Genomic DNA, 70,863 nt, shown 5'->3' on the forward strand with positions numbered 1-70,863 from the left:
ATCCATTTAATTCTTAGGACAACTCTGTGGAATAGGAACTATTTCATCCCTGATTTGCGGATGAGGAAATTGAGGCAGAGAGACTGAGCAACTAGCCCTAGATCTGATATCTAGGAAATGGTGCAGTCACGGGTTGAACTCATGACCTGGCCCCAGAGTCCATGCTCTGTCAGAGTCAGTGACTTTTTTTTTCTTGGGGAAATGGGTAATGGGGATGGCTGTTAGAGTATCTCAGATTACACCCAAAGGATAGTTCTATCTACAGTTTCTCATGGGAATGGGGCAGCCTTCAACTTGAGAGGTATCTTAGAGCTTTTGTTTCACACTAAGTTACGTCACCTTTTTAGACCTCAGTTTTCTCTTCAATAAAGCAAGGAGGGTGGACTAGATAACACCTTTAGCATTCCTGCACTAAAATGCCCATCTCTTGGTGCCTGTGAGGAAGGAGGTCTGTTTTTGCTTCCTAGACTCTTCAAACTAGGAGCTGCAGATAGGGTGTCGTGTACATAAACCGGTAATAAGAGATGAGGGTTAGGGCTCCAGGAAGCCTGGACCTTTACCTGAGAAACAAAGAAACAGTTGTCTATTGTGCGCTGTGTGTTTTAAATAGATTATATAATTTAATTCTCACAGTAACCTTGTGAAATAGATAGTATTGTCTCCATTTAAAAAAAATGAAGCTGAAATTTAGTGATATCCAGTGACTTGCCCACGATGGCCCAGCTAGGAAGGGATGAAGGCAGGCCTGAAATCACCTCTGTCTTGGCTCCAAAGCCTGCGGCGCATTTCTCAACTCGAGCCTCCTTTAACATCGGTTATGTCATTCCAGTCTCACTGCAAGCTTACGTGATAGTTATCATCTCTCCATTTCACTGAGGAGGAAGGTGAGCCTCGGGTCACTTGCCAAGTGAGGGGCCTGGCTCCGAGTGGGCAAGAGAAGAGCCCGCAGGAGCGTGCACAAGCTTGGAGGCCGAAGGCGGCCCCTCCTCTTCAACCTGCTGGGCAGTGCTGCTCCCCACCTTTTTCAGGTCTCACCCAGCGCACCGCCCGCTTAGAACTACATTTCCCGACAGGACGCGGACGCGCGCACGCGCACCAGAGCTTCCGCCATGGCGACGGTGCTGTCCAGAGCACTCAAGCTCCCGGGTAAGGAGTCGCAGCCTCGCGACCATCCCGCCCCCGCCGGGCCTGGGGAGACGGGAAAGCCAGGCTCTAGGGGCGAAGCCGATTGGGGTCTAGCCCCAACCCGGGCAGAGCTGCAGGCGCGCGGAGGCGAGCGGTGCAGTCCCTGTGGGCTGGGGTTAGTGACGCCAGGCGGGTCGGGGATCGCGGGCGCGGGGCGAGCCTGGGAGACCCGCAGGGAGGAACTGCTGGAGGCGCGCGGGGCAGGTGGCCGGGAACAGGCCGATGCTGCTGCGCTGGTGAATGTCAGAGCGCCTGTCGCTGCCCTCTCAAGGATAGGGGTGGTGAGGGAGCATCCTTTCCGAGCGGATGATGTGCCGCACAGTCTCCAGCTTCCTCACTCTAGGGTTGCACCTGAGCTGCGGGTGGCCGGGCGGGGGCGGCAAGATGACGTGTGACCCTCTGGAGCAGCCTCTCTTCTACTTGACGGGTATTTTCCCTCCGAGTTTACCGAAGAGGAAAACGAGAGCTACTTGGCTAATTGACTTGTCCAAAGTCGCGAAGCAGTATTGGAAAAGCTTGGACTTGGATGCCGCGGGTCTTTTAATGCTAGATCCTGGGCTTTTGATTCCACTTAGCCTCTGACTGTCTAGGCTAAGCATTTAGGAGGGAAATGATTTGACACTTGCAAGTTGCAGATAAAGTGTGGAATATTCTTTAAAGACACACTAGCGCTGATAACTTCCAGAGCCAACTCAGTACTTTGGGCAGCCGTTTCAAATTTTTCGTTTGTTGTTTTGTTTTTAACCTTCAGAATGGAACTGTGCTGCTAGAAACTTGCTACTTTAGTAAATACATATTTTTTTTCTGCTTTTATTCTCTGAGGATGAGAATGCAAGAAAATCTTGCTTTGAAAATCTTGCTTTAAAAACTCAAGAAAATCTTGCTTTCAAACTTCTGAGCTCTTCTGCATGCTCACATCCCGAGGCTGCGGCATTATTACCCCCTGGAGTATTCAGTTACAGTAACTTGGTCATCTGATAGGACAGAGAAAACAGTCTAGTCTTTGGGCCTATGTTTGGACAGCAGCTTGCCCTGAGCAGTCAAGTATGTTTGATACTTAAAAAAAAAAAAAAAAAAAAAATTATTTATTTATTTTTAGAGAGAGGGGAAGGGAGGGAGAAAGAGAGGGAGAGAAACATCGATGTGTGGTTGCCTCTTGCGCGTCACCAACTGGGGACCTGGCCTGCAACCCAAGCATGTGCCCTGCCTGGGAATTTAACCCGGTTCAGTTGCCTCACTCTTGCCTTTTCTCCCTTCCATCCCAAATACAATTTTTAGCTTTTATATTAAGTAAAGTTTGCTTTCTTTTAGCTGTTTTTGGATACACTGTAATTGGGATTGTGAGACTGCTGTTCTCTTTGGTTTACTATATTATGTTACCTTAGTTAACTTCCTTGCTATTTTTTCTAAAGGGGCAGAAGTAATATATATAACATTATATTAGTTATAAGTGTACAACACAATGATTCAATATTTGCATATATATCACGAAAGGATCACAGTGGTGTTCTTCCTATTTTTATGTGTAAGGGAGCAGAATAGAATAGTGGCTAAGAGTATAAGACAGGCTTGGATTCAAATCCAGTCTTTACCAGATTAGTTACTTAATCTCTTTAACCTTTAGTTTCTTCATGTGTAAGAATAATATTATGGAACATTCACTGTATTCCACACACTCTATTACATATTGCCATCATGGGGTTATTTGGCAAAATAAAAGAGATGGATACACTTGAGAGGTTTGTTTACCTTTGACAAATTTTAGTTATTCAGTAAGTGTTAGTTATTATTATTATCATCATTAGCACCATGATCATTTTTGAATGTGATACTTGAAGGAAGGCCCGATGTGATAGTGAGTTAATGACAGATGTCCTCAATCTTGTGAAGAAAGAGCGGTTGCTGGGCATGTATTTCACAGTCTCATACCCTTCCACTAAGCTCAAGATGGAAAGACGTTTGGCTCACGTGCATAGAATGAAGTTAATTAATAACAGAAGGACAATGTGACATTTATAAAGCAGCCCGTGAGACAGCTTATCTCTTAAGCATATATTTTTTTAGTTCATTTAAAAGTTTGAAGGTCAAACACGGAAAGGAACATCAGCATAATGTTATTGCAATGATTTGCTTTATTATGTGTAACTTAGAATGATGATGTGCCCTTGATAAACTAATCCATGATGTGGATTTACCTTTAGTTACAGTACAGCGCGTATAGTATAGTCTATGTAAAGTATAGTACATGTCATAGAATAGTATGTATTATAGTATATGTTCTTGGGAACCTTTGGGGATAGGACAGTTGCATCTCTTCCCTATTTATGTTTTCCTCTATACTGTTTCTAAGGGGAAAGTGATTGGTATGGAAAGCTCATTTCTATCGATATATTGTGAAGTCAGTGTCTTCTCCTTTCTTCTTTGAAAACCTTTTGTTGGTTAAAAATGTGGGTGGTGGCTGAAGTCATCAAAGAGAGTGCTAAAGTGCCCTGAGCTTAGAAACATGGTTTTGTTGTTAGCTCCTCAGCCTAAAGAGTATATATTCATATACCCTCGTTGTCTTTCTGTGAAACATAGAAAAAACATGTACTTAGGAGCTCTCTAATCAAAACTTGCAGTCAGTAATAATTAAGCTGAGGTTTATCTTTGAACTGTCTGGAAAAATATGTACTATTAATAGTGTAAACGTAAGTATTTATCTTAAGGGTTTGAACAAGAATTGGTCCACATCTTCTATAATCTTTAAAAGAAAGATGCAAAAGTAAGATAACTTCTGAGTTCTTGCATGCTTGCCTTTTTACCTCAAAAATGTCATGTCTGGATCAGAGTTCTTATACTTCACACCTTGTGTTTTTTCTCTGAGAACTTTTTACGTTTTGTGGCATGGTCTTTTAGGAATGTATGTTACTGTGGAGAAGTCAGCCTGATTTTTGTGTCCATCATTAGTGACTTGATTCTTTTTCCCTTGGCCCAGATGCTGATAAGCTTCTTTCTTTTTCCTTGAAGTTCAGTGCCTTTGCTAGAATACATTTCAGTATTTATTATTCTGTGTCAGTTTTTCTTGGGACTCATTATATTGTTTATTCTTCAGTTTTAGGTCTTGCTTTGTTGCAGGAACTTTTAAACTATCATTTATTTTATTATTTTTTTAATTCTCACCCAAGGATATACCCATTGATTCCAGAGGGAGAGGAAGAGAGAGGCATCAATGTGAAAGAAACATCTATCGGTTGCCCCACCCCTACCCCTACCCCTTGTACATGCCCTGACTGGGAACAGAACCTACAACCTAGACATGTACCCTGACTGGGAACTGAACCTGTGACCTTTCCGTTCATGAGATGACGCTCCAATCAGCTGAGCCACACCAGCCAGGGCTGTATATTGGTTCCATTTTTCTTTTTCTTTTTTTTTCAGTTCTCTTCTTTGGTTATACATTTATTGGATCACCTTTGTCTTCTGTAGTCATTCCTCTCTTTCTAGTCCTTTAAAAACCTTGCTCATTTCCATGGGAGGCATGTAGGTAGTCAGTACAGACTTCAAAGCCAGATTGCCTGAGTTTAAATCTTTGCACCACCACTTACTTGCAGTTTAGCTACGGACCAGTTAGTTAAATTTCCAAACCTTAGTGTCCTCATCTTTACTATGGAGATAATAGTGTGCCTACCTCAAATAGCTGTTAAGAAGACTTCCTTAGATGAGACAGTAAAAGGGCTTGAAAGGGTGCATAATAAGGGCTCAGAATTGCCAGCCATTGTTATTTCCATTTCATTTTCTTAATTTTCACTGGTCTGTTCTTTATTGTCTCTATTTTCAGTGTGTCTGTTGTTTTTGCTGACCCCAACAAAGATAGCTTTTCTAAAATTATTTCATTTATTTATTTATTTATTTATTTATTAGCAGCAATTGTTATCTTTTCTTTTTAAGATTTTATTTATTTATTTATTTTAGAGAGAGGGGAAGGGAGGGAGAAAGAGAGGGAGAGAAATCTGGTTGCCTATTGCACACCCCCAACTGGAGACCTGGCCCGCAACTCAGGCATGTGCCCTGACTGGGAATCAAACCAGCAACCTTTTCTGGTTCATAGGCCAGCACTCAATCCACTGAGCCACACCAGTCAGGGCTAAAATTATTTTATTTTTGTCGTACGTTTTTCTGTGCCCTGCTTGTTTACTTGTTATCTTCTCTATTGAACTGTCATTTCTCCTTAGAAATACTATATTTTTTCTTATTTCAGAGAAGGCTATTTTCTTTAATTTCTTAGGGAAGTATCTGTTCATTATTTCTTACATTTCATATATCATTTGTCCAGCATTTGTTCTTTAGCTGGTTTTTGTTTGATGTTTTGTTGTAACTCCTTTCTTGAATATTTGTAGAACTTTGTAGTCTCTTACAGAATGACTACTAGTAATGACTTCTTTCTGATTGTTATTCATATTTATTTGGGCAGCTGCTGGCTGACATATAGGCAGAGGCTGGGGCCAGGGGAGTGAGCTAGGGCAGTTGGAAGCTAAAATTTAATGTAGGCCTGTTAACTCACATCCCTTGTTCCCAACTTCTGTTCCTTGGTGGATGTCACTATCCTGGCTAGCAGGGGGCTGCCAGTTTGTCACAAGGCCTCAGCATGCTGACTTAGCAATTACTTCTCTTTGTTTGTTGTGCCAGTTAATCAATTTATTGCCCCTGAAAGTGGATCTGGGCCCTTTTATTATTTTTTACTTTTTAAATTCTCACCCAAGGATATGTTTTTGTTGATTTTAGAAAGAGAGGAAGAGCGGGGGAGAGAGAGAGAGAGAGAGACATCAATGTGATAGAGAAACATTAATAGGTTGCCTCCCATACACACCCTGACACCTGACACCCCAAAAGGGGTTTGAACCTGCAACCTTGATGCTCCAACCAACTAAACTACCCATCCAGGGCTGGAATGTTCATTTTTTTAATCAAATATTTATTGACTTTCTAGGTACTAAACACTAAACTTTACACTGAAGATTTTACTTCCCATAGACCCTGGCCAGGTAGCTTGGTGGATGAGAACATTGTCCTGATATGCTAAGGTTGTGGGTTTGATCTGCAGTCAAGAATTAACCAGTAAACGCATAAATGAGTGCAACAACAAATTTATGTTTCTCTCTCCCTGTCTCTCTCTCTTTCTCTTCCTCCCTTTTTTTTAAGTCAATTTAAAAAAAAGGTTTTACTTCCCATATGGGTCTCCATGTAGTGTTTTATTGCTTCATTTCATGTTGTGAGCAAAACAGACATAAAATATGAAGTGACCATCACCAAGATCACAGTGACCAGGGGCACAGATTAGCAACAAGAATTCAGAAGTAGAATTTACATTAGTAATAGCTTACCAAGTAATTTTCAAAAACAAAAACTTTTCCTTGGTTTTTACTTGGTTATAATATTACTAAAGGCATAAAAGCATCTAGTCATTGGCAGTGAGGGCCAGGGGGTGGCTTGCGAGGAGGTGTGTGTAAGCCCTCCTGTGATTTCCACCTCTTTGCTACCCCAAATAAAAATAAGGTCTAAGTACAAACAGGTCCTTGTTGTGTAAACCAGCTTCAAGGCAAGCCTTCTACCTCTGTGTTCCTGCTCAATCTCAACTCAGAATACGTGCTCAGAATAGCAGTTTTAGAGATACACTGTTTATTGAAATGTGTACTGAAAGGGTATCCGAATCCTAGGAAGGTCCTCAGGAGTGAATTTCAGGTGAAACATCTCCGGGTGGCATTGAGCATTTATCTTCTAAGTTGTTTCATAGAAACAATTGGGAAGCCACAAATACTGGACTGTGAGATGCAGTGTGCAGAAATATGGTCCTAAAAGTTAAGAGAAGTTCCAGGAACATCATGTATCTAAGAAAATATGCACATTAGGCATATGGAAGGTTGATGATATAAGAGCCATTGTCTTTTTCATTAAAGAGATTCAAACGCATTAAGAGAAGTTTTAAACAACGAAAACTAAAAAGGTATTTGAAATTTGCTTTCTCTTTTCCTTTCCAATTTCTTAAACACATGCAGGCAGTAATTCTCGAACACTGTGATTTTCCTTTTTTCTCCCTGTTCTTACGTCCCTGCTGGTGTCTGTTTTACAAGAGCCACAAGGTCCAAGCTTGTAAATCTAGATTCATTTCATTTTGTTCAGCTCTGTGTGTTTTCCCAGGTGTGTAGAGTTGCCATGTGCTTGGTGAGGGTTTTTTCTTCCTTGTTCTCCTTGAAGCTTCCTTTTTGTTTTTTCAGGGAAGAAAAGCCCGGACCTAGGCGAGTATGATCCCCTCACACAGGCCGACAGTGATGAGAGTGAAGACGATCTCGTGCTTGACTTGCAGCAGAAGAATGGAGGGGTCAAAAACGGGAAGAGTCCCCTGGGAGAAGCACCAGAGCCCGACTCAGATGCTGATGTGGCGGGGGCTGCAAAGCCACATCTTTTAGAGGTCACCCCTGAGGGGTACCCCCCGGAACCCCTCGGAGGCCTGGAACAGAAGGCAACCTCTTCCATTGTGTCTTATGTGCGCACCTCTGTGTTTCTGCTAACGTTGCTCATCTCAATGATCCTGGTGCTCGTCTGTGCTTTCCTGATCCCCTGCCCCCCGCGAGATCTGCACAGCACTTGGAGCCGCCACTTGGGCCCCCAGGGAGGTGAGTGGCAGGAGTTTCAGCTGTAATCCTGAAAAGCTTCTGATTATATTGAAAGTTTCCTCCACATCTTTAAAAATTCATTGTGTCATGTAGCATTTCTCCCCCAGTGTGTAGAGGTGCCTTTAGGAGCTTAAGATTTGAAATAAAACAGAAGGATGCATTGATGCAACTCAGAAAACCTGGGAAGATCACTGCTTTGCTGTGTTTCTGTTGGTGTTTTTTTTTAATTTTAATTTTTCAATTGCACTTACTTTCAATATTATTTTGTATTGATTTTAGGTGTACAACATAGTGTTAGACAATCATACACTGTACAAAGTGTTCCCCTGATATTTCTAGTACCCACCTGGCACCATACATAATTATCTCAATATTATTGACTTAGGTCCCCTATGCTGTACTTTACATCCCTGTGACTATTTTGTGGCTACCAATTTGTACTTCTTAATACAATGGAGTATTATTCAGCCATAAAAAAAGAACGAAATCTAACCATTTGCTACAGCATGGATGGACCTAGAGGGTATTAATGCTCAGTGAAATAAACCAATCAGAGAGACAAATACCATATGATTTCACTTTGATGTGGAATCTAAAGAACAAAATAAATGAACAAACAAAATCGAAACACTCATAGACACAGAGAGCAGACTGGTGGTTTCCAGAGGGGAGGGGCACTGGGTAAAAGATGTGCTGACGTTGGTCTTAATTAGACGTAGATAGGACAGAGCATTGGTTTGCTGGGTTTCTGATGCAGCCAGCACTGTGTCAGGGGAGGAGCAAAGCTGTAGGAGGAGCCATTTGAGAGAAAAGTAAGGCTCAGGGCCTGGCCAGACCAGAGGCCAGTGCTCTTGTAGGACCCTCAGGCATTTGTTGATTATAGAAACCTGACCTAATTTGAATTCTAAAATAGTTTCCTTTCAAGTAAAAGAGAATTGCTTTTTTGCAGCAACTTTTCTTTCTTGCTCCTAATGGTTAGTTAAGATGGTGCTGCCTGAGTCGTAGCTATTTTGTCTCATTTTGGAGCAGGTTTCTTTAAAATAGCTTTCTCTGGGTCAAGAATGGCGATTACATCTAAACTGTCAGTGCTGAGCAGTCCAGTCTTTTGTAAACTGCATTAAGCTGGAAGGGTTCAGAACACACCACCCCCAAATATGTCGCTTTGGCATATTGATTATTTTGACCTAAAGACGCTTGAACAAAGCAGATGCAAGAAGGCCTCTCTGACTTCAATTCCTCCTAAAATCAGGAGATGAAACTCCCATGTGAGAGATGTTCCTCCTATACCAGGAGGAAAGAAACATTCTTAGCACCAGAGACAGGAAGTGGAGGCCAAGAGAAATGTGTACAAAGAGACCTTGTTAAAATCCCTATCTTCCTCTGGTCTCCACGGATAGTTCAGTTACTTCTCTACAGTGGCTCTTATTGAACCTGGGATATAAACACTTAGGCCTAGCCACCACTGGGTCTTCATTTCCCTGTGGAGACTTCTAGTACATGTACAATTTTATTAAATAAAATTTCAGTGCATTTCTTGTTAATCTGTCTTATGTCATTCTCAGCTAGAAACCCTAAGAGGGTAGAGGAACAGTTTTCCTTTCCCTACAGTATTCAGTATACCCCTACAATATCTTGATCTAGAAATATTTCATCTCTGATATTTCTGCAATCATAGTGGAATTAGCTTCTGATGATTTCTTTGTTCTTTCCCATAAGGCAAAACTGGGTGCCTGTGACTTAAGTTATGTTTACAACACATAGAGTATCTCCTTTCTTTTCTGATTTTTCTAAGAGAGCTCTTGCAATGTTTATATACAGTGTAAAAACAAGTAACAAACTTTTGGTATGTCCAGCACCCAGTTTAAGGAATCGGTTATCATAATGACCTCTGAAACCCCCGCATGTCCCTCCTGACTGTGCCCCTACTCTCCTGAGTTGACTGTTTTTTTTAACTTCACTTTATAGTTTTACCGCTTACGTATCTGTAAACTATATAGTTTCTAATTTGCCTGGTTTTGAATTTTATATAAATGTAATCATGTAGTGTTCTGTGAATGGCTTTTTTGTTCAACATATTAAAAAATATTTTTGTGGTTCTCTCATATTGAGGTGCTGTAGCTAGAGTTTGTTCGTTTTCACCACCGTGTAATTTTCCATGGTATGTCTATCTTATGATTTATTAATCTATTTTACTGTTGATGAACATTTATTTAGGTTGCTTCCATTTAAAAATATAATGCTGCTAAGAAGATTCTTGTACATACTTCCTGATGCAGTATATAAGAATTTCGCTAGGGCTTAAACCTAGCAGTGAAATTGCTGGGTCACACGGAATGTGCATGTTCAACCTCAGCTTTTCCATAGTGGTTGTACCAGTTTACACTTCCACTAGCCATACGTGAGTTCTCTCCGGATCCATACTGTTGGGAGGGAGGGGTTGGTTGTCACTGCCAGCTAGAGAAGGAAATCCAGGCATCCACTAGGCCTCTGCTGACACCACCCTGGTTGTCACCACCAGGCAAGGATGGAAGTCTAGGCTTCCCACCTGGCTGTGGGGGTGGGGTCACAGTTTTATCTGTGTTGTTTGGCTGGACTAGAGCCATTATTATCTAAAACTTTTTGTCTTGCTAGGCTAGGGGAGCCAGCTTTTCTGGGGGCTTTATGGTCTGTACCTGTTGGCATTTCTGGGTGGCCAGCTTCTGCAGCACCTAGTCTGGGGTAGATGAGGCCAAAAATACCCAGAAGAGTCATCACCTTGTCAGTCCTTAGGTCTCACAGTCCCCAGGCAGTCCCTGCTTTCTCACCACCTTCCAGAGTCTTATATTTGTTTTATGTATAATGTCCAGGGATTTCAGCTATATTTAGCGAGAGAAATAGGCAGAATTGTGTCTATTCTCTCTTACCTGGGAACCAAAAATCTGCCTGATTGTTATGGAAGTGCTGGCACTGTATATTCATTCTTTTTTAACTGGTTTGTGATAACTTGCTAAGGATTTTTAAAAATTGTCTTCATCAGGTGGGGACCTGTCACCACTGGAGTTGGCTGATGTGAATGGAGATGGCCTGCGTGATGTACTTCTCTCCTTTGCAACTTCAAGGAATGGCAGTGCAGTCGGTAAGAGACATGACTTTTAGAGGCTGCTACAGGAAGGGTTCGATCAGAGGGGCTGTGAGCTAAGTGAAAGCCTCTCCTGAGGGGCACTGTAGAAAAGGGTCCGCATCAGTCACCATGGATCTGCCATACAAGATAAATGTATCAGCAAGTTCCTGTGTTTCAGTAAAGCTCATTTCAAGAGGTCATAGAGCTCCATAGCTGGAAGGAAATTTTAGTGGTCACCAGTCTGGTAAAGAGGCTGAGATCCAGAGAGGAAGTGACTTGCCTACATACCTGCGGTGCTCAGCATCAGTTCTTAGGTTTCTTCCGTTTCCTCCCAGTTTTCCATAGCCTCTTGGATTATAATGAACATTGATGATCCCACCTTCCCATCCCTGACAGGAAGCTTTTGTTCATGTACTAATATATCTTTCACACCTTGGCTGGGTGCTTTCCTATTACTCCTTCTGTTTACTCCTTTGTCTCTGCTTTCCATTCTGCTCTCTGCTTTTTGAGGCTGACCTGTGTGGGTTATGTCAAGGGTCTCCCTTGCCTGCAGACTTCCAGCTGGGTTTGGCTAATGGCAAGCACAGGCAAGAAACTGGAGGGGAGGAGGAGAGCGAGAGAGAGTGTGTATTCCTCTGGCTGCTTCCCTGCCGGGGTTCCTCAGTCTAGCTTTATCCTTGATCATAGGTTGCGGCTCCTGTCAAGGTGATCCTCTTATAGGACTTTCTGGATTCAGTAATCACTTCCTCCACTGTCCCTCTGGGCCTGGGAACAGTAACAGTTCTGAGGGACCGTACTGTTCCTGGTGGTCTCCCTATGCCCTAACCACATCTTGTCTCTTTATTAAACTTTTTGTAACCTATCCTAATTGAGTGTGCTGATTCCTGGGACCTCAGCTGTTACATGTGTCAACTGAAAAAAAAAATGCTGCATTTTTTGCATAGGTATGTGGGAGCTTTGGTTTGTCTTATAGCCTCCGTTAAAATGCGTTTGAACTATAGTCTGCAAACTGATGCAGGAACTCAAGTTTGAGGCTGAGGATGCCTTAGTAGCGACTTTTTAATCATCTAGGTCCATTTTAGAGAATTTTAGGCTGTGTGCCTCTCTGATGTTATAAGAAATACCTTTCTGGGACTTGTGCACTATGTAGAAGCAATTTGGGCATAGCTCTGTTAAGAGAGAACCTCCAGGCAAGAAACTGACTTTTATATGATTGATCCTGAGTTATATTATTTTCCTGCCTGTGGCTCCTTAGGTAGCCTTTGAAGTAAAAATGTCCCCCATCCACTTTTACATTGAGATTTTTTTTTTGGTCATTTGGTATTTTGCATGTTTTCTACATATCATGACTCACAATGACAAGGTCTTGGGTTTGGCTGGACACAATACGAACCAGCCTGATTTGGCCATAGATTGTAAAAATAATAATGTAGTTAACATATGGTACTTTTTATGTGTTATGCCCCATTGTAAGTCCATAACATATATTATGGATGAATTTATCCCTCAATCCCATGAAGTAGATTAATATTATTATTCCCTGTTTGCAGATGGGAAAACTGAGACATAGTGAGGCTGAAGAACTTGCCCAGTATCCCCCAGCTGGTAACTGATTGAGCTGGGCTCCAAATCCTGGGAGTTGGGCTGTGGAGTTCATGTTTTTGACCCTTATATCAAACTGTTGTGCACATAGCCCCAGACAGTGGGTTCAAAGATCTGTGCCACTGAGCATAAGAAGGATTGTGTTTTTTTATTTGTTTGCTCTGTTGCTCATCCATTCATTCAGTATCTGTGTATTGAATGCCTGTTGTGTTTCTTACATAGAGCTGTGCTGGTTATAATAAGTTAAAAAAAATGAGTGCGGTCTTCACCTCAAGGAGTCACAGACTAGTGGGGAAGGGATAACCCATCATTGTCCAGAAAAAGATGAGTCAGTGAATTAATGTGGAGTCAGTAGGGTCCTGAAGGACGGAGGCCAGCACAGTATGTTACTCATAGCATCCCTGAAAAGTCTGGATGTTGATATTTATTACCATGATTTATCATGTGTGTCACTGCTTCTGGCAACCAAGGCTGAAACAGAGAGCTACAGCTCATCCCTTGTTTTTAGGTTGTCTGTTTTATCAGCAACACTGAGGAATAGGTACCATGAAGCTGTGTTAGTTGTGCTGGAGGTGGAAAATGTGAATGAGATGGGTCAGTATCTCATGCTGGAAGTGAATGTGAAGCTGGCACCAGAGAAGTTTTATCATTTTACTATGTTAATTGACATAAAATGTTATTCATTAAAGAGGTGAGCTACTCCAATTCTTTACTAGCTAGCCTTGGGCCTAGGTGTTAAGTTTTTCCAAGTATTCTGTCCTGATTGTGGCCAAATCAGTTGATTCCAATGAACTCTAAACCAGGAAGACCTACTGACCATTGCTAAGTGTAATCTTCAGGTTTACTTTTAAAAATATTTTATTTTCTGCTCTCAGGGAGCATTTGTTAATGATGATTAGAATTCAGGTATTTTGCTCCCTGCTCCGCAGAAATTCTAGTTTGGCCTCACTTTTCTGAGCACACCTTTCCCTCCTGTTTTCTTTTTTTCTTTCTTTTTTTTGTTCTCATTAACTACTTTTTCATATTCTTTTTAAAAAAACAATAACTTATTTGTTGTTTGTTTATTTATTTTTAGAGAGAGGGGAAAGGAGAAAGAGAGGGAGAGAAACATCACTGTGTGGTTGCCTCTCACGCCCCCAACTGGGGACCTGATGTGCAACCTAGTCGTGTGCCCTGACTGGGAATCGAACCAGCGACGCTTGGTTCGCAGGCCAACGCTCAATCTACTGAGCCACAGCAGCCAGGGCCTCTTTTTCATATTCTTGATGTTTTGTTCGTTTTTAATTTAGAAAACAATTGGCTGCCACTTACTAGGGCTTTGTAAGGCACTGAGGGTACAGAAGTTAATGCAACAGTCTTTGTCCTTAAGGATATCAGTATTTTGTGGAACTCAGGTGACACGGAGACAAATGTGTTGGGAGAGGTGCAAGAGTAGAGTTGCATAAGGCAGCCTGGAGACGGTCCACGGCTCTTGTCCCGGACGAGAGATGTGTTGAGCAGACACAACAGGCACTCAGTTTTCAGACCTTGTTGCCAGAAATATGGGAGGGAGCTAAGTACGCAGGTGTGGGTTGCTGCCTTTCCACCATTTATTTTGGTTTTCTGGCCTCTTATTTTCTCTGCCTGTTTTCCTTTCTTCTGTCTCTTGTTGCTTTTAGGTGCCTCAAGGCCAACTGCTATTCTCGTGTGCCTTTCGGGGATGAATGGCAGCACGCTCTGGTCTAGTACTCTCCTCGAGGAGGCTCGAGACATTACATGTTTGGATCTGATGCCAGGAAGTGTGGCCGGGACCATCTGCCTTGTGACAGGGACACACAAGATGTTCAGTGCATTCAATGCGACATCAGGTAAAGATCATTTGCCACAAAAGACCTCTGCTCCAGTGAGCCATAATCTCAGATTGGGTGACAAGGGACTGTTCCATTCTCACGTGGTGGAAAATCTCATTCATTATTTTGGAAGGTGTTATTTAGGGAGATAACAGAAAGAGGTAACAGATTGAGTGCTACATCCATGGTTTAACCTGAACAGAAACTACCTTGAGGCCTTTGGTTTCTAAATAGTCTCCCTACTCTGTTATTTGCACAAAAGACAGCTGAGCATTGTCTCTTCATATTTGATATATATAGGTCCAGGTGTAAACTCGGGCATTAACTACTTAAAATATGTCAGTGAAGAAAGTAAAGTTTATTGAGTCATGTTGAGTTGGCCTTTACCTTCTTATTGCATTCAGACATACATGACAAAAGGAATGAAAAAGGATCACATACAATGAAGACTCTTTACAGAGTCATAAGTATATTGCAAGTATGCTTGTTACTGCCTTGAACGCAAGTGAAGCTGAATAAATTTCATTCTTCCCAGTTTTAGAGGTTGGAGTTTGGTTGTGGGGTACTTCTGAGTACAAAAAAAAATTGGAATGTGAGTTAACTCTAAAGTCGAGGCCATTTTGAAAACCTGTAATTTCTCTACTCGTGAACACATGTTAGGAGAGAATTAGTCTTCTGGTTGGCTGCCCAGGGGGTTCCTTAATAGTTACAATAATCTCTAACAGATCAATTCCTCTGTACCAGACAAGAGGGCTCCTCTTGTTACCAAACAAAAATGGGGGTTTGACTACACACTGCCACCAAAAGGCGAACTCAAGAGAAACTGGTGAGAAAGGAAAGGTTTTTCATTTGGATGTTGAACGACCTGGAGAACAGAGGACTCCCCGTCTCAAAGCTCATCTCCTCCACAAAACCCAGACAAAACCCAGCCATCCTCAGCAGAACCAAAACAACAGGCAGTGCCTGGAGTTCCTGCTTCATTTTAAAGTACCGTCCCTTGGTCATCAGGCAGCTTAGCTTGTTCCCAGCTGCTCTCTAGCTTCAGGCTCCCCCCTGGAGGCTGTGTGTGGAGCCGGTGCAGCCATTAGCCATGCAACTTCTAGGGCCACAAGGTCTTGTGCCCCTGGGCCATAAGCACATGATTGCACTGGTGAATGCTCCACCAGCTCAGCGAGAGAGACAGAGACTGCCTCCTGGAGGCCTGGGCCATGTGACTGCTAAGGTCACTGCTAAGGTCACATGGCCCATGGAGAGGACAGGCCGGTGCACTGTCCCGGTGCAGGTTCTGAGCAGGGAGCAATGAGCAAGAGAGAGGGTCTTTCTTTCCCTGGGTTTATATTAGTTTCGGATGTGGGATGGATCAGGTGCTTTCTCAGAACAACCAATTAACTTCCTAAACTTTTGTATGCTTTGGGTGGGTCCAGTTCTCAACCAATCCCTTCTTTCCCCTGGGCAGACTGACAGGCGTCTCTGGGCCAGCACCCCCACCCCTGCTGCTATTTTAACTTCTATTGCACAGGTACCTGCCCTCCCCTGGTCCCACCCTCAGTCTGGTACTGGAAGGGGGTAGGAGTCCTTCTTTCCTCTATCCAATTATCTTGCTAGCCTTGTATATCCTGTCACCATCATGGCTGATGGGGGAGACTCCCATGGTGCTCTGTCAGCTCTGAGCCTCCCATGCCCCAGTCTCCCTGTGAAGCAAGTTGCCCACTGGCAGAGAGAGACTGAACCAAAAGCCTAAGTGAAGGGACCCTGGGAACCCAGCCTGGCCTCAGGCCACACTGAGGCCGGCAGCAGTGGGAAGGACAGGGCATCTGGTCAGGAGCAGGACCCGCGCACCAGTGGCAGCGTGTCTGCAAAGCAGGAGCTTGGGTCAGCAGGACCTCACAGTCCTGCAGAAGTGCTGTGAAACCCAGTGTCCTTGCCATGACCTGGGGTGGTTCACGAAGGTGTTGTCTGGCTGCACGCCATGCCCTCAGTGCCCCGAGCAGCGTGGCTCGGTGCAGCAGTGGCTCCCAGGTTCCATTCCCGGGGCCTAGCTCCATCTCTTCTGCACCCCTCCTGTTTCCCATCCTCAGTCTGCTCCCAGAAGTCCAGACGGGCTGTCTATTGGTATCACTTCTGGAGAGACTTTAGTACCTTAGTTTATCTAACAAAGTCTAGTTGTGACATTATTACAGGGGCTTGTTAGCTAGATACTTGAGGATTTGAGCTCACACTCCCTGCTCCCTTCCTCTCCAGTAAGATAAAAACTAAAAGAAAAAAAAAGTAGGAGTTGCTTTCTGTTGTTCAGCCATTGAGGTGTTTTGTTTTGTTTTTTTTTCTGGCTTGGGGGCATTGCTGCTGCCTCATCCGGAGTCAGAAAGCCTTAATTGTGATCCTTGTGTTTGTCCTTCCCTAGGGAAAACTGTTTGGTCTTTAAACCCAAACTACTTATCCAACAGTACCCTGGCTGCCCCAGGGGTGGTGCTGCCAGATGTGGATGAAGATGGCGTTAGAGATCTTGTGGTTCTGGCTGTTGGGCAATCACAGGTATGCTGTGTATTAACTGCTCCGTCTTTCTTATAGAGAACGCTTCAGCTTTAGTTAGTTCTTAGTATTATTATAAATGCTTCTTGAAACCTCTTCTTATAAGGGCTTAGATTTTAAAAAATTTGCTTTGTGAAATTAAATGGTTAAATTATCATTATGAACCCATTTCCCTGGCAGTCTCGCTATGGTCCCATTGACTGTGGCATGGTGGAGCTCTGCTGCCAGGGAGATCTGTGTTTGAATTGCGCCCCATCACTTTGTAGCTTTGCGGCCTTGGGTAAGCCGCCCCAGTCCTGGCCTCTTTGTGTGTAAACTAGAAATGGTGTATCTACTGGCAGGATCGTTAGAGAGTCAGAGCTAACATATTGGAAGTGCCTGGAGTACTGCCTATGTGTATGTGTTGTTAGTTTTATTATATTTAACTTTTATTACAACTATAAAACAAAAGACAGACTGTAGAAAGTTTATAAAAACAAATATAGAAAAGATTATATGTTGGATAAGACATAACAAGAATGACCAAAGAAAAGAGAGTTGTAGTTTCGGCTGTGACAACACAAACTTTAATTCCAGTACAGTGGTCCTTAAATTGTGCTCCTGAATTATGCTTCCCTGGAACTAATTATCCTCTGCCTAGGTAAAATAATTATTAGGTATTTTTTCTCCCTGAATTACAGAATTAATGAACATAATTATTTCAATGTTAAGTTTTTATTCCTGAAGTTTTTCTCGGAGTTTATGTCAAAGTCTAAGACTTCCGAGTGTGAGTCTGCCAGGAAAGGTTTGTGGACGAAAGAATTGAACAGTTTGGAAAGAATAGTTGTAGAAAAAATGTGGATACAGATCATTTGGTCTCATTTGATAATTTTAATTTTAATAGACCTTGTGTTTGCTCTTGTGAATTTTGTAATGCGTAGATGGAGTGGAGTTGTAAAATCTGCAAGTACTATTATTTAGAACAAAATTAATTCTGTCAGTATTTTATGGCTTTCTGCCAGGAGCACCATGAACTTCCTTAAAGTGCCGCACCGTCACGAGTGTTGCAGGGTGTGCTGTTCTGGTACACCGGGCGAACCTCACGTCTGTGAGACGAGGGGAGTTTCTGAAGGCCAGTCAGTTTTAATGGGACTTTCCATGAGCTTTTCTTCAACTGGCTGGTTGGTCTTGAGGTAGACTGAACCAAGAATTCTGGAATTATTCACATAATCTTTTTATTCCGGTCACTGTGACTAAAGATGGGGTCTAGGCCCAATTTCAGTGAGTACAGCCATCAAGCAGTGATTCTCTGAAGGTCCCAAAGTGAGAAGTCAGGGTGGAGGGTTCTTTTCAGTGAAATTATGGTTAGCAAGACATTGAACAAGTTTATAACCTGGACCCCAGTGGTGGTCGATGGGAGACCCTTTAGAGCCCCTTCGTGGTGAGGTAGCCTCCACTAGAGGAACTGGCATCCTGCCAGTCCTACTTTGTGCCTCTGGTCTTTTGTCTCTACCAGAAAACAAAATGTGCCCAACTTGCCTCAGAGAATGTACCCATTAGCAGAATAGCGTACAGTTATGGAATGGTCTCTATTCTGCCTAAAACGTGATAGACTATATTAGAAAAATCTTGGAGAAGAGATGGGTTTAGAGCAGTAGATTTATCTTTATACTGACTGCTTTTGACCTCTATACCAGCAACAGAGAAGCTGAGTAACCTGTTTACTCTAAGCTACAGATATGGGAGGCTCTTTCTTCACAAGGAAGGAAGCGTATTAGGTCTATGACTTAGAAAGTTTAAATACCAACATCTGGGTTTAGAGTGAGGTGGGCTTGGGGCAGCTGACCTAGTGTGGGGTTAGAGGAGCTGATCTGGCCTAGAACATTAGTGGGAAGGGGCCGTAAAAGTTCTGTGGGCAACCCCTCATACCATGCCGTCATCTCTGACTCAGTATTCCAGACCCATTGGCGCCCATTCCCTCCTTGAGCACTCAGGCTGATGGGAATACCACTGATTTGGGAAGCAGTCCATTTCATTTTTGGTCAGGTTCAGAAAATCCTGTCATTGATGAGAAAGCTTCCTTCCCATAGCTTTCATTCATCGTTTAGCTTCAGCCACGTAAAGCTATTCTTAATGGATCTAATTCTCTTTCTACGTGAAAGCCCTTTGCCCATGAACTTCGTCCCCTAAGCATACTCCTCTAAAGGCTAAATATCCGCAATTTCTCATATTGTTCCTCATACTATATGAAGTCCAGGCCTCTCTTTTTTGGTTTATTTCTCTTTTCATTCCAATATATTTGTATCTCCTTTAAAATATGGCAGCCATATTTGAAAACAGTATTCTATTTCTAATATCAGTTTTAGCAACAAAAGGAAATTGTTACTTCTTTTGATACAGACTCTGTATTTCAATTAGTGCAACCAAAGATTGTGATAGCCTTTCTAAGATTCAGTGTTTGTTTATCATTAGTTAAAACATCCACATCTTTTAGTTAATCAATTAATTAATGTCCCAATTTCTTCTTCCAGATTTTGACACATCTTACAGCCTAAGACTTTTTTTAATTTTAAATTTGTCCTACAGCATATTATCTATCCCTCCCTGCTTTGTGATAAGCTTGAATTCTGTTCATTCAAGTCTTCGATAAGAATGATAATAGGATTGGGACAAAAGCAGAGTGGTGTGACATCCCAATAAAACCTTCCTCTGGATTGTCATTGACTCCTCTGGGTACAATGAAAATTATTTGCCTTTCTCTTGTTCATAAGAACTCAGGATGATAAACTTTGTCAAAATCTTTACTGAAATCACAATATCGATACAATCCTCATATTTCCCAACCAGCGACTCTTTTCCTAAAAGAAAATCCTCTAGAGCAGGGGTTGGCAAACTATGGCCTGCAGGCCAGGCTTGGCCCATGGCTTGTTTCTGTAAATAAAGTTTTATTGGAACACAGGCCTATTCATTTATGTATTACCTATGGCCACTTTCATGCTACAGTGGTAGAGTAGATACTACAGAAACCATTTGGCTGGCAAAACCTAACCTATTTACCATCTGGCCTTTCACAGGAGAAGTTTGCATATCTTTGCTTTAGACTAAGGTTGAGAGTGGTCAGGCCAGACATGTCATGTTTTGATGCTTGTTGGGACCAAAAATGACTGGGAATTTCAGGGTGTGAGAATAGAGACCCAGGGAGTCAGCTGTCCTATATTTAGCTCTGGGCTAGAATTCTGGTCTCAGAGAAATTGCTGGAGCTGTAGTAAAGATGCCCTTTGCGGGTATCTTAATGAGGGACTTGGACATTTGCCTCTCTTTCTTACTTAGAGGGAAATAAAGTAAAGCAGGTTTGGCTTGGTGCTTTCCAACTTTCTGAACCCTTAGCTAACAATGAGGCAATGATTGAGTGCAGAAACTATTTGATTAGGAAATGATAGGGCTTCTATTGACTGGACCTTCTTCTTTCAATTCTTCAGCAAGATTTGTGCTTTCTGCTGGTGTCTGGCCGGACAGGGAGTCCAGTGGGCCGACCTGTGAAGTACAACATCGTGGGAGAGGGGAATCTGATTGGTCCTCAGGTTTACATCACCGCGAACGGGGCTGTCTACATCCTGTTTGGCTTTGGTAAGAAGCAAGACTGGTTTCTGCTACTGTTCCCCATTGATGTATGTGATTAGGTCTCTCTTGTGAGATAGGGTGGCAGCTTGGGAATGGCTGACACCAGCCCTTTCCTCACCTCCTATAGTAGGGACTGCTCGCCACCCCCACCCTTTGTAGGTTATTAGTTCTGTTTTCTCTTGCTGCCTTCTGTAAAGGGAAGACTCTTTGTTTAGCATTTGCATCATCACCTCCCAGTTCACTCCGTGTTGGACCAGTCTGGGCGGGCTGTATTAGACAGGTCCTCATCCTGGGAGAGTTCTGTTATGTTCAGCTTCTCAGTGTTGGCTCTTCCTGTGGTGCTAGGAAATATCCAAGCTGTCGCCCTGCGGGACATTTTTGTTCAGGCTCAAAATCGAGACAGCTCACCACCTTCTCTGCAGATAGAGGAGCCAGAGTGGGAGAAGCGAAGATCCGTCAACCTGTCCGAACTGATTGACATTTACAGGTAGGACCTTATCACTGAGATCTTTGAAGCACCCATGCGCCATGAGTCTGAGATTGGTTGGGCTGGTGAATGTGGAGGCAGAGTTCTGGGGGACAACAGTGATAGCTTGACTGTACCATCTTCTGATCTGGTTAACATGAGAGACAAATTTTCTTGATAACATAATGTGTTGATATCCATGTGTTAGTGACCATTATGTGTCATCCCTATGCACATAGGTTGCAAGGAAGGATATTTGTTTAGGTTCTGAGTCAGAGTGGGGCAGGGTGAGGCTGGAGAACCTCCAGGTAGGGAGATAGATTTATTTAAAATAACTGTAAAACTGTGCTGCAGTATCTGCTCTATTCTTCCTGCAGTTTTCTCTGAGTTGAAGAATCACTTTGGCAGAAGTGAGGATAGCATCTATGAAATCTTATTTTTTGTTCCTGTTTATTTCTTAATTAAAAGCGTGTAGTTTGTCTGTCATATGCAGTGGATTTTACCCATTTAACCCTCAACCTGGGTAATAATTGTTTTCTTTTTTTTTTTAATACTAGAAGTTTCAAATAATTTTCTAGCGTTTTCTGAGGCAGTAACATGTTGTTCCAGTGAATTTGACAGATGTGAAATAAAATGGTCCCAGCTGTACAGAGAAAGAAACGATGTGATAACATGTATACCAGGAGTTGCTGTCCAAGCTTATGACAGTTTCGGGACCCCTGCGCAGATCTCCACCTCCCTTCCCTGTTCTTTTTGGCTCTGTTTTCTTTCCCAGACTTATGCAGGTTCCTTATGAACTTGCATGAATTTTCTAGGAATCCTTGGTTTCTAAAGGTCAGGAAAATTATATTCAACTGGAATGACAGACCTAATGGTGGGAGATGAATACAAGAGTATAAATAAACGTGTATACTGGGAGAAAAAGGCCAAATAAGTGGGTCAGGAATCTCAGCTAAACTAGAGACTAACTGTTGGGGTCTTGGTGATTCAGTGGTGGTGTTGAGCAGCTCCAGATGGTGAAGGCATCGGATTCCAATTGCAGCAACCTCCTGATTACAACCAGACAGGCCCTTGTCCTGCTCCGGGGGCAGAATCTCATACCTTCCTGGACGTTGAGACTTCAAGGCCTACGCAGGTTTGCAGTGTGCTCCTTCTCAAGTTTGCTGTTTTGATTCACTTTCCTGTGTTTAAAAACTGCCCAAACAATTGTTTGCTATCTGGAACTGATGCAGAAGGGAGGGAAAGAGTTTATTGTTTCTCTCTTTTTCTTTCTCTTTTTCTTTTTTTTCTTATTCACTGCCAATCACTTACTTTGTTCTTATTTGTAGTCAGCCTACTCCTGGGTATTTCACTGACGATCAGACATTAGACTTCCTTCTGCAGATACAGGATGGAGCTGGGATGAAAAAGGTAAAACCTTGGGACTTAAGTCAATAAAAACTTACATAAACTATAACTTTGTGTACAGCCCTGTGTGAGGCACTGGGAGATTTAAAAGCAACCTAAAAATATGGTCCCTTCCTTCAAATGACTCAAAGTCTAGCTGAATGGATAAAATGAAAACTTACAATTCATGCTAAAATCTATAGCATTGGAAGCTTTTCTAGCTAACCTTCTTCCTGCACAGGGATTCCTTCTTTTGGATCCTAACTTACACTTAGGCCATCGGAGCCTTGTTGACATCTCTGGGTGAGGAAAGGCAGGCATAAATAAGTCTAATATTTCAGTACATACAATACTCACCTAAGATTTCAGAGGTGGCAGCATATCTCGAGTGGCTACATTGTTATAGAGGGCTTTCTAAAAGAGGGAACTATGAGCAGGGTCTTGAAAGTTGAACTGTGGTCTTGGCTGATGTGGCTCAGTGGATTGAGCACTGGCTTGCGAACCAAAAGGTTGCTGGTTTAGTTCCCAGTCAGGGTACATGCCTGGGTTGTGGGCCAGGTCCCCAGTTGGGGGCGAGAGGCAACCTATCAATGTATCTCTAGTGCATTGAAGTTTCTCTCCCTCTCTTTCTCCCTCCCTCCCCCTCTAAAAATAAACAAATAAATATGAAAAGGAGAAACTTGGGCCCCTCCCTTAAAAACGTTGAACTGTATTTCTGTGAGGGGGTGGATGGGAAAGCATGCTGGGTCTGGAACACCAAGACCAGAGGCCCGGAGACAGAACGGTGTAGCATGGCCCAAGGACACTGAATAGACAATTTTCATTTCTTTAACATTACAAGCAGAATTGGAGTTTTTAAAATTTCTTTTTGATAATTGACCTAGCTTTTTTGTTTGTCTTCACTGTAAAATATGTAAGTATTTATTGTGCACTGTTCCCTGAGAGATAATTCACACGCACTTAATCATCACCTCTAATGTGTGCCAAACTCTGTGCTGGATACGCAGATGACGTCTGTGGAGACATGGCCCGAAGACGAGGCCACTGTCTGTAACTCATAGTTATTGGGGTGCCTGTTCACACACAGCTTGGCCACATCATGGTAAGCAGTGTAATGGAGGTTCACAATGCCACGGGGATGTGGAGAGCAGATTGAGTGAAGGGAGTCACGAGACGCTGTGTGCTGGTCAGGGGTTGGATGGGCAGAATCCTGGGTGCGGAGAAGAGGTTTGCAGGATGGACAGACAAGGATAGGCTGAGGGGCGTTCCCGCCAGAGACTAGAGTGAGCTTAGCAGATGGAGGGCCGTGAAGGCAAGGTTGAGAATTTGGATGAGGTGTGGATGTAGTAGGGTTTTTTTTGGTCATGAGCAGAGAACTGATAATATAAGAGTCACTTCAGGGAGAGTCTCCCAGCCGTGCTGTGCTGGAGAGAAGCAATGTCAGATTGTCTTTCAAAGGAATTTCAGGTAGAGATTGGAATTTTCACTGGCATTCCTAGCCGGGCTGAGGGAGAAGGGCAGGTATGATAGGTTGGTAAAGGGCTGTGATGCTGAGGGTTAAGACTTGGGTTTTCATCTTGGCTCCACTACTTTTTGGTGACCTTGGGTAAATGACATAATTTCACCTACCTGCAGTTTCTGCATCTGAAAAACAAGTCACAACACTGACTCCTACCTTTGTAAGGTTATTGTGACAGGTCAGTGAAATATGTGACTGGATACAATTGTTTAGTGTGATGTCTCTAGCCTTCTTTTCTTCCCAAGACTGTCAAGGGGAATCTTAAATGGCTGGCCTGTTTTCCTCTGTGCTTGCTCAGAGGCGTTTGTCTCTCTAGGAGGTTCTGAGATCTTTGTGAGGCAGAGTCAGAGCATGGGCAGAGAACGGCCAGGCTCGGGAGACTGGGAGAATAGGAGAGTGATTGTAGGAAGAGGTGTAGTCTGCACACACTGAGGAACAGGGACGCTGAGGAGAATGAGAGAAGGACACTGGAGCTGGAGGGAGACGGGGCAGTTCCTGGGGGATTTTGTCAGATGACAGGCTGTGAGGTGTTTGTGGTGAAAGGAGATAGAAATGCTGCCAGGGCTAATGAATTCCATTTCTTTAATTATCCTTTGAGAGTTGCCACAAAGGAGCGAATTTTCTCTTAATTTATTTTTTTGCCTGTTTCGACTGTGGCCTTTTCACCTTGAGACTACCCTAGGGCTGAGCTACATATGCCGTGACAAACACAGAAAGCTCTTAGTGCATGGGCCACTGTTCCCAGAGCAAAGGGTTGCTGCAGGTAGGGGAGGGAAGGAGCAGGAAGCAGGCGCTGCTGCCGGCATCTGGTTTCAGCACCACCACTGCAGAACGGCAGCTCTGTCTGGGGCTGTCAGCATCTAGGTCACCTCCAGTCCCTGGGCCTTCACTTTCTCATGTGTGAAATGAGAGGTGGATGCTTTATACTGTCCCCTTCCCACCTGAGAATTCCTTTAAACTCTATGGGGTGGGAATAAGGCTGGAGAAAACCGGGTCCTGGGTCCTAGTTGTTATTTAATGCTCTCTGAATACCCGATTTGTTCACAATAAGCTCAGCCCGTTAATATATGTTATTTGAATGTGAGTGTGTGTGTATGTGTATGTTGTGTTTTCTTGGCCTGCTGCCCTTCTGAGGATGGGCACTACTCACTGTCTTCTCTTTTACAGATGATGGTGGTGGATGGGCACTCGGGCTCTGTTACTTGGAATTACAGTGTTCCCTGTCACATGAGAAAAACACCAACCACCTCAGCAGTTACTTCAGACCAGAAGTCCGTCTTCCTCTTTTGGGCTGAAGAGCTGTCAGCTGCATCTCCCAGTTCCGTGAGTGAGCCTGGGCGAGTCCCTCTGTCACTTTGTCAGATGGCAGCTGCCCTGCAGGGCTGACTGGCTCTGGAGGTTTTATTAGATCAGCCACACTTACAAGTGGTTATGGGTGGAACAAAGCAGCCTGCGAGTGGGCAAAGCAGGAACCTCCTTCCTCTGAGCTCTGCTTAGCACCTGTGCCTTTCCTGTCCAGCGGTGTGAAAGCTGACAACAACCCCTTGGCTACTGGCTACGACAGTGGGAGGCTGGATAAGGGAGAGAGAGTGCTCTGGAGATCCTATAGGTCCGCATTTACAGATGATTCGCAGGCGCTACCACTGTTGATGGGAGAGAGCATTATGACGGGTCTGGATTGGGCAGGGAAGGTTTCATGGGAGAAAAGGTCCAATACATAGAAGGCAGATTTTAGAAAGTCTCTAACGCTATACGGTGGTATTTTGAAAGAGTTGATGAGTTAGGCACTACAAGAGGTGCCTGTGAGTTTTTAGAGAGACCCACCTTGACTTCATTCAACACATCTTGACCAGTACCTGCTATGTGCCAGGGACCACGTTCTCTGTAGTGTTGGTCCACTAGAGCAGACAGACAGTCCCTGTTGATGGGATGCAGGGGGTGGGAGTGGAGCCTGGAGGAGGAAGAGTCCTGAATTCGCCCCCTGTGTGCTTTCAAGCCCCTTAACTTTTCTGAGCTTCATGCTCTTTATCTGTGAATGAAGGCACTAATATGTTCCCTCATATTGAGATCAGATTGACTAACATCTAGATTGTAGTCTTAACTCTGCTATTCCCTAACATGGGACCATGGTTTTCTCATTTAATAAAGTGAGGAGATTGGGCCAGATGACTCTCAAATGTATGCATCCAAAAATAACCATAAAGAGAGGCACGTTACAAATGTTGTAATAGAAAGTACAAATAAGAATTTTAGATGGACGCACAAAAGGATGAAGATACTAATTTCGCCTGGGGACGTTAGAGAGCTTTCCATGAAAGAGGTGGCTTGCAAGTCGGGGACCTAAGGACCAGAAGTGTCCTAACATGAGGAAATGAGCTAGATAGGGTAGTTAGATAGTCTAAGGGGACTAAGGTTGGCAAAGGTTGGATGGAACCAAGTGAAGCGTGTGTTAGGTAATCCTCAGATGTTCTCGAAGCATGAGGTTTGCAGGTGAACAGGTGTAGAAGAAGGCTGGAAAAGGCAGGTATGGCTTAAATGGTGAAGACCTTGGTTTTCATGCTAAGGAATTTGGGCTTATGCTGCAGGCAGTGAGGAAGGAGTTTGGCTATTTTCTTGTCATGTTTGCTAAGTCAGAGATCTGTCCCATCATGCCTGGGGTCTAAGAGTGTGTGGGAACAGCCCTCTTCTACTTTGTGAGTGTGTGTTGGCAGTGTGGTAGCTGCAAGCTTCCTGCTCACATTTCTCCTCACTTAGTGGGCTTGCTCCTATGCCGACCATAGAAAAGCAGGTGGGACAGTCATTTGTCGGGGTTCCATTTCCTCTCAAGGGGAGGAGGGGAGATTCTCTCAGGGAGCTCAGTAGAGCAGCTGTTTACTAACCCGTGCACGATATTTCAGTGCTTTTAACAACAGCATGGCTGCACACGTGTGCTCCTGCTAAATATCATCCTTGCACAGAAGTTGCGCAGTTAAAGGAAGTTCCAATGTGCATTTGTTCTGCTGTTGACAGTCTGGAGACTGACACTCAGGCCTTGCAATTTTTGTCTTATAATTAATGACTTGTTCCTGTCTGGTCAACCTTCTGTTTATTTCTGTAAATGATAAGATTTTTGTGACTTTTAGCCTGACACTTGCAATTGGCCTTAATCTCCAAAGAGAGGAAACGTCTCCAGCACACCTTGTTTTTTCCTACGTAGACGCTGTCCTCACACCTCCCGCCTGCCGCAGGGGATGAACCGGCGCTCTGCTGCTCCTGTGGCAGGAGGCTGTGGGGCCTCTACCTCAGATTTCTGTCCTGGGGCGTGCACATTTCCTGTCTTACTTTTTTTTTCTTATAAGGGAGAAAGAATTTTCTAAATGTGGTGGTTTGATGAAGTTAGTGAGTACTGAGTGTTTTGAGCGCTCTGGAATATGTCTCTTGTATCTGGGAGTTTCTCTCTCCTTGCAGTTGGGAACAGGTCTTAGCATCTGAGAGAAGTGAGTCACCAGCATTGCCTCCTCTGCCCTTGTCATCCAAGGGCCATTAGCTTTTCTCCTTTTTGCTTCTTGCTGTCAGGAGGTCGTCCTGGGAGCTGAGCCATCCAGCCTCCACCACCTCTACCTTCTGCATCCAGCATTCCCCTCGATTCTTCTGGATCTGGCCAACGCCACGGGCACAGTCACAGCTTCAGAGGGTGAGTCCCAGCGATGGTGGGAATCTGTGCACACAGACCAGGGAGGATGCGCGGGTTGTGTGTGAGAATACCACTGTCCTACCCAGGGAGGGATGTATGCTTTTAGGTGACAGCAGGCCCTGGGCTGAGCCACTTTTGTTTTCTCTGGTGTTGTGAGTGCCCTGGGGCCATTCCCGGAGGGTTCCCTTGGGAAGAGCACCAGGCTCACAGGGTGAGGACCTGTACCCTCAGAATCCCGAGGGGAAATGCAGTCCCATTCTTAAAGGGTTCCGAGGGGCAATGATTCAGGCATCGTGCACTCAGCTGATGTTTACTGAGCATCATTTGTAATCACCAGGGCTGTGATCACTAATGAGAGTAGTTTCTTGACCCTTTAGGAACTCAGGACTTAGACTGTTTTCTAAATAATATCATATAGCAAAATTGGGATTCTGTATTAGGGACCCTGTAATTCAGGAAACTTGAAGCCCTGGAAACTTGGCCACTGCTGCCTGCTAGTCTGGAAGTGTCTGATGGTGTCGGCCTCACAGGTTCCGTGCCTCAGGCTGGCCTTGGGAGTCTGCTCTTCCTGCCCAGGGAGGATGGGGAGGACCAGACTGGCCACGTTTCCTTTATGTCGTTCCATATTCTCTTGCCATTCAAAGACTTGCTCTCTCCTTACTAAGTTACTTGCCTTAAAGTTGAAGCTAATGCTTTCTCAGTTTATTGGGAACTTGCAGCTTTGTGTGTGGTGGGGGACCAGAGACGTCAGCTTGCAAAACCCTGTGATTGGATCTCAATGAACTATTTTTCAGTATTAGCATAAAACATTGTCATTTGGTGAACATTTAATAATGGTAATTAAGAATCAAGACCATTTTTATTAAACACCTATTTTAAAGACGAGGCACAATAAACACTAGGTAATAGCTTACGTGACCACATACTGACAACCTAGGAATCCTGGTTGTTGTGCTCACTAGTTGCCACAGTTGCAGAGTTGCATGGTTTTCTGAGTTGGGGCTTTCTTAGAAACAGCTTCAGAGAAAAAATGGTACAAAGGCCCAGAAGAGTGTGCTGCTTTGCCGGCATCCAGTCCTTCACCACCTTGCACCCACGGTTTAGCTCAGCGCCTTCCGTCAGTTTGGTGCTCAGTAAACTTATATGCGTTAATGAAGGAGTAAATGAACAAATGCATCTAGTTGCTGAACCAAACCACTCTACTGTTAGTGGAAGTCTTCTGTCCTTATTAACTGCTCTTGTTTTTCTCTTTCCTCAGTTGGAATTAACGACCTCTGGAAAGATGCCTTTTATGTTACCAGGACAATGGGGCCAAGTTCCAAAGGCCGCCCAGCACCCCTGGTGGTTAGCAAGCTTAGTCTGCGGTGGGCACTGATGGAGGGCCAAATGGTCCAGCTAAAGGAGACCACCCCCAAAATTGGCCGTGGGGAGCTGCGAAGGTTCCTCTCTAGGATAAAGTTTGTTGATTCTCCCTTGCAGGTGAATAGCTTCTGACACAAATATTTGGTTACTATTGAGGGTTTAGGACAGATTCTACCAACTCCAACATTGCTCTTTAGAAAAGAGTGGGAGAGCCTTCTGGAGTAGCTGGGTGTCAGGAACCAGCTGTTTCAGACTGGTGCTATTTTCTAAGGGTGCTTCACCACCACCGAGAAATGGTACTCAGTTGTTTTCATCTGGAAATGTGGTACCATCTCCCTTAGGGGACATTGGAAATGGGGGGGCCATGGTTTTTATTGTACCAGGGATGGAGGGGATGGATACTACAGACATTTTCTGAGTAGGGACTAGTGAGGCTTACATCTTTGGCTTGTGGCAGGAATTATCCTGCTCAGGATGCTAAAGCCCCTCTTTTCCCCAAATACTGTGGCCTAGGTTCAATATTCAAGAGCTTATCATGGAAAGAGAGAGTCTCTGGGTCTTCCTGGGGGGACACTTACGAGCTATTGGGGCTACACAAAAGGACAGGAAAATAGAGGTTCCCTTCGTTTCTCTACCACAAAAAAGATTAAAGTCACTGATACTTTCACCTTTTCCCCTAGATCTAGTCTTATGGAAGCTTTAGTTTAAGAAGTGAACAGAATGGATACTGTCTCTCTCCTGTGAGTATAAAGTCCGTTCTTTAGAGAGAAGAAAGACGTCTTCGGCCTCATCGCCCTCTGCTGCGGTTGTGGCGAAGCGCTGGGAAGGCAGGTTGGAGATCTTTGACAACGGCACCAGCCATTTGGTTGGGGTATTTTACCCACTTTCTCAGTCTGTTCATAAACCCCTCCACTAGGGACTCTGTGGGGATCATTTGGAAATGTGAATCTTACGTTTTATTTTTTGTATGTCTAATTTATAAACTCTTCCTGGGAAATTGGTTTTGCATTATGCCACATGTGTGTGTCTTTCAGCGTTATGATGAAATGTTTTCTAGATATGTCCTAAGCTCCAGGGGCCCAGTGTCTTGTCCTTCTGGTTTGTTTGGTCATCTTGAGGCTTTTGGATGGCCTACCTCTGACTTTTAGGGCCACTCATCATTCCTGTTCTTATTCTCTCCCCACCTGTTCCTTGGCTTCTTCCCAATTTTCACAGCAGCGAGAAAGACTGATAGTGGACGATAGCGGTAGCCCTGTCCCAGCATTTTCACCTCTTCCTTGTATTCTGTATCCTGCCTCCTCACACCTCCATGTCTCTATGTCTAGCGACCCTACAATAACCGTATTCCTATCAGAAGGGGAGCAGTGATAAGGTCCATGTGTTAGCATGTGGTTTTGATTGTTCTGCTGGTCGTGATCTTTATTGCAGTAAATGTGTATTCTGTGCTCAATTTAGAGGAAACTGGAGTCAGGAACAACAGAGGCAGATATTCTTATCTCTGCTTCATCTCTACTCTGCTTTCTTAGCATCTTCTACTAGGCATCCTCCTTCCTGCTTCTCTTGCTCTTTTATTCAGGGACATTTTTGCATGAGAGCAGAGCTGTTTTGGGGCTTTTGCTCTTGCTCGAGTCCAGTGTGCAACTGTTTTGCCTGCACATCTTCTTCCTTGTAGAGCCTTTGAGGCATTGTATTTAGAGAAAAATGCCTGTATAAATACTATAACTTTTATAATTGGTTAAGTTCTTTAGAATTTTCTCCAGTAATTCTCCCTTACTCTGTATAAATATATTACTTCTATTAAGTTCTCTCCTAAACTTCCAGGTCATTGTTTATTTAGCAGAGGATTCTGCATTAGCTGGAGAACTGCTTTCCTTCTTGAATAATGTTGATAGGTCATCTCTGAGTGCAACTCAGGTTCTCTCTTTACTTGAGACTGTACCTGTTTAGCTTGTGTTCGTAAAGGAATTCCAGAAAATTTAGAGATTACAGAAAATTAGGGATCCTAAATTCAAGGGATATATGTTAATTGCCCCCTGTTAGGCGTTATGACATCACAGAAGCTTAGTAGCAAAACTCTGCTCAGGCATGTAGCCTGCCTGCGGGTTGGCCTTGCTAGGTTTCTGGGCATCTTGCTGCCTTATGCCTGTGAAAGCAAATTGGGTTTTAACACTTTGGAAGGCACGTGTAGAAGCATGTGTAGGTCGACTTATTGTAAACTTGGGGGACCATTTACAAGATACCCAAGAGTATGGAGATGATCCCAGATATACTTCTAGGGTTTGAATCTACCTGGATAGAAGAGCCTACAATCTAGTCTGGTCTAGTAAAGAATTCTAAAGATTGATTTATAGTTGACTGAATACCTAAAACGTAGGTGGTGGTCCTGTGGCCTGGGCCAAGCCATCTAGGCCTAAACTTGGTTCTCTGCCATGTTCAGGCTTTCTGGCAAGGCAACCACTTTAGGGAGGAGTAAAATGTGAAGTTGTTTTCTGAGGACCTGGTTTGGGGAGGGATTTTTTTGGGAAGAAGACTGTATTTATGTTGGGTGAGTTCCAGAAACATGTAAGAGGAGGTTAGAAAAAAATAATGTCCTTAAATTCTTCATGATGTGTTTGCAAACTAACAACATAGATTATTTTGACTGCGATAAGTTTGAATCTCTTTGCTAAGCAAAGGACAAGCTCTAGGTTTCTTCTCCCTCTTACAGCCAGTTCAGAGGGTATAAATGGTGGCAAAGATTGAGGAAGCTCTTATCTGACCAATGTGGGTGCTGGTTCCTTGTTCATTGTGTCTCTAAACTTCTTTTTCCTCACTGGCAACTACCCACCCAGATTTCTTTCTTCCTTCCCAACATGGGTTGCCAGCAAAGCCAATATGACACCTACGTAGAAATAGTAATGAATTCTGCAAATGCAAGGGTCTTTCTCCTCCCAATATCTTCTCTTTTCTTTCCTTACAAATTGTCCCCTCTACCCTAGACCACATCCTCTTCATCCCCCAGATGGTCTCTACTTTCCCTTCTAGTGTGGTATGATGATACCAACCCCTTGAATGTGAATTTCTATCCTTATTGCCCATGTTAAAGAAGAGCCAGCTGGTATATTGTCAGGAAGCACTATTTAAAATGTGAATTGTTACAGAACAAATAAATACTGTGTATGGGAACATACGTGTGTGCCATTCTCATTCTTCTTAGCTATCAAGGATGGTATATTTTTCCCTTGTGGATGGATAAGAAGGTGGGGGATCTGGAGAGGAGTGTATGCACAGCCTTGCTCACTGGGGACATCTCTGTGTCCACTGGGAAACCATAGTCCTGTCTGAATAGTCTCAGTAGGCCATTTCTGGGAGTGGGCCTGTCTTTGCATGTGGTAGGAGCCTTCTCATCCATACTCATCTCCTAATGGCTTTTAGGATGATATTTAATTAAACTTTCATTGGGTGTCCATGGTACGTATGCAGAACATGTAATAGGCAATGTGAGGGACATCTGTTCTACATGTCAAAGCTCCTAGGAGTGCCTTTGTCTTGGGACTTCCAGGAAATTCAGATGCACCATGGAAAACTGAACCACAATCATTGACCGCTGATTGCCAACCTCCATTTCTCTAAATCCCAGGCAGACAACCAGATTGATAAGTCCCTAAAGGGCAAGAACTGCATTTTACTTCTCTTTTTATCTCCATTTCTTAGTCTAGAACCTGGCACATAACAGTCAGTAAAGGAGAGAATTGAACACGTGAGGTAAAGGGGCTGGTGAGAGGTGATAGAACTGTGAAAGGAAAGGGAGCCCTGGGACCCAGGTACACCCCCCACCCGCCTTTGAACTTATACATGAACATGCCCTCGTTCTTAACCTCTAAAAATCATGCTCAGGAAACAGACTTTGGCTCAAGCACGTGTTGGTAACAAACATGCAAGGTTGGGCTCAGCCTGCTCTCCAAACCCACTTACTCCTAACACTGTTCTTCCTCTACAGATGACCCTGCCAGCTCTTCTTTTAACCCCTGGCTGGTGCCTTGTTGGAATCCCTTATTTTGTAGCTCTGCATAGAAGTCAACTCCTTCAGAGACAGAGTGGATCGGCTGGTTGTGGTACTGGTGGTAGCCGGGGTGGGCTGCACCTGACAGCTGCTGGAGGAAGCACTGGTGGTGAAGTGGCAGGCAACGCAGGTTTCCTTTGAAGCTCTTACTGTGCTTGCGCTTGAACTCTAGCATCAGCTTGGTATGTGTGTTGAAGGTGGTGACAGCTGATGCCATGCAGCAGGTGAAGGAAACCCAGGCTGTGCTAAGGACAAACAACAGAAAATTAGATAGATTAAACAACTGTGAGATATTTACACAACAGAATACTACTTGGCTGTGAAAAAGAGCATTTTACCCTTTGCAACAGTATGGATGGGCCTGGGGAATATAATGCTAAGTGAAATAAGCCAGTCAGAGAAAGACAAGTACCATATGATTTCACTCATATGTGGAATCTAATGAAGAAACTGAACTAACAAGGAAAATGGGGCCAGACTCATAAACGGAGAAGAGATGACAGCTAGTGGGAGGGAGGAGGTTAGGGGGGTGACGGGATTGAGCAAAAAGAAAAAAGGACTCTGGACATGGACAACGGGGTGGTGACTGCCAGGGGAAGAGGGGTATAAGGGGACTAAATGGTAATGGAAAAAATACAATAAAGATTCAATGAAAATAAATAAATTATACCCAGTTATTGCTATATAAAAGAAAGACAAATAAAAGGCCACGATTCCTTCCTACTAGTCAACTAGGCTGATGCCTCTTAGGGACGTTGCTGTCTTCCACTATGTTGCAGGGAAAGAACTGTGGGCAAGAGGACTTAATTCCATCTTTCTTAGTAGGGTGCATTCTGGATGTCTCGTAGTAAGAAGACTAAAGCATGTAGTATTAAAGTCAGACTAGAAGTTAAACAGATTCATTTTCACTGAATTACTTGTTAGTGTTGTGCTCATTTATACTTGGCGTGCCTCGTATATATATATATATATATATTTATATATATTTACATATATATGTGTGTATGTACATATATAAACACACACACATAACTTTTTGATACTGTTTCTCAAGCTGTGGTTACCTTTGTCTAATCTCCCAAGATTCCATAGACCTGCAGCTTGGCTGTATACAGTGTAATATTTTCCTCTCCCGTTTCCCCCCACCCCACCTCCCACCACACCCTGCCAAAGATTTTTCTTCATTCAGATGCCAGAGTGATCATCCTTCCTCCGTCTTCCCTTGGATTTGAACTTAGCAGTTTGAATGCCCACAAAGTCAAGTCTCTGAGGGTCGTTCAGGAAGCACTTCCTACAAATCTGGAGGTATTAGAGGTTGCACTAATGAAATTTGCCTATTATGAAAACAATGTGGTTCTCAGCATAAGGGAGTTTATAATGGATGGAAGAGAAGCTGGAGATTAAGAGAAGAATAAGAGACTAAGTAGAAAAGACATTGGGAACTTTATCAAACATAGTCCTGAACACTTGGCGAGTCGAACCCCTAAATTTCCCCATGATTCTGGGTAGCCCAGGAAACAGGAAGTTGTGTGAGGTTAGTGAGGGATTTCAGGAGATGGAATGATGGGTAAAGCCAGGCCACGTGCTGGTTCATGTTCCTGTCTGCTGCTTCTGACAGACTAAGTAGACTCAATCTGGGAAGCCTTCTCATGGGAGTTTTGTAGTCTGAGCTCTATAGCTGTAACACCAAGAATGACTGGAAGACAGGCAAAATGCGCTAAACTGATACGGCAGCTGGAAGAGTAGACCAAAGACCTCTGACAAATAGCACGTATTATACCACGAGAAAAGGGATGGGATCTTGTAACAGACATGTAGAGCTTTCCATATCGCCTACTTTAGCACAGAGACTGGAGCCCGGGGCTGTGTCTTTCCAGGACTGTTAAAGTGCTTAGCACTTACCCAGATAGTTAATGTAAGTTGTACTTATGCATTGCATAGTGTTCTTCAAAGGAGAACGTGAGAAACTCTTATACAAAGGGGATGTTTACCTTGACTTATTTGTTCTCTCGCAGTTGCTGCTTCTCCTTTTTGAGGAGAAATCTAAAATCCCTGACTCTTTAGTTTCTAAAGGATTAGAGAATGACTGTAGGGAAAGTTTTATTTTTAACAGTTTGGTGAAATAAGAATGGAGGCAGGAAGAAGTTACTCTTCATTACAGGGGAGGAGTAAGCCACTCACAGGGAATAGAATTCAACCCAAATTTCAAGATGAATTCTCCATTTCTCTGTCCTCCAATACCTCGAATCATAAAATATACAAAATATAGAGCATCATTTCCATAAGCCATACAAAATCAGTGTCATTTCCCAAGAGCAACATACTTATCAGGTAAAGAAGCAATCACTACAGTTGTACCAGCAGAAAAAATGGCAACAGCCTCACAAAACAAGCGAGAGGGACCCTCTCTGTACCTCCTCAGAGGGTGAGGGAAGAATGGGTGTGGCCTGTGGTCCAGCCCTCTGACTGACAGGCTTCTGGGATGAGGAATGAAGAGACGGCAGAAGAAAAAGTAATGACTACTCCCGGGGAGCAAATCTAATGAAGGTTGGCTGGGGGAGGGGGTCAAAGGTTCAGGACATGGGAAGCACTTACTAGAAGGCCCAGCCATAATTCCAAGTGTGTGGCCTCCAGTCTTTTGGACCCACGTTGGCGGTTGCCTGGAAGACTTGTGAGTACATCATGTGGGCCACCATCCCCAGAAGGCCTACAGAGGGAACAGGAAGGCAGCACCCTCAGAGAAAGGCTGACGTGGCCATCTACAGGGGACAGGATTTCAGAGCCAGCTCCTCCGTTTGTGTGAGGTGCAGCCTACATCCAGGCATTCCATCACCCACGTGCCACCGCATTTCCAGGAAGACTAATCTGTAATGGGGACTTACTGAATGCGTTTCTTTGCAACAGGGTACCCCAGACTTCAGGTTTAGAGCGCTGGAGAAAGCGTGAGTCAGTGCTGCACTTGGGGCCGCTGTTCCCTCGTATTTCTTCCCACTCCTGCTGTTCCCTCGTACTTCTTCCCACTCCTACCCCTAATGTGAGTTTTATTCTTGATCCTGTATATTCCTCTCTTGCTTTAGCCAACAGTCTTAAAAAGCTGTGTGCAGTTGAAAAGTAAACCAAACTAATTTACATATTGAGAAACTTTGCAAATAAAAAGAAATTTCATTTCATAAAGTACAAAATGATCTAATACAACATTCCACATGTTGTTTCCATTTGAAATGGAAGGCGCCTGGAATGTATCTCAGACCTCTATCCTTTATTTATGCTGCCTTTGGGCTCCTTCCTCCGCTCAGGACAGAGACTCCAGCCTGCCAGCTAGTGCTTCAAAGACAGCAGGGGAGACCCACCTCGCCAGCTTTGGGGGCGCTTACCTGACAGGACAGAGGAAATAGCTGCAAAGGCGCTCAGCTTCAGCCCACAGACAGGGTTCCCAGCGAACAGCAGGTCCACTAGTAGCAGGAGGAAGCTGATGAGTTCAAGTCCGATGTAGGTGAACTGGGCTCCCAGTGACAACCACAGGATCTCTGTCAGAAACCAGAGGAAGAAGCTCCCTCACCCTTCGAGTTAAGTAACTGAACGGTGAAGTTAGAAGAGAAATTAGAGGATGCCTGTTAGAAGAGAAAAGCCTCGCAGCATCAGAGAAGGGGAGGCTGAGACAAAGCTGAAACCAGAGGGGAATGTTCCTTACTTTGGGGTTCTTTGCTATCACCCCACAGCTCTCACTCTGCTCAGTAGCCAATATATAATCAAGTAAACTTGATTGTAAAGACTGTTGAGAGATACAAGAAGTCATCCGACTCTTGTAGGAATATGGCTTTGCTATTTATCATTTTTATTTCTTTTTTTTTTCTTACTTCATTTTGGACCATCAGTTTTGTTCCCTTCCTCCCTCTTCCTCCCTCCCCTTCTTTCATTTTCAAAAAAAAAAAAAAAAATTATTGGAGAAAAAAAGCAAAAACCTAAGCTTTTCAACTTGGTTACTTGGCAATAAGAGTAGGTTAGAGCTGTGGTGGTTTTCTATTTGTGAACTTATTGTCCCTGCTGTTGGTTGGTTGGCAATCCTGCATATGAATGAACGTCAGCCTTAGAAGGAATTTGTGTCACCCTGTGGGGCTCAGAAGAAGAGAAAAGATGGAGATCACAGTATGCTTTAGATCCAGAGATGCCCCCAAACTGAATGACAACTAAATTTATGAAACCTACATACTTGCCACAAGCCCCAAAGGAGGGTGGGGGAGGAAAGCCTTCTGCATTAACCGCTCCCCTCCAAATCGGACAGCGGGGTGATGTGGGCCTTGCAACGTGGCAAATTCCAGTAGTCCTTTCTCACCTCTCTCGGTTGGTGGTGTGAGTTCAAGGAAGCTTCGACACCTCTCCCCTGAAACAGAAAAGGGTCAGCATCTTGGAGGTGCTTCCTTGGAAAATTGGGAGGAAATCTTTCTCCAGTCCCATACCCAGTACCGGCACAGCTCCATTTGCTCAGACATAGTGCCTACCCAACGCATAGTAGGCAGGCAGTAAATGTCTCTTCGAAGCAGTTAAGAATGCCTGGACGAACGCATGGTATAGATAAGAGTCACCCAAGATTAATGTCCCTCTCCTCAGTTCCTGATAATGAGGACAGCAACGTTTCCCTGAGAGGAAATCCCGCTCCCGTGTCAGGAAGAGTTAATGGCCCTAGTGCTAACCAGTACCATTTGCTGCTGCTGCACCACTGGTCTGAATGGCTCTATAAATTGTTAAGGTGGTGAGGCTGGAGCTGTGTTAAGTAGCACAATAATAACTTCAATATAAGTATAAACACATACACATTTATATTTCTCTTCCATCTTCTTTTCTCCTTAGCCCAAACCAGGAGAAGTGGCACATCACAAATTGTCCATGATTTGGAGCTTTGGAAAAACTTCACTACCAGGCGACCTTTGAATGCTTTGAGCAGGAAGTGGGAAGGGTGACTTCAGTCTAATTGTTCCTAACCTGGGGACACATGCTGACCCAGGAACCCTGGGCAGGTCTGCTTCAGCTCCTCGAAGGCGTTCTTACAGGAGCTAGTTACCCTCTCTGAGCTTCAGTTCCTCTACTTAAAAAATTTTAACAGGAGCCCTGGCTGATGTGGCTCAGTGGATTGAGTGCTGGCTGGCCTGCAAACCAAAAGGCTGCCAGTTCGATTCCCAGTCAGAGCACATGCCTGGGCTGCAGGCCAGGTCCCCGGTTGGTGGCATGCGAGAGGCTAACACACAGTGATGTTTCTCTCTCTCTTCCTCCCTCCCTTCCCCTCTCTCTAAAAGCAAATAAATAAAATTTTTTTAATTTAAAGAAAAAATTAACATTATAACTCATACTTAGAGTTAGAAAACCTTTTTTGAGGTGGAGAGGAGGAGGAAGGGGCTTTAAAGGTGATCTACTCTGATCCATCTCACTAATGAGAAGATCAAGGCCTGCAGAAATGCGTTTACCCATAGATGGTCACAACCGGGCAGAGCAGGGCTTTTTCTGTAACAGTCATTTCTCCTTGTCTTGTTTCTAAACAGCAATTCTAGTTTGCTGGAATGGAATATCTTACAATGTTGAAAGTCTAAATGGAGCCCTCTAAAGGTAATGCTATTCTAAACCAGAGAGTCTGCTAGACAGGCAGGAAGTGAAAAGCCAGGTGGTCTTTCGATCTTATTAAAGGGGGGGGTCCTAAGGAGAAGGGATACAGTCCAGAGGTGGCAGATGCTGAGCTGGGGGTGTGAGGCCAGTGGAGTGTGGCGGAGTGCTATGTACTTCCCCTTGGTTCTTTGTCTGTGGACGATCCCATGGAGGGAAAGTCAGGAAGCTGGGGGTGAGGAGGCTACCTGGTTCTTCCACAGTTTCCTCACAGGATAGCCACAGGCCACTGCGGAAGGCGCGGAAGGAGAAGCGGTCATCCCCGGCCTCCCAGCTGTATTGCACCAGCGCCTGGGATGATGTGTTGTTGCCACCCCCATCCAGGGACACTGGCAAGTCAAGGCACTTGGTTGCCAGACCTTTTCCGCACAGGGGCTTGGGCACCTTCTGTGTGCCCACAAACCAGTAGCTGCTGAGCAGGGATGCTGTGGAGAGGCCGAGTGATAACACGTTGAGGACGGCAGATAAGAATGTCCGTTGGCCAGAGAAGCCCTTCGGGAGCTCCATCTGTAACAGACAAACAAGGGGAGGGCCTAATTTCAGAGTCTCCTTGGTGATCCGGACATCCTTCCCTGTGGCTCCCCGAGCTCAGGTCACTTGCCTCCAACCTGAGAGGCGCAGCCAGCCGCTGCGGGTTTCCTGCAAGGAGCCGTGTGGAAGCTTGGCTGCGGGCGTGGCCTGGAGGAGGCGCCACAGCAATGATGTTTATTTCAGCTGGACTTTATTATATTAAAATGCTTACTGAGGGTGATCTGAGTCAGCATCAGATAATAGTGATTAAGCCACTGAGGCTAGTATATATATCAGGCTGAGATAAAAGGATTAGGAGCGCTCTAAATGCTCTGGCTGGTAATCATTTTCGGTTTTGCCTGCATGAAGAGCTACTGACTGGCTGGTGTGTGCGTTATGGTAACGCTGTGAGCGTTTGGTGTCCTCTCCCTGCATTAGAGAGTCCCCTGAGATGAGTGAAGGGCCATATGTCCTCTCAACCAATGTTAGACTGGATCATGGGCATGGGGTGAAGATAGAGGCTTTGCAGCCTTGAGGATAAAAGAAAACAGTGAACTGGCAGGAATTCTCAACCAATGTTAGACTGGATCATGGGCATGGGGTGAAGATAGAGGCTTTGCAGCCTTGAGGATAAAAGAAAACAGTGAACTGGCAGGAATGGGTGGCTCTGGAAACCCCTAAAGAGCAGAGGAAGCTCCGGGTTCTGATAGAGGGGTTGTCTGGGTCCAGCTTTCACCCACTGCCGCTAACATGCATGAATCAAATGGGGAAATGGCTGCGTGGTGCTCATGGAGGCTGGACACCAAGTGTCATGGCCATAGAGCCACACTGTGAGGAGCAGTGCCTGACTCACAGCGGGGACACCGTGTGTGGAAACAGAAGGGCCACGTGGCTCTGGCTGGAGCCCCTGACCTCGGTATTGTTAGTCTAAGAGAAGAGAAAGGCTAGTTGGAAAATGACCAATATTAGACGTTTCAACTTTGGGGAGTGATAGCCTGGACCCAGATTTAATTTGATTTAGAAAAATAAAATCTGATAGGTCTTGCACTTCGTGTTATGGAGTGGTTTATATTATTGTGTTAATACATACTGAATGGAAAAGAAGCCCATGCTTAGGTGGTGACAGATGCTGCTTAAAGTAAACCATTTCAAGCTTTCCAGGGGATCTCTTATAGCAGAATTAATCATACCCAAATCTGCTTAGCTTAAGACACATAAATAAAACCACAGCTAAATGGGATAGGCCCATTAATCTGCCTCTCTCATCATCTCCAGCTTAACATTTTCTACATCTAACAGAGAACTTTATCTTAGAAATCTAACAGTTTGTTCTTTAAAATTTACAAGGACTAAAACCGTGCATGCTACAGATGAAGTATAGATTATTTTATGGCAATAAGAAATATACAAGGTTCATGTGTATAAAAAAATCAATGTACAGAACATATGATAAAACAGTCTCTGGAAATCAATCTGCTACTTTGGTCTTTCTTTTTTAAGCACTCAAAACAAATTTTATCTACCAAGAATGGTCAGACTGTGCAAGACTCTGGGTGACCTTGGTAAGGACTGAAAACCACAGCACCTGGAAGGAAGAATGATCTTATATTGCCAGATATGTGAGTCATATGTTGGCCTGCCCAAAAATAAATAAGTAAGTAAATAAATAAATAAATAAATAAGAAAGAGAATGTTTTCATCTTGTTTTTATTTATGAAAATCCTATTGGTTTTAGTTATTATTCTGTTATTATGTGTTATCCCTTCTAATTATCTTCATATCCATTGCCTGAATAGGAAATAAATTTCCAGGTAAAACCTCTTCATTAATCATTTTGTCTAAAGATTGTACTAAGGATTTAGGCAATTCTGCATTTTCAACTTTATTTCCAATCTTATATGGCTTGGCTGAAATCGTTCTCATGTTGGCATTGCAAAGACACTGTGCACTTATAGAAGAGAAAAAGTGTTGTCTCAATAGCCCTCTTAAGGTTTAGGGAGGCAAAAGACCACTTCCTGAAAAGTACAGAGTATTATAATATAGTTATTGGCTAAGCAGTAATTCATGAAACTCCATTTACATAAGACAAATAACAGCAATAGAGGACCATAAAGTCCCACACGTACTAAAGAAAAGCAAGTTGGCAAATATTCAAACTGACTTTTTCCTACTTCTAAAATGGCTTAACCACATCAAGTGAGAGTAGCATCAGCTAATAAAGAAAAAAGTAAACTGTGCTAAAGTGTCCAGAATTCAGCCTCCATAGCATACATCAGTTTTCAGTCATTTCAACTAAGACTTTTCCTATGGCAAACAACAACAACAAAAAAAAATGATGAAAGTTGCATTTACTTTGTTGGAAATGCAAAAAGTAAAAAATAAAAATACTGCTAATTTAATAAAATATTTGAAACTAATTTTGTTTTTATAAATAAATAAAATGGTGTTTAATTTTTTAAAAAGTTTTAGTTATTCTTACTGTTAAAAAAACATTCAAAGTTATATCAACCTTTAAGGACATGTTTGGAAAACTGAACCACATCTTTTGTTGCCAGCATTATGCTTTGTTCTTGGTAGAATCATCTTTGTTTCTTCTTTTTACATCCCAATTATAAACCCTGGCCATATTGACTTCTGTGGTAGTAAATTGATCTCGAAGAAAGTCAAGGTCTTCCTCAAGAGAATCAAGATTCTTTGTGGCAGTCGATAAATTCTTTTCCAACAATGCCTGAGCTTCATCAATATCATATTCAAGCATTACATTAGCCCCCAACCACAGACACACTTTATCAGTAGGAGGAACTGAAGCTTTGCAATACAGGTTATCTGCCAGTAAGAATCTGGTCTCCAGTGAGTTGGTGGACTCTTTTTTCTTCTGCATGTATTTCAGAATTTCTAAAGTCTGCTTAATTTCTGGAATCTGACCTTTCAGCCTCCTTTTCTTTTGAGCAAGGTTGAGTTCCATAAACTTATACTTCTGGTACTGTTCATCCAGCTTCTTTAGTACTGTATCTGCGGTCTCATTCCCCGGCTGTTTCATGAAGGAATCTACATCTTCCACAAACACGGCCTCTGGAATTCCTAAGTGGAGCCGCCGCCCGTTCCCTACAGCCACTTTTCCTAAACTCTTCAAAAAAACACTATAGCCTACCTTTTTTAAACTGCTTTTGCTGCATTCCATAAGTTTTGCTATGTTTTTATTTAATTTTTGTATGTCTTACTGTTATAGATCAGAGAAGGAAAACTCTGACTCCAAAAAACCTCCGCTGCCTTGCGGCATACCTCTTCAGGGGAAAGGCTAAGGGAGTAAACCCCGACAGAAAATCCAGAGCCGGAGTCCCTAAGGCGGTTTGATGTTGTAGTCAACACCGGCAACTCCTGCGGCGGACCTGAAGCCAAGCTGTATTGACTCCGTCTTTCCCTTGGACCCTTCAGCTGCGAAGAGAGGGGGGGTCTGCTGCATGGGCAACAGCAGACCCTCCATATCACCCTGCCCAGGCTCTGTAGCTTCAGCTTCACTGGAGAGGACACTCCAGCGTCATTGCAAGATGTCGATTCAACACGGGAGGAGACAGATACCGTGTCACTCCCGAGTCGGACTGCACAGCCATTTTCGGCGGTGCAGATAGACTCTTAAGAAGCTACACCATCGTCTCTCGAGACGGACGGCTGCCGACGACGACGATATGGCTTGGAAATTTGTTTCTTATCACATCATATCAGGCTTTAACTTTACCCTCAATTTATTTCAAGTTACACTATTTATAAGTTCTGCAGTGTTTTTCAAAAATAAGAAAAATTAACCCCACTCCATGTACAACCACTTTGTGGCACCAAGGCGACAACTAATTTAAGGAATAAGTGATTTAAGAAACAAAGGATGAAAAGAGCTTGAAATGAAGCCTGAAGAGGCTGCTTCCAGGAGTGTCCACCAAGGATAGACACAAGGAGCCTATTCAAGAATTATCTTGATAGTTGAATGGGAATCCATTCAAGATCCTTCTCAAGAATTATCTCCAACACTATAGGACCATGCCCCTCATCACATATTTTGCTTCTCACCAAAACATGCTTTTTGTTTTCCCTCCAGGATCCACATACCTCTTGAATTGGAAGAACAAATCTAATTTTGCAGTGGTTTGCTTGACATGATCATGAAGAAGTAGCAGCCATAAGAAAAGTTATTATCTTTGCATATGCGGACAAGCCCCATGCCAAGGTGATTTACTCTAGAAAAGGGTCAAAGAATGTCTTCCCCGACACTTGGGTTCAGATCATTAGGAAGTGCCTAGGTGCCAAAATGTCACTAATTCTTCCATCAACATAGGTTAACAGAAAAACTCACAATTAACATAGGCTTCACATAGACAACAAATTGATGAGACAGGCACACCTCTTAAAAGAATCAGGGGAGGCTGGTTACCTTGGCCATGGTCAGAGCGTTGCAGTTTGTCTGGAAGGACTGCAGGATGCTGTCTGGGCTCCAAATCTCTTTGGTTTAATGTTGAAAGATTGAAAACGAGCCTTTCCACCCTCTCTCTCTCTCTCTTTTGGATTGCCTCACGATTAAACGCTGCCTTACAGGAAACTTAGGCATTTAATAATTGATAACACAGTTGTGGCCCAGCTGTTCTGGAGATTACACAAGAGAGCTTACCCATGGGGATCTGGGATTAATCACAGAAAAGCAAGGACCTGCATTCACAGAGGCAAGTTTGTTTAAAAAGTAAACGATGCTTTAGTTTCCATCTCACTGCTGTTACCTAGGTAACTGGTGTGAATAGATTGGGCTTGATTTTATGGCAGGCACACAAATATTACAGGGTTGCTATTAATACAAAGGTTCCCGTTCCCTTGTGTAGGGTTTTCTGTCCCTTTAATAAGTCTATTATCTGCAATGTCGGGGCTTCCTAGAACCCATGGATATGAAATAGTTTTCTTGCACCTTTGGTGGTCTCCACCCTCCCGTTAGCATCATTAATAAGGACTGTTAACATCATCCCTTCACATGGAACCCTGAGGCAGTCAGAGTGTTGGGTGGGGGCAGGGGTGAGGATGCAGATGGAGTAGGACGGGAGAGAAATAAATTCCAGGGTCAGCAATGCTATAGCTATCTACCATTTCTCTCCCAATCTTTAGGCAAAGGAATGACACATTTTATTTTTATTAAAAAAAAAAAAAAAAGGTTTCTAAAACTTAAACAAATAATTGATAAATAAAAAGGGGTTGATTGTATATATTCTTGCTGACAATCACCTACAAGCACAAGTTGGTCTTTCTGTCCTCAAAAATCGTGCTAAGTAATTGGGATGACAAGGGTGGATGACAAGGGTGGGAGACAGTCTGCAAGTGCTTATGATTCCTAAACACCCTGTGGCGTTCAACCTCCATGCCTTTGCAGGTGCTCTTTTACCAGGAACATCTCTGTTCTCTTTTTACCTGGTGATCTGCCTCTCATCAGGATTAGTGCAAAACCACCCATTCCTCAAAAATGTTTCTTTTCTCCTTAAGAGCAGTTCTCTCCTCACTGTCCTTGTCACACTGTACCCCTCTCATAACACTTCCTAGATTCCATCATAATCATTTGTCTTGATTGTACATTCCTCAAAGGCCTCTCCTTTATTCAATTGCAGTAGTTCTCCATTCTAAGCATCAGAACAGTTTTTAAAATTTTGGAAAAGATGCAGGTTCTGGGGCCCCATCCTGAGATCTCGTAGTCATTCTGGGGTGAGGCCCAGTAATCCGTAATTTAAGGACACTCAGTATACATACAACCAGGGATGGCCTTCTTGTTCTGATTCCACATGGAAGGAACTTGGAAGTTGTCACTCTGATCTAACAACCACTAAAACACTGAACAGACTGAAAACTATATAGGCAGGGAATTAATGTACCATAAAAATAACACCTGTTTGACTCATTGTGGGCTTACATTTAATGAAATCCTCTATTCCCTGCCCTGCCCTTCCACCACCTCTTCCAGATTCACTACCAACAAAATCATGGTTTTTCCCAAGCCCTGGCTGGTGTGGCTCAGTGGATTGAGCTTTGGCCTGTGAGCCAAGTGTCTCTGGTTTGACTCCCAGTTAGGGCACATGACTAGGTTGCACATCAGGTCCCCAGTTGGGAGCATGAGTGAGAAGCAACCACACAGTGATTAAAAAAATAATAATAATAAATAAATCATGGTTTTTCCCATTCTATATCTGTGCAGTTAGTTCAGGGACTCAAAGGCAGGCTCTCCTCAGCATGTTTGAATTCATCCACATTTTAGCCAAATGAGCCCCTTTGGATTTCACTTCTGTCACCTAATATTTTCTCTATTTTTGATGGTAACAGCATATTTGACACACATATGCTGTACCCAGGTATGATTCCCTTATCACCCAGTGAGCCCATATTCATTGTGATAGTACTACCTCTCCTTTGGATCAGGGCACTGAAATTCTGTGGTTACAAGTTCATGGTGAAATGGGCCGCAGATTTCCTGGCTACAGTGTTCATCACAACACTGGGTGGCACCATCGCCTCAGACTTTTTCCTCTTTAGTCATGTGTTCCCCACAGGTCAGCAAAAGTGGGTGGAGGTGGCGGCTCCTCCCTGCTGGATTGTTCTCTTTTACTTCCTTTGGGGTCCGTCCCACCCCCTAATCTATAGAACACTTGTGTCAGCCTTATGGAATTCAGGGCTCAGAATGGACTCAGGATTGTTTCCTTGTAGCACATTTTTGTGGCCAATTTCAGTTTTCAGTGACTCAGTTGATCCTTAAGTACTTCCCATGGGAAATGCAACACCACTGCACCAGAAAATACAGTTAGCCAAAGTTTCCTGATGAATTCTGTGCACATTTTTACTTACTTAATCGCATCCCTCATTCCCTGTCCACCTCAGAACAGTGAATGATTCTTTTCCCCTCTCTCTGCTGACACCCTTCAAATGCTTGCAGACACTTCTCATATCCTGCTTGAGTCACTGTTTGGCGAAGTCTTAAGTTTTTTATTGCCTCTGCTCATAAACTGCACCCCCTGTGCTTTAATAGACTGAAATTCGCCTTTTCCAGGGAAAAGGGGATGGAAACAGTAGTGTCTTACATGAGGAGACCTAGAGGTGGATTTAGGATAAAATGAGTGAAACTTCAGCTTCGTTGTCTGCCACTTATATGGGTCCCTTCCAAGACCCTGTTACCTAATTTGTACTCTTGATTTTGTATTATTTTTCTTAAAGAGGGCCTCCAAAATTATATTATTTTAGGCCTCCTCAAAACCCGAATCTACCTCTTAGGAAGCTGTGCATTTTGTGTGCGTACTTGGCTAGCTGGATACTAAATGGTGACCAATCTTGAGAACTGTCCACCCCCTCTCCCCCAAGAATCCTGGGCCACAACATCTAATTTCCTCTTTTGACAAAACTTGAGTTTCTCTGCCTGGCCACAAAAATCAGAGCCCAGCATCCCACTCACTTCCTTTCATTGTAATTTAGGGATGCTAATATTTTTTTCTTCTCTTTCCTCTCTTAGAACAGAAGAAGTAATTGCTAGTCAATGCAACATAAATATAATTAGGCTCAGCTCAGAAGCTCATGACTCAGCACAGACACAAAGATTCCACATCTCAAAACAGTATTTAAGGTCTGTATGTGGGACTGTTACCATCTCAGGATGAACCCCACAGGGACAGACATGCAACTCAACATTGATGACATCACAAAACCAAGGTTGGGACCAACTTATATTTGCTAAGGTTCTCAGTCACTGTTCCCTGCCCTGTACAAAACCATATTTCATAGGTCTCCAGAAAGAGAAACAATGGTCTTGGGATACCCACATATACTGTGTAAACAGGAATTCAATTTATTGTTTGTTTTTAAGTACACTGTAGATAAGAGGTGATGGAAACAATGGGTGAGAATTCTGAGCCAGAAAAGATTGAATAGCATACCACTTCCCTAATGTCAAAGCCTGGTGCTGAGGGACTCAGCAGGGTGTTTTTTCCACATATCCATACTGGCATCTTCTTCAAAGAAAGGCTCACTTGCCCTCCTGGGCAATAGTTCTCTTTCCTTCTCCCAGGAGTTGGATTTCTGACCCATGACCCATTAACTAACTCCTTCTTGTTACTCAGTAGATAAAAGGCTGGAGTGGGGTGTAAAGTGTGTGCGCTCACTGGCTCTGATCTACATGCCCCTGTTCTCTGTTCCTGCATGTTCTACTGTGTGCCTCCCTCATGTAACTTATCACATGGTTTACTTGTCTGTTAGGCTCACTTGACTTTAACTAGCTAGATACAGTAACGGCTATGTGTCATTCATTGATCCTCAAAGCCTAGCCCTGTCTAACATCCACGAATGAAGTTTGTAATGGAAACAAAGATCATGAATACAGTTAGGTGTAGACAAGATGTGAATAAAGAAAAGTGTCCCAACGGCCTCATATTGCTACAGGAGACACAAATCTTCCTGATTCACATACATAACAGCAGTGAGAAGCTAAAAGGAGGGTCCACAGGTCCCACAGACACAGCCTCTCTTTTTACACAGAGGCACCCGTAACATAGTATCATCAGACAGATCTTCTGCCAATGCATTTCCTCCACCTGTGGAAACATTCCTGCTTTTTGATGACCAAAGCTCAGAAAACAGCAATGATCTCATGAACAACTATTATCTTCAGTTCACAGAGACCAGGTTACAAACACATTGCACAAAGGCCAGTGACAGATTGGAAATGTTTTGTTCTTTCCCAAGTTCAGTGATTCCCTACGGATTAGAGCCTTTATGGGTGATGTATCTTGAGCCACCTGAGATTTTGCAGCTCTAATTATTATTATTGTTACTTCAATGCTTAATATTTGACTCATTTACTGATGAAGATAACAGGAGGTCTTCACATTGGACATTTTGACACTGGAAGGGAAGAGTAATGCCACCAATACGCCCATGCTGACTGTCCAAAAATAGTAACATCACTGTTGGGACACTTAGCTCTGTGATTTCTCAGCTTCATGTTAATTTCAACTGCTCCTAGGGTAGAAAAGACTCCTATCTTCCTAACATGGGCCCCAAGTTCTGGGAACACTTCTAATATTCAGTGTCAAGGAGCAAAGAAAAGCACTTGGAGGCCTCTCCTCTCTGTCGCCTTTCCTTTTCCGCTTTTAATGTAATTGTTCGAGGACTTAGGCTCTAGCAGTCATTTCCAGAAGAGGAAGCCGCCTTTCTTCAACGCCCCAAGCAGCCGGAGTGGATCAGGGTCAGACACATGTGTACATCCTGTGGGGCAATCGCTCACGCGCGGGTGACAGAGCCCTCGGGGCCTCGTGGAACTCTGGGCTTTTGGGGACCATGGGGCGGGGCAAGACTGCGGGGCCTAATGCAAGTGGCTTCTGGAGGGGCGCTTAGGGCGCAGTCTCCAGCTGGCACGGCTGGGCCGCCCCATTTTCATTCCTTGTGCGCCGCCCTCATCCCTTCTTTTCCTGCTCTCCCCTCCTTCCCTCCTTCCCCCCGCCCAGCGGTTGGGGTGCCAGAGCCCAGCCAAGTCCCAGCCGGCTCCCCTCGGCCCCCCCTCCTTGGATGAGTAACGGCCAGCACAAGGTTTACTACGGCGCCCGGATCGCCTAGCAACGGGCGCGCGTTACCACGGCGACGAGCCAGGAGAGTGTTTTGAATTGTTTGGCTAGGCCCCGCCCAAGCAGCCAGGCGGCCACGACATCCTCCCCACCCCCAACCTGAGGGTGGGGCTGGGGGCTGGGGTCCTTTTTTCCTCTTGGACCTCTAAAGAGACCTGCTTCCCCGGGCCCCTCCCAGGGAAAGAACGGCTGGAGGGAGGGCAATCCATGGGGCCGAAGGACGCGATCGGGCGTGGCTGAGGGCGCAGCCACGTGGGCGCCGAGCTGGGGCCTGGGCCGTGAGTGCTCGCCTGGAGGCGGGGCGGGCGGCTCCTCCGCTGCCCTGGCGATGCTTGGTAGAGGGAGTGCAGAGACTGGGTCATCCGACAAATTCCTCACACTCAGGCGTGTGGGCCCAAGGTTAGGAGGTGCCGGATTGCCGGGGAACCCAACGTCAGGCCTTTCCCTGCTCCCACCGTTCCCCTAAAGACACAGGTCCCTGACTCTGTTCTAAAACAAGGCTGTCTGTGCCTCATTTCGTGGATCTGACAGGTGAAACTTTGGGACCACGAATTCCTAAGCGGATCTGAGTTCTAGTCTCCTCTTTCACATTAAGGGACTGTGTCCTCGGAGGTAAATTAGGAGAACGAGTTGGGGAAGGAAACCATATTGTACCAGACACCTCGCTAGACTGTTCCCAAGCATCTCATTTAATCCTCACAACCAGCCTGCAGGAGAGGTGCCCACTCCCTTTCTAGACAGGTGGAATCAGATTCAGACCATTTGACTCGCTCAAGGCCACGACGCTAATAAATGGTGGAGACAATATTAAAAACTGCCTGACTCACCCACAGACTGCCGCTCAGGAAAGGCACAGTCACCTTATCAAACTGTTTGCTTTGCAGGCCAGGTTACGGAAGCTCACACAGAATGAGGCCATGGATTAAGTGTACTTTATACTTCACATAAAAACTGATGAACAGACTCTCCCGTATTCCCTCTGTGCGTCTCATCAACTAATAGTAAATAAAATACAATTTACTCTGGCAGGCTCTTTCTATAATTCCTATCCACTTTTGAGGGTTTTTCTGTTGATGAACCCCACTTTGGGCTGCTTCTGAGCTAGGAAGCTGTCTCAGCCCATACTCCAATGACTCTTCAGAATCACTAGCTCTACTCCGCAGTCCCAAAAGTGTCCCTTTCTTGGGTCCTATCTTAACTTTCTTCTGAGATTCCTAACTTCCAACCAGTGAACAGGGCCCCACATTACACGCACTGTGTGTGGTGTCTATTTTTCTGGCTAACTGTAAGCTTCATTTTTCTCTCTTGAGAAAGGCAGATACATGGTAATGAAAACTTTTGTTTCCTTAGGAGTCCTTTGAGCTGAAGGTTGGCGGTTCCCAACTTTTTCAAAAGGAGGCAAACACTTCTAGATGTGGGTTCTACCCTAAAGAAGCCAAGACATCTTTGCTGTTGGGAAGAACCCCTGCAGATTCACTCTCAGATTCTCTGAGACCAAAAGAGCCTAAGGTCATGCTTTCCTTCTTAGTCCAGACAGATTCCAGGCCACAGTTGGCTTCCAGCAGGACCATGGGGCTGCCTCACCATTCTCTGGCCAAGAACTTAGTATCTATTCTTTCAGTTCAACAGAGTGATACACAACTCTTTTGTTGTCACCACCATTGGGCCTTTTAGCAGATTTTGGCAATATGAATCATACAGGTGGGGGGTGGGGGAGCTAGGGGCTCTAAGAAGCCCTGGGAGCAGAGAGGAAAAGTAAGACGAAGAGGCAAAGGAAGAAGAAATGGAAGTTTTAACAGAAGAAGATGAGATGAGGTACTCATGAGAATAAAGGTACCTACCTTCTGGGTGAGACAAACATTCTGAGTCAGTTGAGAGGGATTGCTCATTCACTTTTGAAGTTCTGAGTCAAAGATGTTTCAGTTTCTCTTCTGCTCTGTTTCAGCTGGCTGTGTGGAATGAGTATCTAGTGTGAAGATGAATCAGGCTCCCTCTTGCCTGCAGAGGGGTAAGGTGGTGTGAGGTGGGCTGGAGAGGCTGGAGAGGATGTCCTGCAGGTAGGACCCCAGCCAGGATGGGACTGGCTGGCACAGGTTTACTCTGTGACATCACAGTGGTGGGCAGGGTTCTCCTTGCTGCTCCCCCTCCCCCCTCTTCCCCAAGCCCCAAAGGGACAGGGGCCACCCCTACCATACCTACCAGGGGCCTGGATGTCTTCTGAGTCCTCGAGCTCAGTGATTCTATGACTGTGCAAAAGAATCACCTGGGGAGGGAGTGTCTTTGTAAGCTAGCAGATTCTGAAGGTTTGGGGTGGCTCCCATATGATGCTGACCAGACCACACTGACGTGTAAGGCTCTGGACCAGTGTCGTCTACTGATGAAGCTGGGTTCAATAGAAAAATGTTTTACACTGCTTCCACTTTTAACATTTAAATAAAATGAGAAAGTTAGTTGCTCAGTGACACTAGCCACATTATAAGCGCTCAAGAGCCACATGTGGCTACTAGCTACTGTATTGGATAGCACAGCTCTAGGCCATACCCTGGAAAGGTCATGAGGTACAGAAATTACCATTCAGAAAGACTAGAATCTGGAAACCTAGTAGATGTTCACCAGTCTTAATAAGTACATAATAAGGACTTGGGAGCTATTAACACAGGCATAACTGAGGTTTAAAGAGAGGGGTGGGGGCTTCCTCACTATTGCCGCTGAGAGCCTGTCCTGGGAGCCATGTCACGCTCAGTCTACATCTGAGTTTTGACCTGGGTGCCCTGCACTGGGATTCCTTTTTTGTTGTCACCCCACCTAAACCCCACACAGCTTTGGGGCACATGATTCCAATCTCAATCCAGACAAAAGCTCTCCCTTGTAACTCTAGCCCTCATTTCTCTCCCCCCCCCACCCCGAGTTTGCATAGCATGTGTGATCTGGCTGTACCATGCGTAGCTTTTTCACCTGGGGTCTTGAACTGCTTGCATTGCTTTAGATGTATTAGTCTGTTTTTCTCATGAAATTCTAAGCTGTTTGAGGACAAGATCTACTTTTTTATTTCTATGGTGCTTAATACAGTGTGGAGGGCATCAAAGCTACTCAATAAATATTTATTATCTTATTTAATGAGCTAAGAAGAATTTATAATTTGAGCAAAAGGAATAACATGTCGTGCCCTTGGCATGTTTCAACTTAATCAAGGTGTCAGTTCTCCATAAGTTAATTTATAAACAATGTAATCCTAATATAAACCAAGAAGCATTTTAAAAGAGCAAGACAAGTTGATGTTAAAGTTTATATGGGAAAACAGGTGCCCAAGACTAGCTAGGAAAACACTAGAAAGAAAGAGCCCTGAGTGGAGACCAGCCCTAACATGTATGAAGGTATACTACAAAATCCAGGAACAGAAAATTCATAGAAAAGGAGACATTTAAATACCTATGAAAGATGTTCAACTTCATTTAGAGTAAGATTAATGCAAATTAAAACTACAATGAGATGTCATTTCTTATTTCTCAGATTGGCAACATTAAAAAGCTTGACAATGTACTCTGTTGATGAGGCTGGGTGGAAACAGGCATTTTCATTCATTGCTGATGGGAGTCCAAAATGGTATCATCCCCATGCAGGAAAATTTGGAGATATTTAACAGTTATCTCTTGCCTACAGAAATCCCATTTCTGGGAATTTACCCTGAAGGTGCACTTCCAAAATATGAAAATATATACACATAAAATTTGCTCTGTAGCATTATTTATAGTTTTAAAATACTGGAAACTACCTAAATCTCCAAGCATAGACGATTGGTTGAATGAAATATGGTATGTGCACACAGTGGAGTACTGTGCAGCTATAGAAAACAAATCCCAAAACAGAATGAGAGAGATTTCTCTAAACTGATATATTATAGTATGATTTCCGGGAAACAGTAAAACAGTAACTAAAAAAAAAGAAAATGCAAGAGCGGATATAGAGTATGCCATCTTTTGTGTAAGAAAGCAGAGGAAATGAAACACACATATATCTGCCTATTGTTACCAAAAGAAACACAGGAAAGGTAAACTAGAAAGCAGTGAAGTTGATTACTTACTGGAGGGATGGAATGAAAGTGATTCAGTAGGGAGTGACTCTTCCCTGAGAACAATATATATATTTTTGTATCGTTTTGACTTCTGAAAGCATGTTAATGTTCTACATTTTCAAAAATAAAGTTAAAGCGAGATACAAAGAGAAAGAAAAACCTAAAACTGGAAACATAGGAACCCAATTCTATTTCAAATAAATACTACAACCACAGAGAAGAAGAAAAGGCAAAAAAACAAATCCAGGTAACTTACCAACACAGTGTTTGACTATTTACCTTCTGTCCTGAGTGGGGAGAATTGAAACCAACTCCTGAATTCTTTTTAGTATATATAACTTATTCATCTTGTGGTGGATGTGTTAGGCAATTTTGAAATAATTTTAGATGCATTGTGACATTGGGCAAATGAGGAAATGTGTTCATGATGTTGGGAGCTAGAATTCTCACATGGGAAGGGGACATCAGCATCGGAATGGGGGTGGACTGGAATTAGAAGCATTGGTGTCATTTCACACACATACATATATATACACACACATATGTACACATAAATATATACAAATCCGCCCATATTTGTGTATATATATATGCAAGTAATATGTATATTATGCCCCTGGCTGGTTTGGCTCAGTGGATTGAGCGTCGGCCTGCGAGCTAAGTGTCGCTGGTTCGATCTTCCAGTCAGGGCACATCAGAGAAGGAAAACTCTGACTCCAAAAAACCTCCGCTGCCTTGCGGCATACCTCTTCAGGGGAAAGGCTAAGGGAGTAAACCCCGACAGAAAATCCGGAGCCGGAGTCCCTAAGGCGGTTTGACGTTGTAGTCAACACCGGCAACTCCTGCGGCGCACCTGAAGCCAAGCTGTATTGACCCCGTCTTTCCCTTGGACCCTTCAGCTGCGAAGAGAGGGGGGGGTCTGCTGCATGGGCAACAGCAGACCCTCCATATCACCCTGCCCAGGCTCTGTAGCTTCAGCTTCACTGGAGAGGACACTCCAGCGTCATCGCAAGATGTCGATTCAACACGGGAGGAGACAGATACCGTGTCACTCCCGAGTCGGACTGCACAGCCATTCTCGGCGGTGCAGATAGACTCTTAAGAAGCTACACCATCGTCTCTCGAGACGGACGGCTGCCGACTCGGATGTATATTATATTTGCATATATATGTATATTCAGGTATATTTTTTCAAGTTTTGTCTATTGAAAGGCATGTCCTCTCTAAGCCTTATTGCTTTTAATTTATAACATAGAAAAATTGAATAAGTGGGATCCTGTGAGTAAAGGAGCAAAGGTCCCCAAAACACAACCACTTTATGCAAGTCTTTCCTCCGTCTAATCTAGAAAGGTAGGTGGCTCCCAAGCTTGCCTTCTTTCCCTGATCCATTAAGACATCACAGGCACATGGTCCCAATTGACTATATGCATAATTCTATCCCTCGTCTTTCTCCTTTTTATATCATTGTTTGGCTGAGAAAGGACCCAATTCAGGTTTTTTTTAAAACTATCCAATTGCATGTACGATTAATCATACCCTTCTTAATTAAATTCAATATACTTAAACTCCTCATCAGTAGTAATAGGTATAATATAATAATATTATATTATTAGTAAGTATGTAATGTAATACAGTATTGGCTAGCTAATATTTATTGACTGCTTACAATGTACTATGCTGTGGGCTTTTTTGTTTATTGTCTCATTTAATCCCCGTAATGCAGCAAGTAAGCTTATTAATATTATTTTGCCTGTAAGGACTTGAGGACATGACTATACAGATCGTGATGTGGCTTTCTGGTAATTTATAGCAGAACAGCAATTCTCAGAATTCTGTGCAAGCAAGAGTACCAGGGTTTGGGCACACACTTTGCCCAACTTACTAGGGTGAGTAACAAATATAGCAGAAGTTCAGAGAAGGTGAATCTCCAAGGAGGAAACTTGAGAGTGGACAGGGCTCACGGAAAGGGATTTCAGTGGAGTTGGTGTCTGCTGAGTCATCAGCAATTCCAACATAACTCTAGTTTTAGGTGGATAAGTTCAAGGGAGCATTTTCAAGGTTGCAACCATCTCTGGCATGATGTGGCTTCGGGAGAGTCCAGGACAAGAGTTTTCTTAAATGTAGGTCATTTCCAGCTTGGCTGTGAAGTTTTCAAACCATCTGCATTCTCTACTGGGTAAAGGGTAGATTTTTAATATTTGGATGCAATGCTATACATGTAGCAAAGAACACTTTAAAAATGGTTGGATTGTACTCCTGCTTATACTTCATTCTCAAGGCTAATTACAGTATTCTGGCTTTCCCTCTTGATGTGAGTCGTTTCTGGTACCCAAGAAAGATGATGCGATGGATTGTAAGTAGAATGGAGTTGCAGGGTTAGTGCCTAAACTCTTAGGTAAGTCACTGAAACTTTGGATAAATCTGTTCCCTCATCTTTAAAATGGGGTTAAGAAAACATTTCTTACTTCATGAAGATGCCATAAAGCTAAAATAAGGAAACAAGCTTTTAAAGAACTTTGGATTTGGGCAGATCTTGGTTCAAATCTCCTTTTTTCACTTAATAAGCTATCTGCCTTTGAGCAAGTTTATTCAAAACCTCTCTATTCTTCAAAGCTATTTTGTAACTGTGCGTTTGTACTTCTTAATTTCTTTACCTTTTTCACCGAGTCCCCCAACCTCTCCCCTATCTGGTAACCATCAGTTTGTTCTCTGTATCTGTGAGTTTGTTTCTGTTTTGTTTGTTCGTATGTTTTATCCTTTAGATTCCACATATACATGAAATCATAAAGTACAGCATGAAGAATATAGTCAATAATATTGTAGTAACTATATATAGTGTCAGGTGGGTACTAGATTTATCTGGGGGATCACTTTGTAAATTATATAAACATCTAACCACCTGAAACTAATATAATATTGAATGTCAACTGCAAGTGAAAAAAATCTCTCTAGTCCTCATTTTCCATATCTGAAGAGTGAAGATAATAACAGGTACTTTGTAGGATCTTGGAGGAAATTAAATGAGATAAATATAAAGCATTTAATAGTGCGGACATGCAGTAAGCAGCTCATTAAGGGAAGCTGTTATTATTAATAGTCGTAATTGACATGAAAAGGATTGGGCAGTATATTGCAGTTGTAATAAATGCAAGGCTTGCAAAATCTAAGCATGCCTTTGAAAATATGCAAATGTTTTTATTTACTAAGCACAGTGAGCAAGGCAAGTATTCTTGTTCAAGCCATTAGTTTAAACATAAAAGCATGACAAAACTCTCATTTCTTTTTCCCTACTTGAGACATTGTCCACTTATAATTAGATTTCACTGCACTCCTGTTAATCTCGGCATTTTGTGAAGTATTTTATCTTGTGTGTAACTTGATATGCATCTCTTCCTACTTCCTCTTCAGACTGTAAATTCCTTGAGAATAAAGACAGCATTTCTTCTGTGGCCATAAAGCTCTGGAAGGCTTGGTGAGGACTGTGTGGGTGTTCAATACGTTTAAGTACTAATTGGTGCAGGCGTGCAGCAGGGATTGTTATTAACGTTTGCACCCAGTTTGATTCTGGGAAGTTGTGCAGAATGGAGAGTGAGCAGGGGAGAGGCTCATGATTTGCCAGGGATCCGCAGCCTCTTACACAGGAAAGCACACACGCTCCCCTGGGGCTGACACCACAACCAGTGCTGTGAATGAAAGGTTCCATAGCAAAGCAAAGACGATGGGCTCTGCCTCCTTTCTTTCTTTCTTGAAGTACTGCCTTTCATTAGTTTAGACACCAGAGCCTATGCTCTGCTCTGACACTAACTATAGGAGCTTGACTATATTATTAGGTCACTTTGAGCCTCAGTTTTCTTATGTTTAAAACAGGGTTGATAACATCAGTTTTATTTACTTTGCGGGGTTGTCATAAGCATCCGATAAGATAGCACACATACAAGGTATGCACACTGTAAAGCCTGTACACAGACATTAACCTACACAGGTAGTATATTATGATGTCACACACACACACCCCGCCCCCAACGGCCTGGGTCTTTATCGGTGGCTTTTTGCCCAGAGATGACAATCAGCTACATTCAAAACATCACACATCACACTGGCTTCCATGAGGCAGTGCACTTTAAGTGTTGAACAGGGCACTTTAAGGGACATGCGCCCCCCGCCCCACTCAGTGGCAGACTGTGCTGTGAATTGCTCCAACAGACCCAAACCTGGCTCTCCAGAAGCAAAGGGGGATGCGCTCCAGTATATTCTCCCCACTCCAACACTCGTGTTTGCATTGACTACTCAATGCTTGGTCCAGAGCCCCCTGTGGCCACTGGCAGGCACTTAGGTGACAACTGACTATGTTTGGGGGGTGGTCGGGGACCCCAGAATTGAAGTTCCTTGAGGGAAGGTGACCAGTTCCCAAATGTTTTGGCTTCCTGGTGCTTTAAGGGTCTTTTACCCCAACACTTCCCCATTTCATATTTTGCCAATTTTCTCCTTCCATAGTCTTTGCTTTAACTCATGCTGGGTGACTCGCTTGTACACCTGGTCCTTGGAGCTTGAAGCCTGACCTGGATAATGACAAAATCGGTTGCTTATGCCACATAGGTCTCCTATCTCTGCCTCCTCAGATCACTCAGGATTACCACCATTACCACCCATTTTGGGGGTGGGGGAAGATTTCCAGAAGAGAGGGGGCCATCTGAGGTTGCTTTTTACGCCTTGCATTGGTGATCATAAAACGTGGAGTAGGACAAAGGGAACTGATCCCCTGGAAAACATAGAGCTGCCCTGATGGCATGTCTCATCTGCTCAGTTCCTTTTCGCAAACACTTGAAGACATTCATGGGCAAGTTCTCTTCCTGTTACTCTCCATTTCATTCCTTGACCTGGAGGAAGATGTTCCAGGGCAATTACATGCTCCTTTAGACTTTAATTACAGAATCACTGGAGTTCAGAGTTGGAAGGGGCCTTGGAAACATCTCTCCCAAATGTTTCATGGGGACACATGTGGACACTGAGGTTCAAAGAGGTGAAGTGATTTAAAATCCCAGAGCCAAGCAGAGGATGCGGTAACTCCCAGCCAAGTGCTCCCTGATCTCTCACAGGGAATGGGGCTGAAATTCTTCTTTAAAATAATTATCACAGACTGGAAGGAAAATTGAGCGAGCATCTGCTCTAGTTCTTTAACTGAGGCAGCATCAATCAACCTGGTGTCCAGACTGTCCGAGGACCTATTCACTTCATCTTGCTATATGACTTTCTTATACTGAGGCCTCTTATAAGTCTCCCCATAAATTGCAATTAAAAATGACTATTTTACGGTCAAGACTCAATTACAACAGGAGGGCTCACATAACTCACACAAGGGACATTCTTAGAGCACTTAGCTCAGCTAATCAGGGACACTGCTACTGAGCCTCACAAGATACCTACTACATAAGGCCACCATACCAAGATTGGGAGGCACAGCAGATCTACCTAATACATAAAAACAAATACAGGGTGGCAGACAAAATGAAGAGAGAAAGAAACATGCCTCAAACGAAAGGCTAGAAAAAAATCTCTTGAAAAAGAACTAAATGAAATAGAGGCAAGCAGTCTACCAGATACAGAGTTCAAATCAATGGTTATAAAGATCCTCAAGGAACTTAGGGGAAGAATGAATGAGCTCAGTGAGAACCTAAAGAGATAATAAATATAAAAAAGGACGTAGAAACCTTAAAAAGGAACCAGGCAGAAGTGAAGAATACAATATATGAAATGAAGAAGGAATCAACAGTAGGCTAGATGAAGCAGAGGATCGAATTAGCAATTTGGAGGACAAGGTGGCTGAAAACACACAATCAGAGCAGAAAAAAAATTAAGAATAAAAAAACAACACAACTATTTTAGTCTCTATGCTTGTGATGCATTAAAGAAAAAGAAAGAAAGAAAGAAGAAAAAAGCACAAAGCCAAACGAAGCAGTCAGGGGCCCCAGGCCTGCCCTGCTTGTCCCTTCTGCCCTTCTCTCCCATTTGTTTTGAAGTTAGATGCTTTCACCAAGTTCCCTAGGCTCCTTGTTCAGAGAGCTCACACTTCTCCACCCTGCCTGCCACATGCCATGGAATTCCAAGTCAAACAGCACTTTCCGGCCTTTTCCATTCGGCACAACATTCCTGGGCTTGTTTCCCCTGCTGGTGTGGGGCTCCCAGAGAGAGGAAAATGGAGCAAGCCTGGGAAGAAACAGGCTCAACACCACAATGGGAATGATGGAGAAGTAGATAAAAAGTATCATTCCTATAGTGACACGTCAAGTAATAGGACTATTCTCTTAAAAATCTTGTGTATGCAAATTTTAAAATGATAGCCTTGGAAATGTTTTGAATCCCACACAAGTCATCCAGGAGCGCAGGGGCTGCGTTTCCTCTTTCTGGTGACCAGTAATTTAGATCCAAGCTAGGACTTGTTAGTAACACTAGGGTGTGTTACAAACAAGGATGCCAGTGGTCTTCAAGTTTGAACTTAAATACTTTTACTAAGACTAAGCAGTCCATTTGTCTTTGGACAGCTCTAAGCATTAGCCGAAATGAGCTTCTTTGCCTTTGTGTGAACTCTCTCCCTTGGGGTCCTCAGGCAGAGCAGTCCCATGAGAACTGCTCAATCACATACTTAAGGCTAGTTCTCCTGTCTTCTGAGTTTCTTCTTCTCCAGCCTAAATATCTCTAGCATTTCTTTATTGGGTGTAGTCTCCTGGGCTTTCATCATTCTGGCTGCTCTTCTGAATGAGCTCGACTTTGTATCTGGACTTGTATGCCCGGAGCTAAATTCAGTCCTTCCTCAGCCACTAGCTATTAGCTGTCTCAACCTGACCTGAACCAGTAGCTTCCTAGACAGACTTGAGGAGCAGATACTCAACAGTTACCCCTTATTTTCTTGAGCTTCTTTCCACATACTTTTTTGGGCACAGTGGATAGGTTGGCGTTCATCAATGATGAGACCAGAGGTACAGAGGAAGGAGCAAGGGCAGAAAATCGGCGCTCTAGTCCCACCTGAGTTGGTCAAGTCTTTTATGAAATGAACGGGATTAAATAATTTTGTCTCTTTTTCTATCAAGAATTCAGGTCCCAGAATCAAACGACTCAGATTCGAATCCTGTCTTGTACTATGATACTTATAAGATGTTTAAAATTTTTAACATTTTTATTCTTCAATTACAAGTTGACATTCAATATAATACTAGGTTCAGGTGTAAGATGTTTACATTTGAGCAAGTTAATCTTTCTGTGCCTCATTCCTCATCTGGAAAATGTGAAATCATACCGTTGCTGTCAGGATTAAATGAAAGGTTCTGAGGACAGCCTTTGGCGACGTGGTCTCACCCATGCTATTATCGTTAGGAGTATTATTACTCTCCCTGTCCTCCTTGTTTCTTGGTGCTCTTGGTCACTCTGGGGAGGTTTTCTGAAGCAGCAAAAACTGCATGTCACCTGAGTGCTTCAGGCTGAAAACTCACCCTCTGCCCTCTTAATTGCAGGTGTCTCTGTGGGAGGATAATAACACCTAAAGCCTATCATTAATCCCTTGCAGGCTCCCGAGGCCTTTCATCCTAAAGGATTCCAAGGCCCTTGAGTAAAAGAAGCAAAAATACTCATTAAAACATTAACATTTGTATGGCAGATACAACAAGGTCTTTGCATATAGCACCTCATAAAATTGCAGGTTATTGGAAGCCTTCCTTTTAAGAGGTTAGTTTATTCCAAGTAATCTTTAAATTTCAGTGACTTAAATTCAGAGCTTAACCCAGAGTCTCCTTTCCATCCTTTCTTTCCTTCCTCTCTGGCAAACCCGAGACAAGGGCTTTGGGCACGGGGCAGGCACGGGGCAAGCAGGCGTGTTGGGGGAAGAGGAAGATTCCTGCAAAATAATCTCCCAAGCAGCAAAGACAACTGGGCCTTTCATCTTAATGTCTCAAAGCTATTTATACTTGACATATCTAATATCTGCTGTCAGGCATTATTGTACTTAATTTATAGAGAGAATATTTTGACTTGCCCAAGGTTAAAATTTCAGCTTGCGTATAAATACCAACAATAACAAAATATTGGTTTGGAGATCAGTCCATTGTTTCTGATTTTTAATTAACTCTGTAATGTTTATCAAACAAAGATGTGCCTGGGGTCTGCTCCGGTCCCAGTTCTGGGCAGTGTGGCTGGCCTGGCTATCCGCACCAGAGTGACTGCGTAGTGGGTGGTTTGGAGGCTGTCAGGTGCACAAACAACCATGAATGGCGAAGGCGGGCATTCAATCCCATTGCAAATCCCTCATACTCTGGTGAAAGAAAGAGATGGAAAGTTCCCTTTCTTGATGGCTCATGTGAATGCTTTTAATAGCGTGTTCATCTGCCTGGCAATAACCTGACCTCTAAGATCAGGACCTATTAATCTGGGTGGATCTCTTCATAACACAGGCTTTTAAAGATGTGTTCCAGTCTCCGGTGGCAACAGATGCCTGGGTTTTCCTTTTGGCCTCTGCTCCACACAGGGCTGGCTGGGATGGGGGCAGCATTTAATGAACTGGCTGTAGTGTCTCACTGCCACTGCCCTTTTGGGTTTGGTGACACATATTTATCCCTAATTTCTGTTTTTGTTTTGTTTTGTTCTGTTTTTCTGAGAAGGAAAAAGAAGTGAATTAACATTCAGTGAATGCTTATGATAAATCAGAGACATCACATACATGATTGCACTTAATTTTTCACAGGTTGTAATGTTACCTGGAAGCCCTGTTTTTGGAAAATCCAAGTTAAGAAACATGGAGGGTTCTACATTCTTTAGACCAGAACATAGGAGACTTTTTAGGAGTACAAAACCTCATTTGCAGGTTTGTGACATGATAGATTTATATTACTTGTGGACTATCATACTCAACGACAGTGACTCTGTAGAAACAATTTGGTATCTTAACATAACTCATTGAGAGGGCATTCTCAAGCTTAGTTAACCATGTGTCTGAGATGCTTAGCTGTTAGATTATGAGGCCATGACCAAGGCACTGCTACCCACCTTGCAGGACAAGTATCTTGGAGGAAATAAACTGCTTGAACATCTCACACATGTATAATGATGGCAATAGCATAATAACTATTTGTAGTATTATGTGTATCATTGCAGTTTTACTTATAGCTTACTTTTGGTTCTTACTGCTTTAGTTTTGCTTTTGCTCGTAAGAGTTATTGCTTGCTGAGCATAACAGCTCAGAACTTAATTCTCTTAACATCTCTGGAATGGATGACATGCTTTGTGGCTCTAAGATCTCAGGAACAGGGTAAAGATGTGGCTTCTGAGGTTTAACCCTGACTATTTTCTGTGGGTGGGGATATGACCTGCTCCACATGATGAGTTACTGAAAAGAACTCATACAAATTATCACAGTTTACTTTGCATATATAAATACTTAAGTCTGTGTTTAATAATACACTTGGTGCAAATATCCTGTGAACATATTAATTGCTAAATCAGCCTTTCATATAAGTTCAGTGGGATTGTCATCCCACAAACCACTTTTACCAGCCTGCTCTCCTCAGGCAATAAAGCCTGTATCACAGACACAGCAAAACTGATTAGAAACAATTAACATTCTTTCCTATTGACTTTTCTTAAGCTTCTCTGGTAATAGGTATGAAGAATGGTGACATATGAGACTCCATCAATTTACAAGTGTTTATTTGGCCTCTTTACCATAAAGCTACGTGTAGATACCTGATCCAGAAGAGGTGGGTGATATTATCTCTGTCTTCAAACACTAATAACCAAGTCAGGCAGCTAAAGCTAAACACTAAAGAAGTGAGCCTAAGACTTTTTGACAATACATATAAATTATGTGACTAACCTCTGTCCTGGAGTATTTGAAAAGGCCATGATGCAGACAAATGAACTGGGTCTTGAAGAAGGTATATTGTATTATTACTAATAATTTTTTATAATGGAACACATTAACATTTGGAGTAAGCTCTTTTTATGTTTCCTATGCCACCTCTATGAGATAGGTGGTAGGAAGGAAGAATAGAATGTTTTGAGTAAATATGCAAACTGGGCCAGATGATACCTGCGTATGAAGTGGGTTTCATTACAGCAGAGGAACCCTGAGTTTAGGAAACCCAGGTTTTTTATAATGGGAAGTAAGCTTTCTTGATTTTTATCCCAAAAGGAGACTCTATCTCCTAAGGCAGTTGATTACACAAATGTCCTTGGAAAGATAAATGTGGAACAAAGACTAGCGAGTGCCTCTCTCATAAGACATGTGGACTTGTGGGAGACCCACGGAGAACTGTCTCCCAACAACTTGCTCAAGGTTACCCAGCTAGGTAACCCAGGGTTAGGACTAGGTTTGGGACCAAAGTAGTCAAGATAAATGCAATGATCTCACCGATTTCCTGCCCAAGACTTAAATTTACCCCAACACCTAGACCATTGCTCGTCCTATTTGAGGAGTTTTGCTGCTGCGACTAGCACCTCTCATCAATGATTGGGCTCCTTCTTTGTCTCTGGGGGCTAATCTCCAATCTTGGGCTTTATTCTGTGATGTTTCTCGCCTTGTTCCTCAGGCTTAAGTGCCTGCCTTGGTCTTCTGCCCAGTTCCACAGTCCCAGGAATTCCACTGCCCAGGACATTCTTGGCCAGCATCGTGCCTGGATCTTTGTGCTACTGTACTTGGTCTGGCTGTCACGCTTGCAGAAGGAGCTCCTTGATGCTGACCTGCCCACCAAGACCTTTATCCTGTCACTCTCTCTAGTGTTTTAAGACAGCTTCATAGGCTCAGTTGGACTTCAAATATATAATGCTGTGAGCTTGTCTGACCCTATTCAGTGTGCTTGGTTTCCGGGTCACTATTCGATTTCACTCCAACGGGAAAGGGAGGTGGTGATGGGAGATCAAGGGTGAATGGCATCAGCAGAGTACTGCAGGAGGCCAGTGTGATTAGAGCCAAGGGAAAGAATGGCAAAGAGAGACTCAATGCCACGCCGAAGAACACCCATAGAACACAACGACTGAGTCACAGAGCATCATGAGACGTCATGGTAGTGTGCACAGGCTGACGAAGAGAGCACAGGTTTTGGAATCAGATAGGACTGGGTTAGAATCCTGGATCTGCTTCAGACCAGAGCGTGGCCTGGGGACTTTTGCTCTATGTCTCAGTTTCTTATCTGTAAATTAGTGGTGATGATTCAGACCTTATGGGGCTGTGGTGAGGAGTGTTGTAATACAGATACAGGTTTCTCCTACTTTTTGAAAGTTTGCGTTTCATCGCATGGCTTTTACAAAAGATCTATTACATTAGTATCTGTGTTCACTAGCCAAAAGCGGTCCAAAGGGGATTTTTGCTTATAAGAAAAAAGATAAAGAACTTCCAGTCAAGATGGAGGCCTAGACAGATACACTGTGTCTCCCTCCACTACTCAGAAGGAATAAAGCTACCTCAAAACTAGAGACAACCAGAAGTTCCAGAAAATCAAGCTGCATGGAAGTCCAACAAACAAAGATATAAAGAAGAAATACTCATCCAGACAGATAGGAAGGGCGGAGCCAGGGTGGAGAGGACGCGATGCGGTTGTGGCAGCATCAGGCTGGCAGAAAGTGCAGTCACACATTTTAAAAAGTAGGAAGGGACACCTGGGAAGCACTCTCAGCACCAGATCAGACCGCACAGATCCCAGTCCCAGCACTGGAGAAAATCAAGCCTCTTTGCTTCTGACTGTGCAAACCAGTGGGGGTTGGGGCGGAGGCAGAAACTGCTGGTCTCTCAGCAGAGTCCGCTTGTTTAAAGGGCACCCATGGTCCTAGAACGTCCGCAGACCAACCCACTCTGGGAATGACGGCCAGGGCAACAGCTAGAGAGGCTCCAGTCCCATACGGAAGTGGGAGAAGTGCCTGGAAAAGGAGCAAGTGCTGAGCAAGCAGCATTGTTCCCTCTCAGACCCCTCCCCCATGTACAGCGCCACAACGTGGTGATACGGGTCACCCTGTACTGACAAATACCTAAGGCTTTGCCCCTTACAACGTAACAGGTGCAATACTTCTACCTAAGACACAGAGGCAAACAAACACAGGAGCCTGTCAAGATGAGGAGATAGAGAACTATGGCTCAAAAGGGGGAAGGAATCAAGGTAGGTTCCAGTGGGAGAACTAAGCGATGAGGAGATAGCCAACCTCACTGACAAGGAGATAGCCAGCCTATTAGATGTAGAGTTGAAAACGTTGGTGATAAAGATGCTCACAGGCTTGACAGATATGCTTGAGTACGGCAGATACATAAGGGAAGAAGTGAGGGCTATGCTCAATGAAGTAAAGGAAAATTCACACAAAACCAGCGGTGAAGGGAAGAAACCCAGGATTCAAATAAATGATTTAGGACATGGGGAAGAGAAAAACAGTCAACCAGTACAGAATGAGGAAGCAAGACTTGAAAATAAAGAGGAGAGGCTTAGGAACCTCTGGGACAACTCTAAACATACCAACATCCGAACCATAGGGGTGCCAGAAGAAGAGGAAGAGCAAAAAATTGAAAGCTTATGTGAGAAAATAATAAAGGAAATCTTCCCCAATTTGGTGAAGGAAATAGACATACAAGTCCAGGAAGCACAGAGAGTCCCAAACAAGTTAGACCCAAGGAGGACCACACCAAGACACATCAGCATTAAAATGTCAAAGGTTCAAGATAAAGGGAGAATCTTAAAAGCAGCAAGAGAAAAGCAGAGAGTTACCTACAAAGGGGTGCCCATAAGACTATCAGCTGATTTCTCAAAAGAAACTTTGCAGGCAAGAAGGGACTGGCAAGAAGTATTCAATGTGATGAAAAGCAAGGACTTACAACCAAGATTACTCTATCCAGCAAAGCTGTCATTTAGAATGGAAGAGCAGATGAAGTGTTTCCCAGACAAGGTAATGCTAAAGGAGTTCTCATAACCAAGCCATTATTATATGAAATGTCAAAGGGACTTAGTTAGGAAAAAGGAGATCAAAACTATGAAGATTAAAATGACAACAAACTCACTACTATCAACAACTGAATCTAAAAAATAAAAACAAAATCTAACTAAGAAAACCAGAATAGGAACAGATTTATAGGTATGGGGATCATTTGGAGGGTTATCAGCCAGTAGGGGGAAGGGGAAGAAATGGGGATATGGTGCAGGGATTAAGAAGCATAATTAGTCAGTACAAAATAGACAGGGGGATGTTAAGAATAATATAGGAAAGGGTGAAGCCAAAGAATTTATATGCATGACCCATGGACATGAACTAAGAGGGGTGGAATTGCTGGAGGGAAGGGGGGTACTGGCGGAGCGGAGCAAAGGGAAAGAAATTAGAACTACTGTAACAACATAATCAATAAAATATACTTAAAAAATAAGAAAAAAGGTAAAAAAAGAGAAGAGCATTCAGCTTTTGTTTTTCTGCCAGCCATTAGAGGCAGTGGGCATCCCAAGAAGCAGCAAGAGTGGCCTCGTCAAACTCCCCAAGAACCATACTCAGCATCTCAGCGTCAAGCCACCTGAGCTTTGAACTGTGTCTGTGAGCATCTGGGCTTTATCTCCATTTATTCGGTGCATCGGCTAGCAAGACGTGTCCTAAGGTATCTGAAAAGCCTGAGAGAGCTCATAAGGGTGTTATGCTTAGTGAAAAACTGATGTAATTAGGCATATTTGGTAGGCTTCTTTCTTTCTTCTTTTTTTTTTTTAATGTCATTTTGGCTTAAAAAGGCTTCCTCTTTCAGGTAGTGGGGGAAACCCGTACAACATCTGGTGTAGTGACTTCAAATTTTAAATGCCCCCTAAATTGTAGCTGTTACACATTTATCATCATAGAATGTTTGCCCTGGAATAGACATTAGAGCAGTTTATTTAATTTAACCCTCTTATCTTAGACTTGAGAAAAAATGAGGCACAGAGTGGTCAGCAAAGTGGTCTGTTTGCCCAACCTTGCCAACTGGTGACAAAATCTTACTCATGGGACACATTATTTATTAAACAGAGCATGATCATGTATGGTCAACCATTTATTAGTTGGTGACTTTGCTGCAAGCAGTCAGGAACATCGTCTGGAGACAGAGATGATGGGTTTAATTCAGGATTACCTGGTGCAGGGGGAACTTTTTTTTCAGCCATTGACTAGATGTCAACCAGTTAAGTGCTCCTGTGATGTATACAGTCTCCCAGCCTTTGAGCTCACCACCTTTCTTTTGCTTTTCAAACCGGCCTCACTCTTTGCTGCCAGTTAGAGCCACTTCATTCAGCTCATTTCTTTTCTTTAAAAAAATATTTTATTTATGTGTTTTTAGAGAGAGGGGAAGAGAGGGAGAAAGAGAGGGAGAGAAACATCAATGTGTAGTTGTCTCTCATGCGCCTCCACTGGCAACCTGGCCCGCAACCCAGACATGTGCCCTGACCAGGAATTGAATCGTGACCCTCTGGTTTGTAGACTGGCACTCAATCCACTGAGCCATACTGGTCAGGGCTAATTCAGCTCATTTTTACTCATCCTTCTCATTCTTACTTAGTTGAAGTGCCATTTTTCTCAGGGAAGTCTTCCCAGGTGACCCCAGGCAAAGGTTGCCAGTCATATGCTCCTGTAATGCCCTGTCCTCTTCTTCATAGGGTTCCTTATGACATCATAAAGCTCTTATGACATCACCACACCCATCTTTCCTGCTGGGTAATGTCTGTGAGAGCAGCAGTTGGTTGGCCTTGTTCTCAGGGACATCCTCAGAGTCTGGCAGAGAGTAGATGCTTAATGAATGCTGGTTAAATGATAAGTAAGGTTTTCTAACTGTAATAGTTGTTTCAAAATTTTGGAGTTGCAGCTTGGAATGTCAAAAATACTCTAAAAATGGGAAGATAATAAACTCAGCACAAAGGAAAGTTCCTCCCAAGAAAGGCAATTAGAAAAGTTATACTGATATGTACAAATATATGTGATATCCTATACTTAGATACACACAAGCATTATTGCATTACTCTTATTTTTCTCATTTTGTCTTGCAGTGACAGTTCATCAAGGACTTACTTGGCCCAAGGACTGGCATTTGGAAACTGCTATGCTAAAAGTCATAGCCATTAATTAATGGTAACAATTGCCATTGCTTCACATTGCTGAAGAAAGCAAATTTCAGAGTCCCAAAGGTTTTCATGACAAATGTACTAAATATACATCTATCTTTTGGTCCAGTTTTTGCTTCTTGGTCCAGTTTTCATTTCTACTTAAAAAAAAAGAAAAAGAAAAAAGAAAACCCCATCTCACCACAGTGACTTATTTAGTTTCCAGGGCAGTGCACACTGTTCAGACAAGGGAGGTAGCAGCGTATGCAGATGATGGCTTTTCCTCTGGGAAATGTCATTTAACCCGAGTGGAACATGACCCCCTGTGGCAGCTGAAGTCCCTTTATGAATAATAGTGTCTTCAGATGGGCCCATTTCTGCCTCAGGATGAGAACAAGGGACCCATGCTTAGGGAAAGGGGCATGGGGACACCATGTACAGCTGTGCTGACTGCTCCCCGCCAAGGGTCTGCAGGTGGGGACTAGCGCTGCTAGGAGTACAAGGCCACATGTTTCCAGATCCCACAAAGAAGAAGGGGCTGGAGATAGTGGCAACTCAGTGAGTTCATAGCGTGTTTCAGAAGACGTGGGTTTTGCAATTAGAGAGTCATGGGTTCAGAACTCTGCTCCACCACCTACTGTGTGACTTTGAGCAAGTTGGTAAGCCTCAGTTTCCTCATCTGTAAAACAGTGATAACAACAGTATCTATTTCATAAAGATGTTGGGAGGGATTAACTGAGATAATGTAGCTCAGCAGAGGCAGGGCCATGTTTAGTGCTTCATAAATGCTGCTTACGTTGATCGTTGATGGTGCCATGACGTCCATGGCTGTCCATGAAGTCCTCTTGGACAGATCATTAATATGCCCTTTTGCTCTCTTCTCCTTCCTCACTGCCCTCTCCCAACCTGTGCCTCCCCTTAAGGTCACCACCATTCTCGGTTATTAAAACCAGAAACCCAAAATACCACCCTCTTTTTTTCTCTTCTAACATCTCAGTGGTCACTAAGGTCTACCAATTCTACCAGCTCAGTCTCCGTCTTCCCTTTCTTACGCCTGCTGCTCCGTCCAGTATACCATAATTCCTCTCTCGGATGATGGTAGCAACCTCCAGGCTGGCTCCCATCCCCAGCCTTTTACAAAAGCAGATCTGATCTCATGTACTTTCTTGCTTAAGATTATCTCTGTTTCTATACAGAATAAAGCCCAAAGTTCCTTGGAGTTAATTGTGGCTCTGCAAGATCTAGCTTACCTTCTCACTGCTCCTACTTCAATTCCTGTGTTCCAGAGACACAACACTGGAAACTTGCAACAGCTTTATGGGGTTTCAGTCTCTGTGTGCTAGACATGTTCCCCTTCCTTGAATGCTGTTAATAATAATGATGATGATGATAAAGAGGAGGGTGGTGATAATAAGAATAACAGCCACCGTATATTGGGAATTTACAGTACACCATTCTCAGCGCTCAACGCTTTACATTCAGACGCTGCCTTTCCCCAGCCTTGGTCACCTGGTGAACTTATGAAATGTAATTATGATCTTTTAAAATGTATCTTTGGGGCCAAGATGGAGGCTTAGACGGACACGCTAGGTCTCCCTCTACAACTACAGTGGAATACAACTACTTCAAAACAAAGGACAACTAGAAATTCCAGAAAATAAAGCTACACGGAAGCCCAACATATGAAGTTATAAACCAGCGGTGCCATTTGGGCAGGTAAGAGTTAAAGAAGGCAAAGCTGTTTGCGGAGCGGCGGGGCGGGGCGGCGAAAAATCCTGGAGGCAATCAAGCCCCTGGCGTGCGCGACTCCAATCAAGCCCCTGGCGTGCCGACTCCGGCGCTGGGGAGCAGCCGCAGCATCGCCTTGAACAGTGAGGCCTAGGGGGGCGGGAGGACGGATCCCGGTCTCCTAGCTGAATAACTGTGTGAATCCATCTTGGACCCCCGCCCCCACAGAAAGCACCACAGGGCTGCGAAATAGGTCGCGGACGGGCAGGCGCCGGCGGTCGCTGATTTGTGACGCGTACGCAGGCACTGCCCCCGACAGCCGGCCCAGGAAAACAAAACGCATCTGTCAAAATGTGGCAGACAAATATAGAGATCCCGGTGACACAACTCACCAGACAGCAGATAGAGAACCTGACAGATGAACAGATAAGAAACCTGTCAGAGGCTCAGTTCTGGGCCATTGTTATCAGGTGGCTTACAGAATTCACAAAAGAGCAGGAAAAAGATATGAAAGAAGCGAAAAACTTTCATAACGAAAGGAACAAAACCACATACGAGACAGATGGTGAGGAATCCAGAGTCCATTTCAACAAACTGGAATATGGAGAAGGAACAAGCAGTCAACCAATGCAGCGAGAGGAAATGGCAAGCAACAATGAGAGGATCAGAAACCTCTGGGACAGCTATAAAAGGCCCAACATAAGAATCATTGGTTTGCCAGAGAATGAGGAAGATGAACTAGAACTTCAAAAATTGAGTGAAAATATAATAAAGGAGAACTTCCCAGACTTGGGGAAGGGAATAGACTTGCAGGTCCAGGAAGCAAGGAGAGTTCCCAAGAGACTGGACCCAGGGAGAACCACTTCAAGACACATTATAATCAAAATGTCAAAAATTAAAGATAAAGAGAGAATCTTAAAAGCAGCAAGAGAGAAGAAAAGAATTATGTACAAAGGGGTCCCAATTAGACTATCAGCTGACTTCTCAAGGGAAACCCTACAGACAAGAAGGGACTGGCAAGAAATATTCAAAGTAATGAAAATCCAAAACCTACAACCACGAATATTCTATCCAGCGAAATTGTCATTCAGAATAGAAGGACAGAGAAAGTGTTTCCAGGACAAAATAAAACTGAAAGAGTTCATTAGATCCAAACCACTGTTATATGAGAAGTTAAAGGGACTGGTTTAAAAAACAGAAGCTAGGGAGATGAAACAAAGGCAAACGAAACAGGCAACGAGAGTGGAAAAGGAACTGTGGGTAAGGGAAACATAGT

General features: G+C 43.6%; 3 protein-coding genes across 4 annotated transcripts; 1 reads left to right on the forward strand and 2 right to left on the reverse strand.

The window, feature by feature from the left end:
* Nucleotides 1-1,020: 1,020 nt before the first annotated feature.
* Nucleotides 1,021-30,216, forward strand: FAM234B (family with sequence similarity 234 member B). The gene is made up of 13 exons (XM_090272872.1): nucleotides 1,021-1,146; nucleotides 7,437-7,835; nucleotides 10,852-10,950; nucleotides 14,196-14,384; nucleotides 16,768-16,898; nucleotides 20,354-20,501; nucleotides 20,841-20,982; nucleotides 21,953-22,096; nucleotides 22,290-22,371; nucleotides 25,034-25,189; nucleotides 27,422-27,539; nucleotides 28,798-29,018; nucleotides 29,582-30,216. Exons 1-13 carry the CDS (start codon nucleotides 1,110-1,112, stop codon nucleotides 29,585-29,587), a joined length of 1,872 nt encoding a protein of 623 aa, XP_090128998.1. The 5' UTR covers nucleotides 1,021-1,109; the 3' UTR covers nucleotides 29,588-30,216.
* A 2,269-nt stretch (nucleotides 30,217-32,485) lies between these two features.
* GSG1 (germ cell associated 1) lies at nucleotides 32,486-51,101 on the reverse strand. Of its 2 annotated transcripts, none has more exons than XM_090275456.1 (7): nucleotides 50,925-51,101; nucleotides 50,567-50,723; nucleotides 38,784-39,102; nucleotides 37,277-37,324; nucleotides 36,318-36,470; nucleotides 35,539-35,650; nucleotides 32,486-33,188 (listed from the first exon to the last, which is right to left on the reverse strand). In XM_090275456.1, the coding sequence occupies exons 2-7, from the start codon at nucleotides 50,612-50,614 to the stop codon at nucleotides 32,858-32,860; spliced, it is 1,011 nt and encodes a 336-aa protein (XP_090131582.1). In that variant the 5' UTR covers nucleotides 50,615-50,723; nucleotides 50,925-51,101; the 3' UTR covers nucleotides 32,486-32,857. The 2 variants fall into 2 exon arrangements, with proteins under 2 accessions (XP_090131582.1, XP_090131581.1); XM_090275455.1 differs by having other exon boundaries at nucleotides 32,487-33,188; nucleotides 37,154-37,324.
* On the reverse strand, nucleotides 41,015-42,223 carry LOC150011427 (prefoldin subunit 3). The gene has a single exon (XM_090275454.1). The coding sequence runs from the start codon at nucleotides 42,143-42,145 to the stop codon at nucleotides 41,663-41,665; it is 483 nt and encodes a 160-aa protein (XP_090131580.1). The 5' UTR covers nucleotides 42,146-42,223; the 3' UTR covers nucleotides 41,015-41,662.
* Nucleotides 51,102-70,863: the final 19,762 nt, after the last annotated feature.

This window comes from Furipterus horrens, unplaced genomic scaffold, assembly GCF_987537825.1.
Source record: "Furipterus horrens unplaced genomic scaffold, mFurHor1.1.pri manual_scaffold_4, whole genome shotgun sequence".
NCBI lineage: Eukaryota > Metazoa > Chordata > Mammalia > Chiroptera > Furipteridae > Furipterus > Furipterus horrens.

What these genes read in the sequence shown, in the direction of transcription:
- FAM234B (XM_090272872.1), top strand. Translation starts at nt 1,110, where the DNA reads ATGGCGACGGTGCTGTCCAGAGCACTCAAGCTCCCGG. An exon ending in AAGGAATGGCAGTGCAGTCG is followed by an intron (nt 10,951 to 14,195) that starts GTAAGAGACATG and finishes TGTTGCTTTTAG; the next exon opens with GTGCCTCAAGGCCAACTGCT. An exon ending in TGGCTGTTGGGCAATCACAG is followed by an intron (nt 16,899 to 20,353) that starts GTATGCTGTGTA and finishes TCAATTCTTCAG; the next exon opens with CAAGATTTGTGCTTTCTGCT.
- LOC150011427 (XM_090275454.1), bottom strand. Translation starts at nt 42,145, where the DNA reads ATGAAACAGCCGGGGAATGAGACCGCAGATACAGTACTAAAGAAGCTG.
- GSG1 (XM_090275455.1), bottom strand. Translation starts at nt 50,614, where the DNA reads ATGAGCAATCCCTCTCAACTGACTCAGAATGTTTGTCTCACCCAGAAG. An exon ending in TCCTTTGGGGCTTGTGGCAA is followed by an intron (nt 36,471 to 37,153) that starts GTATGTAGGTTT and finishes GGTTTCTGACAG; the next exon opens with AGATCCTGTGGTTGTCACTG. An exon ending in AATTATGGCTGGGCCTTCTA is followed by an intron (nt 33,189 to 35,538) that starts GTAAGTGCTTCC and finishes GTTTGTCCTTAG; the next exon opens with CACAGCCTGGGTTTCCTTCA.